This window comes from Crinia signifera, chromosome 9 (genome assembly GCF_055691185.1).
Source record: "Crinia signifera chromosome 9, ASM5569118v1, whole genome shotgun sequence".
Lineage (NCBI taxonomy): Eukaryota > Metazoa > Chordata > Amphibia > Anura > Myobatrachidae > Crinia > Crinia signifera.
The window spans coordinates 125,215,762-125,275,769 of NC_139225.1; the positions used below are offsets into that span (position 1 = coordinate 125,215,762).

The 60,008-nt window shown below is 44.8% G+C and overlaps 2 protein-coding genes across 2 annotated transcripts; both read left to right on the forward strand.

Moving 5' to 3' along the window:
- Nucleotides 1-8,559: 8,559 nt before the first annotated feature.
- Nucleotides 8,560-31,054, forward strand: LOC146035946 (cytochrome P450 2G1-like). The gene is made up of 9 exons (XM_083159667.1): nucleotides 8,560-8,822; nucleotides 8,936-9,098; nucleotides 13,956-14,105; nucleotides 14,970-15,130; nucleotides 17,309-17,485; nucleotides 18,573-18,714; nucleotides 22,647-22,831; nucleotides 27,835-27,976; nucleotides 28,872-31,054. Exons 1-9 carry the CDS (start codon nucleotides 8,646-8,648, stop codon nucleotides 29,051-29,053), a joined length of 1,479 nt encoding a protein of 492 aa, XP_083015793.1. The 5' UTR covers nucleotides 8,560-8,645; the 3' UTR covers nucleotides 29,054-31,054.
- A 2,045-nt stretch (nucleotides 31,055-33,099) lies between these two features.
- LOC146035942 (cytochrome P450 2C29-like) lies at nucleotides 33,100-53,857 on the forward strand. Its single transcript, XM_083159665.1, has 9 exons — nucleotides 33,100-33,367; nucleotides 36,259-36,421; nucleotides 41,598-41,747; nucleotides 43,257-43,417; nucleotides 45,699-45,875; nucleotides 48,580-48,721; nucleotides 51,175-51,362; nucleotides 52,241-52,382; nucleotides 52,743-53,857. The coding sequence occupies exons 1-9, from the start codon at nucleotides 33,191-33,193 to the stop codon at nucleotides 52,922-52,924; spliced, it is 1,482 nt and encodes a 493-aa protein (XP_083015791.1). The 5' UTR covers nucleotides 33,100-33,190; the 3' UTR covers nucleotides 52,925-53,857.
- Nucleotides 53,858-60,008: the final 6,151 nt, after the last annotated feature.

Here is a 60,008-nt window from a genome sequence, read left to right on the forward strand (position 1 = left end):
TAATATAAGAAGAAGCAGACCGTGTACATGCAAAGCAATACTCCCCTATGCCCCATGAGGAACCACTGAAACCTTGTTCCTTTCTGACCACGACTAGACAACCAACACAACGCCTTGGTGAGATGTCCTTAAATACGGCCTGGCAGTTTATTACGAAGCTACATCTGTTCTATTGCTCAGGCACCTAATATGTTACGATCCAACAGCAAGGTTCTAAGAAGCAGGTTGAAGGTGTCCAACCTGCCTTACTCAGCACTGCCCCCAGTGCCAGTAAACTGAGATTGCAGGTTCCAGACACAACAATTAGTTTGTGACAAGCAGAAAGAATGGGTGTCTGGCCATGGCTGTTCTCTATATACAACCAGAGTAGAACCTTTCTACACACCAGACCTACTGTAGTTGGCTTCCATTCTCTTCTATGGCATTGTCAGGACCTTAGCTGGGTTCATTAGGAACTGTTCATTATGTCCTAGGAAGTCTATAAAGGGCTTGAGGTATATCTTATTGCATGTTGACATCACCTATGTACCATCTATAACACTGTACTGTATGATATATTTTGCACAATTGTTTAGGTTTTCCACTGTGGGTGCAGTTCATCATATTTAAACAATGTTACTGTTGTGTACAAGGGTGGTTCAATACATAAGGTAATAAGACCTCTCGTTTTGTAAAATTATTCAACTCATATTCAATAAAATGGTCTTGGTATTGCAATAGGCAACCAATCAAAATCTACGTATTTATTTAGCACCTTCTAAAAGATAATAGAAAGTATCTGATTGGTTGCCCATAGCAATATCCCATGTTAAATAGAACTCGCATCGGTACTTGTGTATTAGCACGACGCCCGATTTTACTACGTACGCAAACGTGGTGAAATCGCATCACATCTAACAGCAGGCCATGAAGACATCCCAGAGGGAGGGAATACCTCCTAATGGGACTGCCTTGGGTGACTGGCAGGTTGGACTTCCAATAAGAAGCCGCTGCCAGTCACAGTGTAGCCCTGTAGCCCATAGGAAAAAAACGCCACTGCCTAAGATAGAAACAAAAACCTGTTAATCTAACATGTATTACAGCTCTGTAAGTAAATATGGCTTAGCGTATTTACTTTATTTTGGCCCACAATGTGTTTTTGTCCTAAGTGACTATGAAGAAGCTCTCACTGATGTGTTTTTGATCAAGCTGGAAATTTTTTGCCTGAGGTCATCTACAGTGCCTACCATGCAGAATTACAGTATGCTCAAGGTTATCATAAGAGGAACATGTCAGTGGTTGTAGATCTAAATCCATACTGGATTTAGACTACAAAGTATTAGGGTTTATTACATTTAAAACATTACAGATCTGAAATTACTGTTCCTACTGGAAAACATTGAATAAAAACGTGACTTTTCAACTCACATTCAGTAGCAGCCACCCTCTGCATAGGTTTAAGTTTGGGTAGACCATTTATTTTAAGGGTTAGACAAGATGGGCCATCGGGTGCCGGACGGCTCCCCGACAGTCGGGATTCCGACAGTCAGTCCTCCGATGTCGGAATCCCGACTGCTCCCTCGTGGGGGTCCACGACCCCATAGAGGGAGAATAGAATAGGTGTCAAGCACAGCTCGCCACCTTCCCTGCAGCGTGGCCATCAAATTCTGTACAAAATATATTCTGAAAAGATGAATTATTACTGTTCTTTTGGTTTACTAATATAATTAGTTTAGTTCCTAGAGAACCAAACCCCCTGAACTTACCTGATCCGAGGCACATCCGAGCAGCTGGCTTCCATCCTGCCATTTTTCCAAGTAAAAAATGAGGCTGAATGTCATCTTCCCACTGTCAGATTCTAGCAAGACCGGGACTCTAAATAAGTCTCGGCTTCTGGCGCCATCCATTCCGCATTTGATTTCAGACAGCACGGATGTGTCCATGCTGTCAGCTGAGTGAGGGCTGCAATGGGGGGACATGTTTATTATTAAGGAAGGCAAAGGAGACATTTATTATTCAGGAGGCATTATTGGGGCTAGTACTATGGGGGAACTATGGGGCACACTACAAAGGGGATAAGTAGTAAAGAGCTACTACTATGGGGGACACCAGGAATAAGGGGCATTACTAAAGGGGTACTACTACTTTGGGGGGCACTAGTAAGGGAGCTTCTATATGGGGACTGCTGTTTTTAATTTTTTAAATCACATTTTTAAAAAGTTTATTTTTTTTTAACTGCAGGGTTCTGCATTATAATTCCAAGGGTGCTGCATGTGTGCAGTAAAATTCCAGGGGTGCCCCATGTATGCTGTATAAATCCAGGGGGGCTGCCATGTGCAACGTATAATTCCAAGGGTGTTGCCATCTGTCCTGTACCAGGTCAGGGGTGCCATCATCTGTGCCGTATAATTCCAGGTGTGCCCCATGTGTGCCGTATCAGTCCAAGGGTGCTGCCATGTGTAACAAATACTTACAGGGGTTTTACCAATTCCAGGGTTGCTGACATTTTTTTTGTAATTAAATGAAAAATAAGGATTTACTTTTTAACTGCAAGTGTCCCGTATAATTTCAGGGGAGCTGCCAAGTGTCCCGTATCATTTCTGGGGGGAGCCAAGTATGCCATATCATTTCTGGGGGGAGCCAAGTGTGTCATATAATTCCTGGGGGGAGCCAAGTGTGTCATAATTTCTGGGGTGCTGCTAATTCAGCCATATAGTTCCTGGCATAGGCAAATGCAGGGGGGTTTCTGGTTGCCCAGAAACCTACCTCCTCTTAGCAAGTGCCTTAAATTAGCCTTGGTATATACTGTAATATGATCAATAGAGCTGCCACCACATTATTCAGTGTAAGGATCAGTGCAGAGCTGCTGCACATGCCCAGTACACCAGCTTCTTCTACCACATTTTCTCTATGGGTGTATCTGAGCCCTCAAACATCGCAATGGACCAAAGAGTAGCTGCCAGGAAGAAGAGACAGGAGCCTTACTATGAGGTTGGAGATTGTGAGCTTAGAAAGTGCAGTACGGGTTCTATTATGTATGTGTATTTATTTATTATATGTTTAAACGTATCCCGACCACTTTAAATGTTTGAAACAGCCTATACTATAGACCATCTGTACTGTTAAACATTTATTACTGTATTCCAGGGTTCTCAAAGTCGGTCCTCAGGACCCGTCACAGTTCACGTTTTCGCAGTTTTCACTTGCGATTCTGTGAGGAGACCTGCAAAACAGGCACTGTGTGAGGTCCTGAGGACAGAGTTTGAGAACCTGCGCTGTATTCCATACAGTATCCAGTTTATTAAAAAAAGACCAATTTTCATGGCTTTTACCGCTCCTCCAGACTCCCATACTTACTCCAATGCGCTGCAGGAGTGCCGCCATGTGTGCCATATCGGTCCAGGGGTTCCACTATCTGTACCGTATAATTCCTGGGGTGAGCCAAGTTTGCCGTATAATTTACTGGGTGCTGCCAAATGTGCCATATCAGTCCATGGGTGCTGCTAAGTGTGCCATATTATTCCGGGGGTGCTACTAAGTGTTTCATATCAGTTTTAATTATGGAAAGAGAAAGATGTGTCTTATTGCAGTGAACCACAAAGAAATAATTATACAATAAAATATAACTTTTAATTATTAATTTTAAGACTGCAAAATATTTAAAACAACATACAAACATCAAAAAGACAGTGAGACAAAGTGCTTGTATAAAACAGCACATGCGGGCATAACATGTGTGTGATCTATGTCTCCTATGTTGTCAAATAGGCATCTCCTATGGGTATCAGACAGGTCTCTAATGCCGAGTGTGACCTTATTCAAATTAATTATCCCTACTGGGATCTGAAATATTCGTCACTCTGTATGAGAAGGGCTTATTAAGCCCAATTAGTGCAACAATGTTAGTATCAAACAATACGTGTTCCAGCAGTTGGGATACAATAGCACTCTGCTGTATTGATTAGACAGTGTTATACTTGAAGTGAGACAAAGTTGCAAACTCATCAAGATGAACACTGCGTGGAAAATTGTCACAGATAAATCTGTTAGATATTTGTCAAAGACAGATTGCATACACAGTTGTTCATCCTGGGAATCTGACCCAGATATTAGCTGCCAAATGATGATTATTACAGTTAATAACTCTGCGTGGTGCGGCCGCAACCACTATGGGGGAAATTTACCAATATGAAAAACCTAGTTTTTCGTATTGGTATTTCCCCTAAGACTGCATACGACTGTTTCAGTCGTATGCAAAGTCGTGTTCCGGAGGGGAAATTACAAAGCAGTCATATACGACTGCTTTGTAACCCTCCGATGGTGTAACCATTCGTATTAGCTGGCCATATATACGGCCGCTAATACGAATTTTTCCTAGCGGCCAATCAGGAGCCAAGAAAGTCGGCTCCTGATTGGCCGCTAGGCGGCCAATAGAAATCATACTGAGGAGAGGCGCCGAGTATGAAATATCTCAGCATCTCTCCTCAGTGCGATGCGGACAGTGCGGGGACAGTGCGGGGACCGGCGACTGCATGAAGATTACCTGGATTACGTCGGACCAAGACAAGACTTCTTCAGCACAGGACCAGGTGAGTAGGATTTCCTTCCACAGCTCCAACATGGATTTCTTCGGACCCGGACACCGCCATGGACCTGGAGGACGACACGGACCGCCGACATGGACCTGGAGGACGACACGGACCGCCGACATGGACCTGGAGGATGACACAGGATACCGGACACCAGGACAGAGGGCTACCTACGGGATCAAGAAAGGTAAGTATCAGTATGTGTGTAATGTATGTATTAAACTTTTATTTTCATTGTGTCAGTGTGTGTTTATTGTACTATTTTTTTAACTGTGGAACTACAAGTGCCAGCGGGCCCTTTAATGCCCAGCAGGCTGGGACTTGTGGTTCTCCAAGTCCCAGCTTGCTGGGGAGGCTTGCTGGCACTTGTAGTGCCACAGTAAAAAACAATAGTTTAATCTTTTTTTTACACTTAAATCAGCCCGATGCCCACCGCCCAGGGGCATCGGGGACAGTACCAGGCTTCAGCCTGGTCAGGTAAGTCCTGGAGGGGGGGGACCCCTTCATTGGGGGGGTCCCCACTCCCCCAGGGCCCCTGGCCAGGCTGACTGGTCGGTAGGGATGAATGCTTTGGCCGGGGGGACTTGCATAAAAAGTCTCCCCCTGGCTGTGGCATTACCGTGCTGGCTGGTTTTGCCTGGGGCTGGTTCTTAAAATACGGGGGACCCCTACTCATTTTGTCCCCCGTATTTTGGGAACCAGCCCCAGAGAAGGAGCCTGGGGCTGGTTGTTAAAAATCGGGGAACCCCTATTTGTCGGGTTCCCTGATTTTTAATTACCGGCCCGGCTCCTTCAGCCTGGTGCTGGTTACGGCTGTGGGGGGGACCCCACGCCGTTTTTTTTTTATTATTTTATTATTATTTATTTTTCTATTTTTTTTTACACTCTGCAGCCTGCACGGATCTGACTGATCCGTGCAGGCTTAAAGCAAATACGACAGGGAAAGCAGGGTGTATTTTCCTGTCGTATTTGCGTGGGTGTTTTACAACACGTATTATCAGTACGGCTGCTTAGTACATCAGGAACCACCATTCTTTTGAATGGTGATTTCTGTCGTATTCTATCGATGGTGTAGACATTCGTATTTGTAAATACAAATACGAATGTTCCATCTTTAGGAATACGAATTGTTGTATTTTCGGGATTGTAAATCCCGAAAATACAAATTCGTAAAAAAAAGGTGTATTTCTCCCTATGAATACACCTTTTTTCTACAAATCCATTTTGGTAAATGTCCCCCTATATATCCATCTTGCCAGCAATACTAAATGTCAGAGATCGTAACAGCGGTGTTTGGCGTGTTATGATAAGTGCTGATAGCTTCAGGATGGACGGAAACCACTGTTACCAGAGACCTGTAGTGAGAATTAAAGTTAATACATTACAGCCCTGACAAGGGCTAAATACATTGGCGCGCCGTTATTATATGAATGGACACACACACGCAAGAGGCCAGCGCGCGCGTTTCGCTTCCCGCTTCCTCAGGGCAAAAATAAAAATTTCATCACTTGTACTTTGAATCCTGTGCGATTGGTCTACATCTCTGTGTTTCATATCAGTCCAGTGTTTGTACGCCCACTTGTGTTGATTTGGCATAGTGTGCTCTTGGGGGCCTAGTTTTTCAAACTGCCATACTGTCTGCTGCTGCAGTGCCACTCCTAGATGTGCCACGTGTTTGTGCTGCCCATTTGCGACCTTAAGCATAATCCCCCAGCTACCTTGGTGCAACCTATTGGCCTAAAAACAATATTGTGAGGTGTGTGGTGTTCAGAATAGACTGAAAATGAGTGGAATTTATGTTTGATAAAAAATACAGATCCAAAACTAAAACCAAAACCAAAACACAAAAGGGTGGTTTTGCCATAACCATTCCAGACCCAAAACATAGCAGGAGGTCCAGATCCAAAACCAAAACGCAAATGTCTCATCTACAGTTTTATTTACTCTGTTGCGTTGTCATTCTGATCGCATTTTGTGGGGCCCAATGTGTTTTTTTCCAGCACCAGATGTTGTATGCAATCTGCGATGTCACATCGGGTGCTGGAAGAGGGCTGGTGGCGGGTGACGATGGAGCGGGGACCGGAGCAGTGGAGCATAGCGCTGTGAAGGAGCACTAGTGGCGGCGGTGCTCAGCAGCGGCAGAATTTTAAAATACATTTTAAATCATTAGGAGACCCTCTGATTGGCTGAGAGAGAGCTCTCTAAGCCAATCAGGGACATCACATTCAGGCGGCCCAGTGTTTTAAATGCAAAGTTCTTTCAAATTTTGCTGCCTTCACCGAGCCCCACCAGTGCTCCTTCACAGCTCTGAGCTCCATCACTCTGATCCCCACTTCACCACCACCTGCCGCCAGCACTCCTATCCCCACTCCACCGCCACCCGTGATGTACAGGCCTTTCCTCTGTGAACGAACATAGCCTCTCTACTGTGTATGGACTTAGCCTCTCTGCTGTGTATGAGCCTAGCCTCTCTGCTGTGTATGGGCCGAGCCTCTCTGCTGTTTATGGGCCCAGCCTGTCTGCTGTGTATGTGTCTAGCCTGTTTAATGCGTACAGGCCTAGTGGAGTGTACAGGCTAAGCCTTTCTGCTGTGTATAGGCCACGCCTCTCTACTGTGTAGGAGCCTAGCCTCTCTGCTGTATTTGAGTCTATCCTCTCTTATGTGTTTGCGCATAGCCTCTCTGATGTGTACAAGCCTAGCATCTGATATGTACGAGCCTAGCCTCTCTGATGTGTATGAGTCTAGCATCTGATGTGTATGTGCCTAGCCTCTCTGCTGTGTACGAGCCTAGCCTCTCTGATGTGTACGAGCCTAGCCTCTCTGATGTGTATGAGCCTAGCCTCTCTGATGTGTATGAGCCTAGCCTCTCTGATGTGTATGAGCCTAGCCTCTCTGATGTGTACGAGTTTAGCATCTGATGTGTACGAGCCTAGCCTCTCTGATGTGTACGAGCCTAGCCTCCTTGATGTGTATGAGCCTAGCCTCTCTGATGTGTATGATCTTAGCCTCTCTGATGTGTATGAGCCTAGCCTCTCTGATGTCTATGAGCCTAGCCTCTCTGATGTCTACGAGCCTAGCCTCTCTGATGTCTTCGAGCCTAGCCTCTCTGATGTGTACGAGCCTAGCCTCTCTGATGTGCCCGAAGCATGGCGAGCGAAGTGAGCTATGCGAGGGGCTGCTGTTCACTTGCAACTGTGTCCATGTCGACTGTGTCGACATTCGGGTCAAAAACCAGTGAACCTCGCACCTGTCAACCTCGCACCTGTGTACCGAAAGACATGTAGACTGTTTCACCTGTACATTCTATATGTTGGGATTTTGACCCTGTCGGGATTTTAATTGTCGGGATTTTGTCCATGTCGGTATTTTGTCCTTGTCGGTATTTTGACCCATTCGGGATTTTGACCCTGTCTGGATTTTGACCGTCGGGATTTCATACAGAATCCCTATGAGCCTAGCCTCTCTGATGTCTTCGAGCCTAGCATCTCTGATGTGTACAAATCTAGCCTCTCTGATGTGTATTAGCCTAGCCTCTCTTATGTTTATGAGCCTAGCCTCTCTGATGTGTACGAGCCTAGTCTCCCTGATGTCTTCGAGCCTAGCCTCTCTGATGTCTTCGAGCCTAGCCTCTCTGATGTGTATGAGCCAAGCCTCTCTGATGTGTATGAGCCTAGCCTCTCTGATGTGTATGAGCCTAGCCTCTCTGATGTGTATGGGTCTAGTGCAGTATAAAGAGCTAGTCTTTCTGCTGTTTACAGCCTCTTTGTTTCCAGATCACTACAAATTTAGAGTAACTATAAGTAACCTCATTCTTCATTAATTTTATGTTTTATTTTTTAACATTAAACCAGTGCCTTATCCTTGTTTGCCTTACATGTTGTCTTCAGCAACATGTATTATATCATAAGACACTACATTCCACTGGAAGTTTTCCAAAGTAACTCCACCCAATTGGCTGGATGGAATGTTCATTTTAGATGGAACTGAACTGGCAAATACACAATAGTTGTTTTCTTTTTGCAGCCATATTATCGTTCTGAACGACCTCTGAAAGAGGTTTATTTCTCTGATTCAACATGGATATTTCACTGGTTTCGGTGCTGATCATTATCGTCATCTCCTGCTTATTTATCTACAAGACTTGGAACACAACGTACAGAAAACGGAACCTCCCCCCAGGTCCGATTCCCTTGCCTTTAATTGGAAACTTGCTGTATATAAAAAGAGGGGAGTTGGTGAAATCCCTTATGAAGGTCAGTTGTTTCAGTTATTTAGAAGTCTACTATTACAATATATGAATAAATAATGATCTTAGAATTAGAGTATCAAGGAAAAACAATGTAACTCTCTCTAATCTGCTTTACAGCTCTGGGAGGAATATGGACCGGTGTATACTCTTTACTTTGGCCAGCGACGAGTGATTGTCTTGAGTGGATATGAGGCTGTGAAGGAAGCGCTTGTTGATCGCGCTGAAGATTTTGGTGCTCGAGGTCCTCTATATACCATAGAGGGTTTTACCAAGGGTTATGGTCAGCAAATTATTATGGATTGTTGACTGTAGAGGATAATCCGTTTTTAGAATATAAATATTGATCGCATATGGCTTCTAAAGGACAGACCTCACAGCACCTAAAAATATGGTTGCCGGATGGCTCACCGGCAGTCGGAATTCCGACAGTCATTACCCTGACATTGGAATCCCGACTGTTAAAAGCCCGACACACGGGCAGCAGCTATTCTCCCTCGTGGGGGTCCATAGAGGGAGAATAAAATAGGCATCGAGCGTAGCGAGCCACTGTGCCCGCAAGGGGCTTCATTGCACTTCCTCGCTGTCGGGATTCGGACGTCGGTCTAATGACTGTCGGGATTCTGACTGTCGGGGTGTTATGAGACACCCAAAAATACTGTACATCTAATTTAAAATTGTTCCTAATCCAGCATTTATACTAGGGATAGATGGCTTGAGGAACAAAACATAATAGCAAGAAGACGTCTCGACCTTCAGAATATTCACCATGAGACATACAGTATTAAGGTTTTTAGAAGTGGAGATGTTGCCTTTAGTAACTAATATGATTCTAGCTATTCTCTTCTAGATGGTGCTACATAAATCATATGTACATTAGGTGTACATTTACGAAAGATTCTAAAAATAAAAAAGGTGAAGTTGCCCATAGCAACTAATCAGATTACTGTATGTCTATTCTCTACTGCAGGTATGTCCAAACTATGGCCCTCCAGCAATAGGTGCCGATTTATGTTTTTGCTGGTGTGTCCTCAGGCCAAAAATATAATGGAGTGGCTTCATGGGAAAGGGGCGTGGCCACAAAATAATACTGATTTATATTACGCAGCACAGTTGTCTCCAATATGGGCAACATTTCTACTTTTTAAGAAAAAGCACTTTGTCAGAATAGGTGTGAACATTCTCAAGCAAACCCTTTTTTTTATTAACCCTTTCAGTGACAGCGTTGCTTTGAGAGATCCTCAGAATATCTGTTAAAATGACAGCGATTTTTTTTTTGGTGTGCAATATTTATCTAAACTTCAATGAATTGACTTGGCTGTATTTGGTATTTACTTATACTCAGGGCAGGCACCACCACTAGGCAGCTTTAGGCATCGGCCACTGGAGGGCGGTACAGAGTTCTATATAGAAACAGGAAAGCACTGGTGCCCGGCGCGTGAGGAGCAGGAAAAGGTAAGGTCTAACGAGTCCCTCACACTTCCAGAACCCGACCACCCACACACCCTTGGAGCAGGTTGCACGCCCCCAACCACTGACCTGCCACTGCTTGTACCCACACCCCCCTGCAACAGGTCACCAGCGGCCGTACCCAATCCCCCCGTCCGCCCATGTGGAGCAGGTCAGCGTCAACCGCGGGTGGCACCCACTTACCCAATGGAGCAAGCGCGCGTAGTAACAATCCCCCTCCCCTGTGGTTGAGATCAGTGGTGGCGGCCGCCCCCCTTCCCCCTCTTGGAGAATGTTAGTGTATTCCCCTCCCCTGGAGCTTGATAACGGCAGCAGCCCCCCCCCCCCTACCCACCCACACCCCCCTCCCCCCCACAAAACTATATGTGCCCCTGGGGCGCTGAGACGCCTAGCACTGGCCCTGTTTTTACTAAAAGAACAGTTGCTGTGAGTGGTGCTGGCAGTTTTAGCGAATATTTTGAGGATCGCTCACAGTAACGTTGGCACTTAAAGGGTTAATAAATAATGTCCCCCCCATTTAAGGGGGATATTTGTTACAAATTGGATAGAGATCAAGTATCAACCAATCAGCTGCTAAACTGCCATGTTACAAGCTTAATGTTTGAACTGTAAAATCAGGACAAGTTGGATCAGAGTCTCTGGGGTTTGGCACAGATTGTTAAATTCATGTCAGTGTAAGCAAATTCTAATCACTTCTGTACTAGGAACAGCTCTGGAACATCACAAACAGAATGCAAGAAAAGAGTTTGTACAGTATGGTCTTTAGTCATGCCCTCATTTTATTATTATTATTATGATGTCAAGGAATATGTACAGTAATTGGAATTAGGGCCGAAACTACTGTTACTACCGTAACGGGCATTATTGTGTGTGGCATTATGAGTAAGGGGCCCTACGGTGTGTGGTATAACGTGTAATGGTGGGTACACTTTTAGTGGTGCAGCGCAGTACGCCCGCAGCTGAACTCTGCATATATGTGGTTGAGGCGCTCTACTTTGTGTAATGTATACACAGGCTGTGGCAACTTTCGTTTTCTTAATAGTGGCACTACTGTGTGGTGTAATGTGAATAACAGACACGAATGTATGGTGTAATGTGAATCGGTACTGTTATGTTGCCGCGGGCCTTCCCCATGAAGTCTTGTTAATAAATTGTAGATGTGTGCCTTTTGCAGGGAAGCCGCTAGTAATATTGGGGCTTGGGACTGACCCCCCCCCTCGCGAGCAGCACCCCCCCCTCATTACTATTACTTACCTGCGGCGGCAGCGCAGCATCGCAGCATCTTCTCCCTCCAGGCGTCGGGACTCGGATGGAGCACTCACTGCACATTGCAGCCGGCAGAGCGCCGAGCCCGGCGCTCTGCCGGCTGCACTGTGTATTGTGCGTGCCTGACGCTGGCGCCAGGTGGCATTGTGCGGGGGGGGGGTGCTGTGCCACTGTGGGCAGCTGCCCGGGCCCCTCCAGAGGCCTGGGCCCAGGACAGCTGTACCCCTGGCAACCCCCTGTTGCCCGTCTGCGCAACGAAGTTGGTGTAGTCGGATTGCATCGTATGCGATTTGCGTGCGATGGTACTGTACTTGTGTAGTTTCACTGCACCACTGCCCACGGATCGTAAATCGTTCATACCCCCACTATCCACATTGGTGTGGAGTTAAGTTTATAAAGTGTGGCGCGTGCAGCGAGCCACCGAGCCTGAAGCGTGGCGAGCGGCCGCGGAAAACAAGTCCAAAGCACGGCGAGTCCCGAGATTTTACGCAGAATACACATCAAGTAATGCGCGGCCCCTCGTGATGCTCGCTGCACTCGCCATGCTTCAGGATCATTTTCTGCTTCAGGCTCAGTGGCTCGCTGCGCTCACCACATTTTATACAATCAACTCCACGCCGACGTGGATAGTGAGGGTATGAACAGGTTGGGAGGACGCGTACCGCGTCCGCTTGCCACGCTTCGGGGTGACGTGGATAGTGGAGGTGTGCTAAATCGATTAGATGCGATCTGCGGGCAGGGGTGCCGTGAAACTACACAAGTGCCATCGCACGCAAATCTCATGCGATGCGAACCTACTACGCTGAATAGGACACTACATTGTCCTTAAGGGTCGCCCTGATAATACACAAGTACCAAAAAAATTCTAAATATGTGGTCTGTAACTATCAGTACTGAAGATGTGTTTTTGAAACTCGAACAAAGAAAGAAAATAATGACAGCGCCTGAACTGCTGCAGCCTATAAAACACCTAAAGATTCCTGAATCTTTAACCATACAACCCATACAAAAATGGTGTTATAAATGGCGCTGCGGTCCCCTCTTAATTGGATGATGGGGTCTTATCACCACTAGGATATATTTCAATCCACAATTCTTCCGTCCAGTCGTTCTTAAAGGAATGTAAGACTGACCACCTTCAGGGGTTCCTGGTGATGCTGTCTGTCTGGCTATCGGTATTTGTGTATGCAGAGGTCAAGAGAATCTAAAGAAACCATTACATGCACATAGGGAAATTCTCCCAGCCCAGTCTTACATTCCTTTAAGAACGACTGGACGAAAAAATTGTGGATTGAAATATATCCTAGTGGTGATAAGACCCCACCATCCAATTAAGAGGGGACCGCAGCGCCATTTATAACACCATGTGTTTTTGAAAGTTTCACAACCCAAGGGGATGTATAAAAGGGTTCCAAAATGGGGTGGTGTTACTTTTAAAAAAAATAATAATAGTTCCATTATATATAAAAAAAAAGTTTTAAAATATATATAATACATAAAATCAATTGACTGACATCTGCATCCAGCAAAAACAGATGGTCATTCATATTAGGTATACTAAACAACAAATGTGGGAATGAACCCCGGTACCTTACCGTTCTGTATTAGCATGCACAGCCAAAAGCCTGTCTGTCCCCTCTGCCGAATGCAACCCCTCCGTAACATGCGAGGGGATGTATACGTGAACACATCCCCTTGCTTGCGGCCCATTGGGAGAGAAATCATTTGATGGTCGCTGACCACTGAATGACTTCTCTCCCCTTCCGAAAATAAAAGTCAGTCTAATCTGAAGAGGGGGCAGGCGTCAGCCACAGCCCCCCCCCCCCCCCCGGCAGGCATTGAGAATGCCCAGTGTTTTCATGGGGACACTTAAAAAAACATTGGGAGCTCCCCTGCTCCGGCCCCTGCCCCCCCTCTCCCTCCATTACCATGTGTAAGCCTCGGTAACTGTGATTGTTCCTGAAGGCATTCGTAGCGGGCTCCTGCACATGAGTATAATCGCCCTACACATGCACAGAGCCACATCATCAGCCCTGGCGCAAATACGCTGGATATCAAAAGATGTTGAATCACCCCTTATTCTCAACGGGGTAACAACATAATAATACAGGTGCACATTGTACACTAGTAAAATGGAAGTGACGTCATTTAAATGTTATACCATTCTACTTTCATGTTTGTTGGAGAAAAATTTACACCCAAACTCATAAAAAAAAACTTTATTGAAAGCCCTGAAACATCAACAAAAATCTCAAAAGTTAAATCATATTTTGCTCATTTTTTTTTTTTTTCATAACAAAAAATTAGAGTCCAATGTAATTGCCATATTTAGGAAGAAAATTTAGGAAGAAAATTACAATTTCTAATTGACAATCTTCTACCTCACAAATATTTTCTTTTTAAGGACTGAATCACTCCAACGGGGAGCGGTGGAGACAGATGCGTACCTTCACTGTAAAGACGCTCAAAAGCTTTGGTTTTGGAAAGAAAAGTTTTGAAGGGAAGATACAGAAGGAAGCGCAGTGTTTGGTGGAAGAGTTTAGGGAGTTTCAAGGTACAGCATGCAACAACAAGGGTTAAAGATAAGTTTGGGCCAGATGTATCAAGCTTCAAAAAGTGAAAAAGTGGAGAGTGATAAACAACCAGCCAACCTGTAATTTTTCAAACCCACCATGTAACATGGCAGGTAGGAGCTGATTGTCTGGTTGTTTGTCACTCTCCATTTTATCACTTTCTGAAGCTTTAAACATATTTTTACATCTGAAACAATATTTAGGGCGAGATGTATTAAAATACATAACCGCCCTTCGCGCCCCCCCCCGCCGCGATGCCTGTGACGGAGCCCCCCCCCCCGCGATACCTGTACTCTGGTGTACGGGGGGTCTCCGTCACCTCCCTGCTGCCTGGCTCTCCCCTAACGCCGGGGACAGCTAAGCAGGCTGTCCCCGGCGCCTCCTCCTCCCCCCTGCAGCCGGAAGGATGTCCAGCTGCTTCACTCGGGGGAGGAGGGGTTTACCTTCCGGGGTCCAGGAGGACCCTTCAGGAAGGTAAGCCAGAGGGGGGGTTGGCGAGGCGGCGGGCTTGCGTCGGCGGGCGGCGAAAAGAAGCCCATAGGCTTCTATAGGGTATCGCCACCCAAAGGTGGCGATACCCTTCAATGCGGTATCATTTTTGATACATTGGAAAATGCTGTAAAACCGGGGTTTTACCGCATTTTCGGTTTGATACATCTCGCCCTTAAAGTATTACATTAATTCTTTTTTTTTTGTCTAGAGGTTAAAGTAGTTTAATGCATCTTTCATAGTCTCTGCATTCCCTTCACAAACAAACTATAGCCCATTGCTAAATGTTGAAACTGTTCCAAAAAATTACAATTACCTAACATCACATAATCGAATTACTCATATCTCTGTTTCAGTTCTTTCCTTAGATCCAGACAAGAAGATTATGGACGCCTTTTCTAATGTTATTTGTTCCATAATATTTGGAGACCGGTTTGAGTATAAGGATGAGAGGTTCATCAACCTTCTTAACATCATAGAGGACTTTTTCTACAGCTTATCCTGTTCGTGGGGACAAGTAAATATTCCACACCCCAACGTTTGTCTGCTCACACTACTCCAATACCTATTGTCTACACACACCACTCGCACACCTATAAGGCGTCTATACATTTATTTGGCTTGGAACTCTAACACACACTTTAAGCTAGCTTAACTAAAAATAACTCACGCTGACACAATAAAGACACGGACACCGTAACAATTAGATTTAAAGGTCATATTTATTAATGTGGTATGACCCTCTCGTAAAGGGCTGGCAATAAGACGCCACGGAATGCCCAGCTCTAGTCACATCTCAAAAATGGCGGCGACTTAAACGCCCCAACTGATTGATATTAAATATGGGAATGACTGAGACGGCCCATCTGACTAAGGCACAACCTAACGCTGGGAAGTCTCACCACCCCCGCTCTGGCCGGTGTGGACACTCAGCCCCCGCAAAGGCAGGACACCCTGCCGTCTTTCCAGGGGGCAGTGCCTCCCAGCGCCCTCTTATGCCACAAGTGACCGCTGGACCGTGACGCTCTACCGCCTTAGTTGAAATAATGGTAAATGTACCAATGATTTGACTATAAATTGAAATGCCAAAGGCAAGGGAGGGTGGGTGGGGCTGAAGAAATTCTACAAGAGGAAGTACTCCCTGTAAGGACCTGCCTATATACCCCTCTCCCTAAGCTCACGACCCCCCCCCCCCCCCCCCCAGTTCACCCAAAGGCTAAATAAACAAAACTGAAACCAACTTTAAACATACTAGCAGTCATTAACTCTTTCCTGCCAACCCAAAAAATGTAAGCCTCTTAAGTACACTCTGGCTTAGGCAACCCTTGCTTAATCTTGTCTGCACACCACTCCCACACCTATTGTCTGCACACACCATTCCCACACTGATTGTCTGCACAAACCACTCATACACCTATTGTCTGCACATACCACTCCTACATCTACTGTCTGCACACACCACTCACACACCTATTGTCTGCACACACCACTCCAACACCTATTGTCTACTCACACCATTTACAAACCTATTGACTGCAGATACCACTCCCACAACTATTGTATGCACATACCACTCCCACACCTATTGTCTCCACACCACTCACACACCAACTGTCTGCACATACCACTCACACACCTATTGTCTGCACACACCACTCCCACACAAACTGTCTGACACACCACTCCCACACTGTTTGTCTGCTCACACCACTCCCACACCTACTGTCTGCCCACACCACTCCCACACATACTGTCTGACACACCACTCCCACATTGTTTGTCTGCTCACACCATTTCCACCACATCTTTGAACAATTACATCAAAGTAGATTGTAAGAACACAACCAGTTTTTTTTAACGGTTTGACCTAAATTTATCAATACGATGTGTTCCTTGTATAAAAGTACACTCTTCTCTCTTCCATTCCTAGCACAGTTACGTTTCCTCAGTTCACTGGTGACAGGGCCTGGGGCCGTTTAAAGACTTGGGGTGCTCTGCGCACTTAAGACAGCAGGGACGGGGAAAAAGGGTGGTGTATTAGATTGTGTATACCTTCTAACATGACCCATTCCAGGAGGGACAAATTGCTTTTTACTTGGACTTCCCTATTAATATATGATTGGTGTCACCTCCGTTAAACAATTTAATTTATAGTAAATAAATTTCAACACAGATGATTGCTATTACAAATTAAGCATGAAGTCCAGATAGATTTCAACGGATCAGGATGAGAAATTGGGTGAAATCGGCCCAAAACACATGTATATAGCATACGACTCAATGCACAGCCCCGTATGCATCGGACCAGAGTCAGAGGTCGGACGTGCTGCACATCCAACCTCCGAGTTGGACCCTTCCTGGTGGCAGGGAACAAGATTGCATGCAATACTGTACATCACATGCAGAAGGACCGCATGCGAACGTGCCACCCAGCAAGAGGGATCGGATGCCACTTCTACGTATGGAGGGCCTTTACACACTCAGATAGGAATCAGGAGAGCTAGTGATGTCACTGTGCCATGGACAGGGGGGCCCAGTGTACCCCCTCATTTCATTTGGCTATGAGTGTAGATATGGTTTACGGTGCCCTCAGAATTCCTTTTTAAAGTAGAAATGACGGCTGTGACTCATTTATAACATTTTTAATAGGATTTCTGAATAAGGTAAGTTAGTTTCCTTGTTCATGATTTTACAGCTCCAGAGCATTATTCCAGAAGTTATGGACTACATCCCAGGGCCCCATAAGAAGACAATCACCCTCTCAGAAGAACTGACTGAATTTATATTAGAGAGAGTGAAGGCCAGCCAGGAGACCTTGAATGCCAGCTCTCCCAGGCATTTCATTGACAGTTTCCTCATTAAAATGGAACAGGTATGTCATTAAATAAAATAAGTTATGGGTTTTAATAATACACAATATATAAAGGAAAACATTTTTTTTGGTGTCCTGTGACTTTTTTGAGTCTCAGAGATATCATTAGGTTCAAGTAACTAAATTAGCTGATTTTTAATACACTTGTATCATCTAACAATATGATAGATTTCTAAAACGTATAAATCAAGTCAAAATTAGATCACAACCAATAGTATCTGGTTTGCTCGCTAAGCTGCAAAAATCACAGCTTACCGTTCACCTGAGAAAGCGCCTGTTGAATTCTCGCCCCTGTGCCCCCGATTCCCATCTGTACCATGCAAGGGCATGTGTAACGAAAACACATCCCCTCGCACTCCACTGCAGAAGAAATCTTTCCATGGTCGACGACTTTTATTTAGGAGCGTAAGACTGAAGACCGGGCGGGCGGCTGACGGCCTGAGATGCCAGGCACCCGCCTCCCGCAGGCATCGGCCCGCCCACGCACCCATGGGGATGGCCATAAAATGCTGGTTGTTCTCATGGGGAATTCCCATCGCACCGCCGCCATCCACCTCATCCATCCCTCCTTACAATGAACGGGGATGAATTCCGGCCCCGTCTGAGTGAACTAGAAATACCCCCTCAATACACATTAGTCTATCTTGCTCAATGTTCCGGGAAGATGCGGCTGTGTGAAGTGTCGGCTCCTCCTCTGTGACAGGAGCCAAGGGCTGTAGGAGAATATCATGTTACAGCTCAGCACATGCTGCTCAGTGCCGTGTACGGAGTGCCGAGACAGTTGCAGCAGCAGCCTATCCTCTCTCTCCCTCTCATTTTTTTTCATGGTGGCATGGACATGCCCCATCCTAGAGGCCGCATCCCCACCCATGGCCATGCCACCCCCATTTTACCGGGGCCCGGCCAACCGGTATGTACAGTATGATACATTTACTGTATATACCAAAATGACAATGACATTTTGGGATTCTTTTATATAAAAAACACTGCTGCTTCTTTACTGTTGGAGACATATAATAATGTGCTCTAATATATGTACATGCTGAATACTATTTGGGAAATTGAGAACTCATTGATGTCTTTGCAGGAGAAGAATGATCCCAATACAGAGTTCAATATGAGAAACCTATTAGTAACAACCCATAACCTGTTTATTGCGGGAATAGAAACTGTGGCCACAACACTGCGCTATGCACTACTTATCTTACTGAGATACCCGGAGATACAAGGTAAGTACAGTAGGTGGTGAAGCTGAAGTTAAGGAGCAATCATAAAATCACACTCTTTCTATTGTTTATTAAAAAATGTTACAGTACTGTATGTTTCACTAAAGTAAATACAAATGTGGCTCTGTGTATACTGTATGTGCTCTTGCAGAAGCCTTCGGGTTTCTTACCGCAGTGCTGTATGAGGGATCCATCAGCGACCTGGAAGTCCAGTGCCGGAGCTGCATCACGAGGGACAGCTCTTATCGCAAGAGCTGTCCCTTGTGTTAATAATCAGATATGTTAGAGAATATGTGATTTTTAAGAATGCGGTACCCGGCAGAGGGGAGCAAAAACGAGCGGCCGATGTTAGAACATCCCATCCATTGGCAGTAAAGTTTGACATTTTACAACACAAAAGATTGTTCTACAATGTTGGCCAAAGGCTGGCAGGCTAAACTAAGCAATAGAGCCGTGGCAAAACACAAAATAATTATTTATGTTTAAAAATGTGTTGCAACAATAACCAATGAAAATTTTATGCAAATGGTTCATCCTAAATGCCACCCAATATAAAATATAGGTACTTGTTTCCTAGCACGGCGCCCACGATTTTGATTGTATTGATCGGGTTGGAAAAATCGCGTTGATCGCATCGCATGCCAACCAAATCGCATGCGATCCCTGAGACCCGATTTTACATTGATTTCAATGTAAAAAGCCCCAAAACCCCCCATTTTAATAGCACACCCCCCCCCCCTGATGGTTGAAATGGCCCCCCATTGTTAACACCACCCCACTATTGACGGCAACCCGAAGCGTGGCGAGTGCAGCGAGCCCGCGAGGGGCGGCGGTACGCGTCCTCCAACCTTTTCATACCCCCACTATCCACGTCGGCGTGGAGTTGATTTTATATAGTGTGGCGAGCGCAGCAAGCCACCGAGCCCGAAGCGTGGCGAGCGGATGCGCATAACTTCACAGTTATACGCGTCCCCTCGCCACGCTTCAGGCTCGGTGGCTCGCTGCTCTCGCCAAACTATATAAAATCAACTCCACGCCGACGTGGATAGTGGGGGTATGAAAAGGTTGGAGGACACGTACCACCGCCCCTCGTGGGCTCGCTGCGCTCGCCACGCTTCGGGTTGGCGTCAATAGTGGGGTGGCGTTAACAATGGGGGCCATTAACCATACTTTCTGACCCTATACCATGAGAAATTGGCCATATTGGCCCATTTCCCATTGTTCCCTATGTAAAATCGGGTTGATCAACCCGATTTTAACTTTAAAAATAATTTAACATTATTCTCTAGGGAAAAATCAGGTTGATCGCGTCGCGGCCCATTATAATGGGCCGCGATGGATCCGATCAACACAATTTCCTAATTTAACATTATTCTCTATGGGAAAATCACGTTGATTGCGTCGGTCGCATCGCAGCCCATTATAATCAACGCAATTTTGTCTTTCACCGGCAAATACACTGGTGATTGACATAAAATCGGGTCCATCGCGTCGATCGCATGCCCTAAGTACCTTAAACTTAAGGCATGCGATCAACCCGACGGGCGACGTGCTAGGAAACAAGTACCAAAATATACAAACCATTATAAAAAGAAAAGTGATTTTAAAAGACATGCACAGTTTAAACAAACCAAGCACCTTAGCAACAGGGACTGTCGCATTTGGGTGAAGTCCGATCCGTGCCGGCTTCAGTGTGTAAAAATAGCAAAAATAAATAATAAACAAAGAGCCGGTCCTAGTTTCAGAAATTCACGGGTTCAACCAAATAAGGGTTCCCCAGAATGTTTAAAACCAGCACTAGGCTCAAGAATTGGTCCTGGTTCCTAAAATATGGGGACAAAATTAATAGGGGGCAAAGCCGGGGGACACTTATTATATAATTACCATTAACCCGTCTGACCGCTCAGCCCGGACAGGGACCCTGGTGGAATGAGAACCCCCTAATAAAGTGGTCCCCCTCTCCAGAATTAACCCTGACCGGGCTGAAGCCTGGGTCTGTCCCCAGTGGCGATGGGCGATGGGCACCGAACTGATTGCAGTGTAAAAAATAGGATTAAACTATTATGCAATGTTGGGGTACTGCAAGTCCCAGCAAGCCTGCACTGCATGCAGGGACTTGGAGAGCCACAAGTCCCAGCATGTGGGGCAATAAAGGGCCCTCTGGTACTTGTGTAATATTTAAAAAAAAAACACACACACACAAGCACCTGAAAAGTACAACTTTATTACATCCGGACCCCATATATGTACTTATCCTCACCTACCTTGACCCAAAGGATCGGTCCCCTTCTCCAGAAAATCCACAGGGTACATGCAGAAGGAAATAAGGAAATGATACTCAACAGCACCTCCGGTGTGGATCATGTCCTCTTCATTCCCGGAGCTGATTACGGCCATGGGGGAGGATCTGACTGATCCGTGCAGGCTGCCGACTCGTATTTGCATTTGGTGGCCGTATATATGGCCGCCAAATATGAATATGAATTTGAAAAATACAGCCACCTACGCCATTGGGAAACATGAATCACGGATATATGGCAGATTAGTAAATCTGCCCTATTTAAGAGTCGTATTTTCCAGAGAATATGGCTGATGCCTGTCATATGGATTTGTATCTGCATCGGTCGTATTAGTTTTTGCTAGTAAATTTCCCCCAATATCTCTAATTCACATCATGACTTACAGTGTTACCATGTCATATTATGCCACATTACAGTGCCTCTTGTTCATATTATGCCCCACTATAATGCCTCCACTTCATATTGTGCCACATTAATGCACTCCAGTGCATATTATGTAACATTGTAATGCCCCCAGTTAATTTTATATCACAAAACAACGAGCAGGTTTAGAAGCATAAATAAAATAAATATATTGTAGGCTCCCAATGCAAAAGTTTGCAATGGCCCCTATGTACCACCCAATGGTGAAAAATGCATATAACACATGTAACTATTGGCCTAATTTAGAACTGACTGCAAATTTTTGGAGACCTGGGAACAGATTTAAATTCCACCCCATAGTACGGCTTGTGAAAATTAGCTGGATCGTCGATTAGCTGCACCTTTAATAAATTTTCTACTGTGTGCAGTGTGTGCATAACCCAGGTGGCTGTGATAGGAGCAGGCTGGTCAACACTGGAGCTGACGTCACACGACTTCCCCTAAAACACCTGGGCACACCTATGTGTTCTCTGACACTTCCAGAATACAGTCGGTTACTACCCACAAAGCCGGCTTTCTGTCAATCACCTTACCTACAGCCAGCGATGCATAAAGTTGCAGGATTTTATCACAGGATGGCCTCGCTCATGCATACTATGGACGCATACACAGTCTAACAATAATTGCTTGCTCTGTAAATTTGCAGCAGTGCGATTCATTCTGAATTAGGCCCCATGATAGCTGTACTCCCTGCACCTATGGTAGTCAGCCCTTGTATAGATGTAATATTGCATTTTGCGGAACTCTGTAAAGGAGATATGCTGAAGATACTCTTAATACTATAGATTAGCATGTTACATAGCCTCAGTGAACGCGTTTATAATTAGGTTCTATTATGTTATTGTTATATATAATGGTGGCTTCTATTCTTCCTAGTGCTCTGAATCCGCAATACCCATTTTTCCTTAATTATATTCCCTTCCCACTATCAGAGGCACTTCATACTTTAGGTTGATTACAGCTAATACTCTCTACAAGCCATGTCATAAATCTGCCTTCAAAGGATCAGGACAATATTGGAAAAGTTTCTATTGGTTAAACGTTAAAATGCAACATTTTGTTATGTGTGTGTTTGAGAATCTATATATTACCTACCATTCATCAAATATCATTGACTATTGCCATTTAAAAAAAATCATTTTAGGCAAAGTTAATCTTAGAGCATCCTGTTAAACATTAGGGTTAAGTCACCTATTCATATTTATTTTAAAGATAAACTTCATGAAGAGATTGATCGAGTGATTGGAGATCAAGTACCTAATTTTGATGACCGCATTAACATGCATTATACACAGGCTTTTATACAGGAGGTTCAAAGGTTTGGTGATATTATTCCTCTGAATGTGCCACATATGGTTACAAAGGACACCAAGTTTAGAGGATACCTGATCCCCAAGGTATGATATGAGCTTCACATTGCTTGTTTTCTCTGCAGTCTAAATTCACCACTATGCTGATTTCATATGAATGAAGAAATTAATATATTAAGAGAATCCTCACATTGTGCTAAGTTTAAGAAACTATAAATACCTGTCACATGTTTCTAATAATAAGGAACAGTCATACAGATGGTGCCCCTCTCATTCACTGCCAGCGCTTGCCAGAATGTCCCTGCTGGAGAGCACTGGCGGAGAGGGACTCCATTAAACTCGGACACGCGAGCATCTCACACGCACGCGTGTCCCAGTAACTTATGGGATGGGCGGCGTGACCCTGCATGTCTCCGCTTCAGGGAGATGGGCAGGGTTAGGGGGGGTGTGGGGAGTTGGCGGGGAACGGTGATGGGGACAAGTTAGGCGGTGGACGGCAGCGGCGAGCTCCATCAGAACGGGGCACATGAGCATCTCTTGCGCGCACGCCCCCTTCAGATGGTTGGAGGGGGCTGGCAATTCTATCCCCTGCAAGCATGAGAGGGGCTCCATCTGTAGGTTTTCAATATTGGTTCCAAGAATGAAGTTACATCCAAAAATATACCTACCTTTTGCCACTTTTCTTGATTTTGATATACTGTAAGGGGATTAATGCGGTGAACATGCTCTTTTTCATGGAGAATATATTGACTGAATTCATATTACAGGTGCTTGGGAAATATGCACACACAAATGTGGCAATATAGAGCCACCGTCCATGGGCATGGCCTAATGATAGCCTAACTAAGAGAAACAGGAATACCAAACAAACAAACTATACTTGAGCATGACCTAGTGCCGAATTGTAATGGGTCCATGGGCATAGTTCCTTATTGCACCATTTAGAAATCTACTGCTCACCTACCATGTCCACAGGCTTACCACCTAACCACAACACCACAGGCCTACCATCCATCTGACCTCAACACCACAGGCCTACCACCTGACCAAAACCACAGGCCTACCACCTGACCACAGCACCACAGGCCTACCACCTGACCACAAAACCACAGGCCTACCACCTGACCATAACACCACAGGTCTACCAGCCGACCACAACACCACAGGCCTACCACCCAACCACAACACCACAGGCCTACCACCCGACTACAACACCACAGGCCTACCACCCAACCACAACACTACAGGCCTACCACCTGACCACAAAATCACAGGCCTAACACCTGACCACAACACCACAGGCCTAACACCTGACCACAACACCACCTGACTACAGAAAGACAGTACTAAAACCTGACACCCAACAATTTGGTGATCTAGGCTCCATGAGATTCAGGTGCCCTACAGACAGTAGCATATTGTAGTCAGCTTTTCACATGAGGGTAGGGGACAGTGACCACTCAGGCCCAGATGTTTTCCACGTGCCTCTTAAAATTCCCACAAAATGCCCTCCATCTACAAAAAATGCCCAATATCCCCTCCTCCTTTTATGTATTGTGCTCCCCCTTACCTGTTTGATCTATATTGAGTGGTATATTCTCATCCCCCCAAAAAAACACTGAATTCCCTCTGTTATTTCCTTCCATGCCCCTTGTTTTTTGTCCTGTAGGGTTCCTTCATTATATGCTTTTGTATTGTACACCTGCATGTCCTGTACTGTTCTGCCTCCCCATCCCATCTGTGTACGACTCCAGTTTCAATGCTTGGAAGTGCTCTCAATACCCCCCCCCCCCCCCCCCCCCCCAAGAAGACATGGATCTTAATGTAAGTAATGTATGCAATCCTGCAGTCATGCCTGCCTCCACTTCCATTCACCCTCCAGTCCTGCCCATTACCTGAAACGCAGCACTGCTGTCAGGAACTGCTGGTAGAGCCATAATATTCTAATGCCTTGGGCAGGAGTGGACGTTAGCTACCAACCATTCAAAACCTTTAACCAAAAGGAAAAAGTATTTCCATCCAGCTGGGTACTTTGACGGTTGCTAGCCAATAGGCTCTACATCAATAGTATGTAGGGCCATCTTAACATATGGGAAAACAATATGCTGCCCAGGGCACTATGGTTCAAGGGGCTTTGAGCAGGTGCGGGTCGGTGCATCTGAAATGTTTTGGGAGGTAGGTAGAGAATGCTGCCTGGCCAATCAGAGCAACCACTCAACATCTTGCCTGTCAGCATGTTGATTATAGGATGGCTGGAGCTATCCTCCAATCAGAATGGTGACAGCCTACCACTGTATGGAAGCATGTGGAGAAACTTTGCGGGACCACAGGAGGGGTAAATTCTCTCTCTATCTCTCTCTATTTTTTTTATATGTTTATTGGTTACACCAGTATTACGGTACATAATGGTTACAAAGATCACATTCAGGTACAAAGAAAAAGGCAAGGGCATTGTTATAGTAACACAATACTTTAAAGTATAGCATTTGAACCAGGATTTTAGGATGTCAACATAGCTATTGTGCATCATGGCTGGTAGTGTGGAAGGGGGGTGGAAGGGGTAGATAGGGTTTTGCAGAAAGGTTAGAAGGGTGGATGGGTGGATGTCCTAGTTGTAGGGTGGACATATTGTACCCGGTTGTTAAGTGGGGCGCTTGTCTAATGCGGTCTTTTTTTGAAGTTGTTAAAGTAATGAAGCTAAATATCAAAAAATGTTGACGCCTTCGATTCAATATCTATCAGGCAATCTATCCAGTCCATCTGAAAGAGGAATTGTAACCTTGGGAGCATGAGTTGTAGGTATAGGTGCTGATTTATGTTTTTGCTTATGGGTGCTCAAGCCAAAAATATAGGGGAGTGGCTTCATGGGGAAGGGGCGTGGTCTCAAAATAATACCAATTTATATTACACAGCACAGTTGTCTCCAATATTCAAATTACAGCAGCAGAGTTCCCCTTTTTACACATTACAGCAGCAGAGTCCTCCTTTTTACACATTACGGCCAAATACATAAATGCCCCCACAGTGCCAAATACATAAATGCCCCCACAATGCCAAGTACATAAATGCTACTCTGCATGCCCTACTCAGTCGCACAGCACGCCCTACTCAGCCACACAGCACGCCCAGAACATGCACATGCTGGCCGGCCCACGTCCGCGGACGGAAAACACTCTTCCCGCCATCCTGGCATACTATTTGCCAGTTGGCGGGTCCGACGATGCGAGTGCTGCAGCCGCTAATTAGTTTGTTAATACTCGGACCCATGGGTGCTCATCAATTTCCGTGGGTGCTCGGGCCCTTGAGTACTCACAGAATCGGCACCTATGGTTGTAGGGGAAGTGTCTCCGAGTGGATCGATTGGGATAATATAGGGCCTTATTCTAGTTCACTCTTTCTGACAAAATCCTTCTTAGATGGACAAAACCATGTGCACTGCAGGTGGGGCAGATGTAACTTGTGCAGAGAGAATTAGATTTGGGTGAGTTATTTTGTTTCTGTGCAGGGCAAATACTGGCTGCATTATTTTTACACTGCAATGTAGATCTCACTTTGAAGTAAAACCCCACCCAAATCTAACTCTCTCTGCACAAGTAACATCTGCCCAACCTGCAGTGCACATGGTTTTGTCCATCTAAGAAGGATTTTGTCAGAAAGAGTGAACTAGAATAAGGCCCTATATATTTTCATTTTTCCCATGAATGGGTGGCTAAGGACACCCCTGCATTGCTTTGCCTACAATTCTGTTAGCATGGCTCTGCTAGTATGTGTGTTGTTGTGTGACGGTCTGATGTGCTTTATGCATTTCCAACTAAATGTGATGCGATCTAGTTCACAAACATTGTGCTGCATATACTTTTTGTATGCTGCGATGTGATGCGCGGGAGCCTGCAGCGCAAGGCAAAAATGCACCTTGTGTGCGCACCTTTAGGGATAATTATAAAAGTAATAAAGTCCCTGCATTTGTAGCAAAATAAAAAAATCTCACTATAAGGGTATCGGTTATTGGGTCAACTCAATGAAGGTCGGCATACGTTGGGTCAACCACAGAAGGTCAGGGCTTAGCTCGACACCTGAAATAGGTCGACATGGCTAAAGTAGACAGGGTCAGAAGGTTGATGCAAGCATTCGATTGACAGTCAAAAGGTTGACATGAGTTTTTCATGTTTTTTTTGTCCTGAATGTCGACATAGTCAACATGAACATTGTCAAGTATACCACGTACCCTTGCATGGCTTGCTATGCTCTCCATGCTTCGGTCACGGTGCCTTGCTGCGCTAAGCACACTATTATGTTCTCTCACCACGCCGTAGTGGATGTAGGGTATGAAATACCGCCCGTCGGCACAAGTCGGCAAAAGAAAAATGGGAAAACCTCATGTCGACCTTTTGACTGTCAACCTTCCCAATGTTGACTTAATGCTTGTGTCGACCTTCCACCCTGTTGACCTTAGCCATGTCCACCTAAGCCCCATCGACCTTCAGTTGTCGACCCAATGTATGTTGACTTGCATAAGGTCAACCTAGTGACCATATCCCATTTCTAAAAGTCAGAAACAAAGGAACGGTCACATCTTCACCGTTTTGCATCACACTGTGGGGAAATGTTGGTCACATACCTAACAATGGGGTGCAGTGTGAACGCACACAAGGTGCACTATGTAATCTGACATTGGCCCTTATTCTGGTTCACTCACAAAGGCAAATTCCTTCTCAAATGGACAAAACGATGTGCACTGCAGGGGGGGGGGGTGTAACATGCACAGAGAGATTTAGATACGGGTGAGTAATTTGGGTTATGTGCAGAGAATATACTGACTTCTTTTTTTTCACATTGCAATATAGATCTCACTTTGAAGGAAAACCCCACCCACATCTAATTCTCTCTGCATATGTTACATCTGCCCCACCTGCAGTGCACATGTTTTTTTTCCATTTGAGAAGGAATTTGCCTTTGTGAGTGAACCAGAATAAGGGCCCTAGTACACACTCTGCAGCAGCTGCTTAATGAATTTTATTTTTAAAATGTATTTAAGAGAACCCGCACATTGACAAATGTAGTTTCTAATAATTAGTATAATTTGCCCGCAGGACACAGAAATCTACCCTCTGCTCTGCACCGTTCACCGTGATCCCAAATATTTCTCTGATCCGTACAAATTCAACCCCAACAATTTCTTGGATGACAACGGCGAGTTCAAAAAGAATGAGGGCTTGATGGCTTTCTCTGCAGGTAAGTCTCTCTATAACAGTGGTAGCCAACCCTAGCCCTCGAGAGCTACCAACAGTGCACATTTTCCAGACAACCTAGCTGCTGCACAGCTGCACTCATTAATCACTGACACATTTTAAAAGATACACAGATGGAGCTGTATTTACTAAAGCTTCTAAAAAAAAGGTGATGTTGCCTAAATCTGATTCCGTCTATCATTTTCTAGGAAGCAATAGAGAAACAATAGACAGAATCTGATTGGTTGTATAGGCATCCTCACCTAATTTTATTTTTAAAAGCTTTAGTAATTGTACCCCTGATTGTTATAGAGCTGGGGTAGCCAACCCTAGACCTTGAGAGCTACCAACAGTGCATGTTTTGCAGGTCTCCTCACAGAATCACAAGTGAGCTAATTAGCTCCATCTGTGTATCTTTTAAAATGTGTCAGTGATTAATGAGTGCAGCTGTGCAGCAGCTAGGTTGTCTGGAAAATGTGAACTGTTGGTAGCTCTCGAGGGCTAGGGTTGGCTACCACTGCCCTATAGTGTTTACAAGGAACTGTTAAGAAGGTCACACCAGGGCCTCTAGGGCACTGGGATCTGTGTGTGTGTGAGTGCCACCTCCGCATTTTTACTTGAGGGCCAAGAAAGTGGTTGTTGGCAACAGAAAGTGGTTGTTGGCGACAGTGTGGGGTTGGGTGGGGGATGTAGGATAAAGTTTTGTCTAATGTTCTGAGAAGCCTTTTACCGGCCCTGGGTCACACAACCATCAAAATATGTTTCTGTTAATACTTATTAATTAACATTAATTTCCTTAAGTAATTCAATGTTAGACGCTCAAACTACCACAAATCAAATATATTATGGACATTATTTGTTTATATGCAGTATTTTAATTGAAAATTATTTTTTTACAGGAAAACGGATCTGCCCTGGGGAGAGCCTGGCTCGAATGGAACTTTTCATCTTCCTCACCACCATTTTGCAGAACTTTAAACTGATTTCAAAGACTGAATTCACAGAGTCTGATATTGCTCCAAGAATGGCCGGGTTCTTAAATGCACCGATCAAATATGAGCTATCATTTGTTCCTCGCTAGAACTGCTGAACTTCTAACAGTCTCTTATGCTGTGTACACACGGGGGGAGATATATTGCTCAGTTTCTACTTTACATCAGCGACCAGAGATGGTCACTGATGAAAAAGAAACTGCCGGGGGGAGCCCGGCAGTGGTAATCAGCTGGTCGCAGGAGCATGCTCCTGCGACCAGCGATTACAATGGGGCAGAAAACGGGAGCGTGCACCCGGCAATTTATCGCCGGGGCACACTTCCATCACTGGCAATATGTTCGCCTGTGACCATATTCCCAGCGATTATAGCCCCTATCGCCCCCGTGTGTACACAGCATTAGAACTTAGATTATTGTTATATTTCGGCTAGCTGTAAGGCTTTTTGGAACAAAAAATTGAATTGTCCCGTTCTGATTAGATTTTAATCCCAGGATTAGAGCACTCGCTCAGATGCTGCCCAGCTGTTTCCATCCCGGCTGTGTGGCTCTGTGCATCCCTCTGTGAGGTCACACTGTGCATCCCTCTGGCCGCTCTCAAGTTCTGGCCTCACTGCCGGGGATTCCACGCTCTGCCGCTCCCACCTGCTCCAGACTCTGCTCTGCCATACCGCCCACTCCTGGCCACACCACCTCGTATGTAAATGTGCTGGGCGGGTGCTTTTTTTAAAATTAGGGAGGCCAAAACCGGGATTTCGGGAATCCTGGGATTGAGCATTTTTCAATCCCAAATCCTGGGATTGAAAAAATGCCCCGGGATTAGCCTACCTAGTTCTGATTCTGAGATTTCCGTAAATTCAATATTTATGTCTCCAATTTGTTCAGGTCTTTGAAATACATATAAGGCACACTGTGCAAGTGCAGGTTGCCAGTGCCGTCACTAGACATTTGGGGGTTATTCTGTTTGGTACGGTTCGACCGTATACGGGCGGATCAGTTTTTTTCTTCCATCTGCGCATGCGTAGCTTTCGCAATGCGCATGTGCGGCGACCTCACACCGCTCACGGACGGGTCTCTCGGTGCGAAAAAACCTGTCCGCAAGAGTACGGTCATTGTGGGCAGCATGTGGGCACTAGACCACCCCTAGAGATACCGTATGAGAGCGGATGCCTGGGTCTGCTAATTAACGCTGAGTTTTACTCAAACACATACACCTGAATGTAATAAGCAATGCTGCAGCCTATTAAGTGAAAACCATTACTTCACTACCTGCAAGCCACACACAGCACTCAAACACATTGGAAGCATATCTTTCTACACTTCTCTACATGTAAAGGTTGGTTTAATTTTAGGTAATATTCATTCTTATGCTGGCCACACATCAGACCAACTTTCCTCCAACTAACCAACTAGTTGGTTGGATGGAATAAAAACCTGGAACTGGATAGTAGCAAATGTAATTTGTAATTATGTCATTTGTTTCTCAAATCTGAAAATGGACATCAATTGTCACTCAGACAATGTACTATAGTTGGACCTATTTTATTTAAACTATTTCACTGAATGTTTTTGTCCATTCCTCCTGAGTTTGTGAGCAAATTGCTTATTGACATTTGCCCTAATACAGTACCAGATTTTCGGTCCAACCAACCAACTAGTCGGAAAACGTACGTTTCACCGTACCAAACAGAATAACCCCCTTGGTGACCTGTGCCAAAAATAGGATTAGTGGCCCACTGCATATTCAAAATGTGCATGTGACTTTGAGGGGATAGGGCATGACCATTGAATAATACTAAATCACACAATACTACACAGAAGTGTCCTTTTTTCACATTATACCGCATAGTAGTATCCGTTATTAACACTGGACAGTAGTGTCCATTATACGCGTTCTATCACACAGTAGAGTCCGTTATTCACATTACACTACACAGTAGTGTCTGCTATTCACATTATACCACACAGTAGTGTCCGTTATTCACATTTAAACCACAATAATAGTAAGCAATAGTGATGAATGTTTCTGTTGGTAAAACTATGAGGCAGTGTACATTAGTATTGTATATCATTAAAAGCTAGATTAATGCTGACAGAGTCTACATTGCATTTATTCATTATTTCAATAATTGTATCAACAATTTTATTTTGGCAATGGATGCTCTTGTACTACATTTCTTCTGTACTTGCTCCAGGTAATACCCTTTATCAGAATCTTATCAGGATTATTATTTGCATATACACCCATTTACCATAATAATAAAACCACCTGCCTTATATTGTGTAGGCCCAGGGGCGTAACTATAGCACCGCAGCCCCCGCGACCGTGGGGGGGGGGGGGGGGGGGGGGGCGCTGTGCATGTGCGGGCGCCGGGGGCTGCAGTGCTATAGTTACGCCCCGCCGCTATCCCCCCACAGACTTTACCTGTCAGTGTCTTCAGTACGCGCTGGTCCCGGCTCCCTTCTTCTGCTATGAGGACCACCACAAAATATCCGCCCCCATTTAGCATCCCATAGATGCTTGATTAAACTAAGATCTGGGAAATGTGTTGGCCAAGTCAACTCCTTGAATTCTTTGTATTGTACCTCAAGTCATTTCTGAAAAATGTTTACTGTGTGGCATTATCCTGCTGAATATGAAGGGGTGTACTTGGCCTGCGACAAAGTTTAGGTGGTGCTGTACATGCCAAAGTATCACCCACATGAATGCCAGGACCCAAGTTTTCCCAGCAGAAGATTGTCCAGAGCATCACACTGCCTCCACCGGCTTGCATTCTACCATTTAACCATTTACCATAACCCTGCTGCCCCTTTCTCCCTCTTACTGTTACTCGCTGTTTTCCCCCTGCCTCTCCCTGTCACCCACTGCCGTGATGCATAATGTGATCTTGGGTAGGGGTAGAGGAGAGGGGCCCAAATTATATTTTTGCACCTGGTTTCACCACCCACAAGTTCTGCCACTACCCAAAGCATTAATAAAACTTAGAGTGTGCACACACGGTGAGATATGCCTTCTGATGTTGATGATATAGTCAACATCGTGTCGGCATCACATGCAGATCGCAAGGGCTTTAACCCTTGCGATCTGCTTGCGATCCTGTTGCGCATTCATGTATCGCAAGGCAGATAGTCTTGGCTGCATTGAATATATATAGTGCAGATCTGCACTATATAGTCAAAATTGTGCCATTGCATGCATTCCATGCGATGCGAGTCCCGATGCGATCTCATCGCATCAGGACTCGCATCGCATGGCATATCTCACCGTGTGTACACACCATAACACTAAATATAGCACTGAACTACAAGTCCCATCATGCCATGCCACAGTTTTGCTATTAGGGAATGATAAACTATTGCAAGGCATGCTGGGATGTGTAGTTTCACGACAGCTGGAGGGACACAGTTTGGACATGCCTGCTCTATATGCATACCACCCAACATCTCTGTCGGGAGTCAGGACACCCAATACTTTATGCTAGGTGCAGATTCATTTATCTGCCTGGGATGTATATTGCAGGACAACGGTCTTTGCATTCACATTCCCTGCAAGTCACCTTTTGTACATGGAGGGAATATTCTTGTTAAGGATTAAAAAAAAAAGTCTGTTGTGACACTGACTGATAATGTTTGCGGCACCGTCAGAGCCGCATTTCCCATTAGGCACATGAGGCACGTGCCTAGGGGCGGCACATGTTTGGGGGCGGCACTTGGATGCCTGTGATAGTATTGTCAGCCCAATATGTACCAATAACTGCAAAATATCCACTGTACTGTACCATATTCCATCTTACATAGAGTGTAAATGGATGTATTCATAATAAAAGAACATGTGACAGTTAGTGGCTTTTTTTATAAATCCATTATATTGGCTATTACCAAATGAGGGCTTATAAGTAAACAATAAAAATAATAGACAGGGGGTGGGGGGCAGCGTTATTGTTGTGCCTAGGGGCGCCGTCATCCCGAAATCCGCCCCTGGGCACCGTCTTGAATTGATTACTTATGCAGACATTTCTGTCTGACACACACAAAGTTATGTAACTCTAGGCTTACAAAACAAGCCTTTGAATGATTGCCAGATCCATGTGGAGGAGGGATTTCCCAACTACCCAGAGCTGAAACACAGAGCAAGAGCTGATTCAGAAATGTGAGATTGTAAACAACTCAAACTGACATACAGCCGTTTGCAGGTTAAAGTCTAAATGAGGTCTCAGTAACAGACAGATATGGAGGTGGCCGGGCTTGTTGTGACTCTGGTTCTGATCTCCAGCATAACAGTCTTGCTGACTCTATGGGTGAGAAAGAGACGGAAATCTGAGACCCCTCCTGGTCCTCACCCCCTCCCTCTCCTGGGAAACATCCTGCAGATTGATTTCAAGAACATAGTGAAGGAGTTTGTGCAGGTCAGTTATTCTTCCCTTCTGCTGATAAAAAGGCCGACAATATACTGCAGGCAGCATACCTCCCGACTGTCCCGGTTTTTGGGGACGTTCCCGCATCCCTCCCGCAGCCGGCAGTGTCCCACTTTGGGGGGGGGGGCATACGCACAGCGTCTATTCAGCGGCGCAGTGGCTGAAAACAGGGCGTGGTCTAATTTGCATAAACCATGCCCTCATTTTTATACACCACACCCCCTTTTTGTACACTCGCACGGGTCCCTATTCATCAAATGAAAAAGTTGGGAGGTATACTCTAGGCTTTCAGGAAAATACTAGTGAATGGGGTTCTCTGCTCTCTCGTCACATCATCACAATTATATTGGCACAATGCAACATGGATCATCTGTAATATGTTTTAGAATGGTTCTGACAGAGATATGAAGAGGTCGAAAAACACACTGCCCTGATCTGTTGATTCTCCTATTCCTCAACCTGAAAGAATGAACGTCGACTTTTCACAGTTCAGCCTTCTGCAGATGCCGACAGGTTTAATGTGAACATTTCAACAATGTTGACATACTGCCGACATTGTGGTGTTGACATTATGACTACAGTCCCCCAAAATAGCAGTCTTATTGCACCCTGACCCCCTCTATTCACATCTCACTGCCCCATCATAGCAGTCTCATTGCACCCTCAGTCAACCTACCTTCATATCTCACTAGACTCTCCATAGTAGTCTCATTGCACCCTGAGTCCTCCTCCCATTACACCTCACTAGACCCTCCATAGCAGTCTTATTGTACTCTGAGTCTCCCTACCTTCACATTTCACTGCCCCAACATAGCAGTCTAATTGCACCGAGTCTCCTTCCCTTTACATCTCACTAACCTCATCATAGCACTCTCATTGCACCATAAGTCCCCCTCCCTTCACATCTCACAGGCCCATCATAGCAGTCTAATTGTCCAATGAGCCTTCTCTCTCTATGGGCCAAACGGAATGCCAACCAAGTTCGGAATGCTGGCCAAACTCAGATGCTTTTTTACAGGGGAAATCACTAACAAGGCAAAAATATGCCTTGTAAGTGATTGCCCCTTTAAAAAAACATCTGAGTTTGGCAGGCAACTCCCATTGCCACCAAACTTGAAGGGTATTACATTTGGCACCATATTGCTCTACCCCATCCTTCTATTGTAGTCCCATTGCTCCCCTCTGCTCTCTCCATATATTTGCTATGCCCCCTCCTTCCATAGCAATGCTAATGCCATTTCCTTTCTGAATATCACACTAAAACCCCATTCACACCAGCATAATTTCCCGGGCTATGGAGCAGGGTTGTTCTTGGGTTTAACCCGGGGACCCGGCCAGGGTGAATGGGGTAGGGGATACTTACCCGGGTTGCCGGTCCTCGGTGTGCTGGGGATCCACACAGGCAGCAGGCGCAAATGACGGAACATGCGGCGGATGAAGATGACGCAGCTCTCCGGCGGCAATGAGGGCAACGGAGAGCTGCGTCATCTTCATCCGCCGGCTGTCCCGTCATTTGTGCCCGCCGCCTGTGTGGATCCCTGGCCTGCAAGGAGGACCAGCAACCGGGGTGAGTATTCTACACACCTCCTGCCCACCTCCACCACCATCCCGCTGACTGTCCGCCTCCTCCCCGCCGACTGCCCGCCTCCTCCCCACCTCCTGCCGGCCTCCTTCCCGCCCCCTTCACACACCAGAAAATGCAGGGACTTTTCAGGTATGAAAGGGGCCGACCCGGGAATGGCCCGGCATGATTCCTGGGCTATATTCCCGGGTGGTTCCCTGCGTTTGCTGGTGTGAAAGGGGTATTACTCTCCACAATAGAAGTCCCATGAGAGATAGAGACAAAGAGAAAATCAATGAAGATAAATTACCGACCAACCGTCTCTAGTTTTTTTTAAAAACACAGTCTGGAACATGGTAGTTAGGAGTGGCTGGTACTTTATTTCTGTCCACTTTATCACTCTCCAAGGCTTAGTACATAGACCCCCCTGAGGCTGGGGCACATAGGCTTCTGGGATCGGGATGCCTCCTGAGCACTGACCTCTATTTTTGTCTCTCAGGGAGACATCCAAGGAGACGGGTAGAAGGGAGAGTGTATAAAATGCAGAAAAATTGACAAGGGGTACTTCCCGCAGTGCCCCCCTGACTCCACCTACAGTATGGTTATAATGTCATGGTGCAGTGTATATTGCCTACAGTAAAACATCTATTGCCCCTGTGAATCTACTGCAAAGTAGAGATTCATTAAGGTATTATATATTCTTCCATTTGTGGCAAAAAAAAATTTTTTTTCTAGTCTACAGCATTCAAATATTGGGCCAATGTCGGAGCCACTATTTCCACATAGTTTAGCTGTTAAGGTTTAGTATAGTACATGCAATAAGTGGTTTTAAAATAGTAGGAGGTATTCAATTTCCTTCTCCCTGCATAGTTTTCCTCTTCAAAAGTACCTTTGATTATCGATATAAAGCTGGTTTCTAGTTAATTTGATTATAAAGATGACAGAGGCGGAACTACCATAGGTGCAAGAGGTGAGGTGCACCAGGTCCCTGGAGGACTATGGGGCCCAATGTTTCTCCTGTCACCCTCTTCCTGTCACCTACTGTTTTTCCCTATCACACTCTGCCTCCCACTGCCTCTCTCTGCCTCCCCTTGCCTCTCCCTGTCATCCATTGCCTCCCCCTTTCACTCACTGCGATGTTGCATATTATGAACTTGGGTTGGGGTGGAGAAGGGGGGCCCAAATTATATTTTTGCACCTGGGCTCACCACCCACAAGTTCCACTACTGAAAGATGACCTCGTTTTTATCCATACTATCTGTGTCTGATACAGTATATATGGGTCCTTAATCCACTCAGTTTCCAACTTGTGTTTCCCCAGCTTGGCTCCCGATATGGTCCTGTATCCATGATATACCTGGGTCAGAATCCGGTGGTCGTATTAAATGGGTACGACGTAGTGAGAGAGGCTTTAGTAGACAATGGAGAGGTGTTCAGTGAACGGGGGAAAACTGCTATTGCAGAGAAGGCTTTCAAGGGATATGGTAAGAAATATGTTACTATGTGCATTGTGAAGAAAGGGGGAGAAAGAAATAAGAACCACATCTAAAAGCTATGGGGCCCATTTACCATTCAATATTTACAGCTAATTCCCCCAAAACTTTTGTTTTTGGAGTTAGCCACAAATATTAAGTATCCTTCCAATGTAAGTAGAAGTTACGGTACTTGTTTCCTAGCACGGCGCCCACGATATTAAGTTGTATGACATCGCATTGCATTGCATCGCATGCCATATGCCCGCATGCGATGCGATTTTAAATTGTATAAGCCCCTATACGATTTTTAATTGTATAAGCACCCTAATAGGTGCTTACAATGTTAAATGCACCCCCACGCCACCCGCACTATCAATGCCAACCCGAAGCGTGGCGAGCGCAGCGGTACACGTCCTCCGACCTTTTCATACCCCCACTATCCACGTCGGCGTGGAGTTGATTTTATATAGTGTGGCGTGGAGTTGATTTTATATAGTGTGGTGTCCGCTCGCCAAGCTTCGGGCTAGGTGGCTCGCTGCGCTCGCCACACTATCTAAAACCAACTCCGCGCCGACGTGGATAGTGGGGGTATGAAAAGGTCGGAGGATGCGTACCGCCGCCCCTCGTGGGCTCGCTGCGCTCACCACGCTTCGGGTTGGTGTTGATAGTGGGGGTGGCGTGGGGGTGCTTTTAACATTGTAAGCACCCATTATGGTGCTTATACAATTAATTATCTTATAGGGTGCACATTTAACATTGAAAACACCCATTAGGGTGCTTATACAATTTTAAATCGTATGCCATTGTATATGGCATACAATGGAATACAATGCGATGGTATACAATTTAAAATTGTATAACATCGGCTGTCATCACGTAACATCGCATCGCATTGCATACCATCGTATGCCTTATGGTACGCGATTCGATGGGCGCCGTGCTAGGAAACAAGTACCGAAGTTACTGCAACAGGAATCTCCTATACCTGTTGCGATGGCTCCAGTCCCGCACGCAGCCACATCCTCCATAGGATTCTACGGGGGATGCTATGGTGCTAGATTCATATATCAGCGTTATATTGGCCCCACTGCAGCTATGGACATCTGTAAATCGCGGCAGCCCATTGTAGCCTGAGGACTTCTCACTGACCTGAAATATGTGCTTAGGATTTACTAGAATCCTGCAATTGTTTCAGGGCCTATAGTCATTTAGAGTTTCACGCTAATGCAATTGCAATTTTGTAGGCGGAGAAACTGCTAATATTAGCAAGTGAAGGAGGCCCCCAACAGAGCGATTGCACAATCATTTGCAATTGCATTCATATTCACAGCCTATACGCAAGGCAGAGGACCATCAACTGCTCAAGTAGATATATGGCTACACAGACTACAAAAATAGGAAGGTGTATACTGCGCTATAGTAAAATAAGTGCTATTCAATATTAAAGGTGCCAATTAATGGGATGCGGTCATTTGGTCTACTGCATTATGGTCGACAGTCATTAGGTCGAATCCATTAGGTCGACATGCTAAAAGGTCGACATGACTCTAGGTCGACATGGGAAAAGGTCGACATGATTCTAGTTCAAAAGGTCATTAGTTCGACAGGTCATTAGTTCGACAAGGTCATTAGTTCGACATTGTCTATGTCGACATTCACAAGGTCGACATGGAGTTTTTCACTGTTTTTTGAGCCAACATGTGCCGACAGGCGGTATTTCATGCCCTACCATCCACTAGGGCGTGGTGGGAGAATAAAATAGTGTGCCGAGCGTAGCGAGGCACCGTGCCCGACGCATTGCGAGCGCAGCGAGCGATGCGAGGGGATGCAGTGCACTTTAAACTGTGTCCATGTCGACTGTGTTGACATTCAGGTAAAAAAACAGTAAAAAAACCCATGTCGACCTTGTGAATGTCGACATAGACAATGTCGAACTAATGACCTTGTCGAACTAATGACCTGTCGAACTAATGACCTTTCGACCTAGAATCATGTCGACCTTTTCCCATGTCGACCTAGAGTCATGTCGACCTTTTAGCATGTCGACCTAATGGATTCGACCTAATGACTTTCGACCATAATGCAATAGACCAAATTATCCCAACCCCAATTAATATAGGTAAAATGAAGTTATTTAACATTAGTAATTAAAAAAAGTAAATGCATGCCAAAAACAATACAATTATAAAAATAAATAGAATATCAAAGAATTTTTATTAAAAATATTGCAATTGCTGTTGCTTGGAGAAAATCACTATATAAAACAGTCGTTACGGTACTGTATTCGTCAGAGCCCGCTTGAGAGACCGGAATTTTTAATGTATTGCCTCATTGAAAATATAAAGGGGTCCCCAATGGAACTATAATGAAATTTAGCACTCCCAGGCTATTTGTGGAAGGTTACCTAGGTAGGCTGTGGGAACCCCTTAGGAGTGGTAGAGGGATGGCAAATCACACTGAAGAGATGTGGCGTAAGCTGGTCCGGTCTCAAAAAAAGCATGTGGATTGGAAGTTGATGGTGTGTTGTATAGTAAGTTCTGTCCTGTCCACCAAAGGCTACACAGACTGACCATGGTAGTAGCAATGCAGGGACCATGTTTCTCTGCATATATGATTGCTGCTGCGTTTTTGATGCCACTCCTCGTTACCTTTCACAAATGGCCACGTCCTGTCATAATGGACCAGATGTACTAAGCTTAAAAAGTGATCAAATGTAGAGTAATAAACCACCAGCCAATCAGTTCCTACCTGCCATGTCACAGGCTGTGTTTGCAAAATGACAGTGTGCAGCTGATTGGATGGTGGTTTATCACTCTCCATTTTATCACTTTTCAAGGCTTAGTACATCTCCATCACTGTCCTCACTGAGAATATGAAGGAAGTTGCGTCACTAGGCGGGTGCGGGGGGTGCGGCCCGCACTGAGTGTCACCAGTCTTTGGGGTGACACCAACATCAGCCGCGCTGCCGCACCCGCCGGTGGTTCCATTTAGAGGGGAGAAAGAAGAGCGCATTGCGCGTCTCTCCTTCCCCTCACTATCTTCCTCCTCCGCCGCCGCTTCAGAGGGGAGGGGAGGGGAGCGCTCAGCGCAGGGCGCATATCTCCTTCCCCTTCACCATTTCTATGAGTGTCCCTGTCTTGCTGCGGCACTGCAAGTCAATCAGAGCTTGCGGGCCGGCAGCCAATCAGAGCCGGCCTGCAAGCGAGATATGATTGTCTGACAGGGACAGACTCATAGACACAGTGTGGGGGAAGGAGATATGCGCCCTGCGCTGAGCGCGCCCTCTGAAGCGGCAGAGGAGACACAGGAGACAGAGGACAGCAGGCCAGGGGGACACCGGACTGGGGTGTGGGCAGGAGGGGCGTGTACTGTGCTCTCTCATGCCCCACCCTCCCAACAGCAGCAACAGCAGCAGATGGAGACAGGAACAATGGTGAGTTGCACTCTGCTGGTGGGAAATATGTGTATCTGGCACTGTGGGGGCATATGTGTATTTGGCATTGTGGGGGAATATATGGCACTGTGGGGGCATATGTGTATCTGGCACTGTGGGGGCATACTTGGCACTGTGGGGGCATACCTGGCACTGTGGGGGTATATGTGTATCTGGCACTGTAGGGGCATATATATATCTGGCACTGTGGGGTCATATTTGGGCAGCCCAGATGGTGTAATGGTTAGCATTACTGCCTCACAGGGCTGAGGTCATGCGTTTGATTCCCACCATGGCACTAACTGTGCGGAGTTTGTATATTCTTCCTGTACTTGCGTGGGTTTCCTCCGGGTACTCCGGTTTCCTCCCACAATCCAAAAATATACAGGTAGGCTAATTGGCTTCCAACAAAATTAACCCTAGAATGTCTGTGTGTGCATGTACATGTGGTAGGGAATATAGATTGTAAGCTCCACTGGGGCAGGGACTGATGTGAATGTTCATATATTCTCTGTAAAGCGCTGAGGAATATGTGTGCGCTATATAAGAAACTATTAATAAATAATAAATAAATATGTTTAATGGGCATCACATTGTGCAGTGTAATTGGCATTATGGTATGGGGCATAATGTGTAATGGGTGGAAGGAGATATTTATTTATTTATTAACAGTTTCTTATATAGCGCATACATATTCCGCAGCGCTGTACAGAGTACAGTTGCTCATTCACATCAGTCCCTGCCCCAGTGGAGGTTACAATCTAGATTCTCTATCACATGTATACGTGCACACAGACATTCTAGGGTTAATTTTTGTTGGAAGCCAATTGACCTACCTGTATATTTTTGGATTGTGGGAGGAAACGGGAGTACCCGGAATAAACCCACGCAAACACGGGGAGAATATACAAACTTCGCACAGTTAGAGCCATGGTGGGAATTGAACCCATGACCTCAGCGATGTGAGGTAGTAATGCTAACCATTACACCATCCGTGCTGCGCTGTTACGGCGTGGGGAGCATTGGGTAATTGCCATCAAAGTGTGGGGTGTAATGGGCATCAAGGTATGTGGCATATTGTGTTATTAGCATCACAGTGTGTGGTGTATTGTGTAATTAGCATCGTGGTGTGGGGCATAATGTGTAATTGGCATTACGGCATGTGGCTTTATGTGTAATGGGTATTACAAAATTCACTAAAATGTGCAATCTGCAGGTACACAATACAATCACGGTACAGGCCACGCCCCTTCTGATAGGCCACGCCCCATCTTCATTCTTCCAGAAAGTTGGGGGGGTGACACCATGAGTTACTACACCGGGTGACACCAACCCTAGTGACGGCACTGGAAGGAACCATGACACATGTGCATTGCTATCGCAGAACATGCGCAGTCTGACGTAATTTGCTCAATTGCAAAAAGATCTGCATTACTGGCAACTCGGAATAAGGCCCTTATTTTATTATTTATTATTATATTGTGTTAGATCACAAAACAGTAGTCAGAATTGTTTTTTGCTTTGTTTTTATAGTAAGTGGGTGTCAGTTTGAATAGTCCTGTGTATTTGGAATAAGTAAGCAGTTTCATGATTTTTGTAGTATCTGGAATTGTGAAGCCTAATTCGTGGACAGTAAGTGCTAAATACATATAGAATAGTGGGAAGAAATTTTGATTTGAGGTACAGTATGGTGTCCAGAAATATATAAATGCAAAGTAGTTTTAATAACTCCAGTGACTTCTCCACATGTAGGGGTTATATTCAGTAATGGCGAGCGATGGAAGCAGATGCGGAGGTTCTCCCTTAGTACCTTGAGAAATTTCGGAATGGGAAAAAAAAGTTTAGAGACTCGTGTACAAGAGGAGGCCAAGTGTCTGGCAGAGGAAATCCAGAAGAAAAGAGGTCAGTTGGCGAATTTCAGTCCTGTTCTTCTATTTGTGCTCTGTATAGCTAGGTCCCAGATAGGAATAATTGGGTTCAAAGATGTATCTCTAGGAGGCAATGGAGTCATCTGCCGACGGCTTCTGCTCCCAAGGGGGCACCTCTCCTCCCCTGCGAGTTTGAATCAGTTCATTGAAAGCCATTGATATCACTTCTGTGGCTCCCCCTCCAAGCAGGACCTTAGACAAACTGGGGGAAATTTGCTAAGGTGTGTATTATACTTCACATGTGATGTTGATATGGACAACCAACGCTTCGGGTTCGGTCGCTCGCAACAGGTTTATATCCAACTCCATGCCCACTTGGATAGTAGGGGTATGAAAAGGACGCCTTTTTCCCATTGAATTCCATGTTAAAATGGACTCAGTCCATTTTAACATTGATTCCTATGGAAAAATCGGGTCATCGCATCGCATCCGATGGTCGCATGCGATGCGATGCGATGTGCCCGATTCTAAATCGGACGCCCAGATAGTACATAAGTACCAGCAGTCGTATATGACTGCTTTGTAAATCCCCCTCCGGAACACGACTTTGCATACGACTAAAAAAGTCGTATGCAGTCGTAGGGAAAATACTAATGCAAAAAACTAGGTTTTTCATATTAGTAAATTTACCCCAAGATGACTGGCTGTCAGGATGCCAGCGAGCAGGTAAATATACCCCCCCCCCCGGCTGGAAACGGTCATCTGTCAGACCACACTTAGGTCGACAGTCATTAGGTCGACCCCGGAAGGTCGACTGGCCCCAAGGTCGACAGGGTTAAAGGTCGACATGGGTCAAGGTCGACATGACTTAAGGTCAACATGTGCCAAGGTCAACATGGGTTTAGGTCGACAGTCATTAGGTCGACATGAGTTTTTCACACGGCTATATTAGAGCATCTGATGGTCATTTTTATATATTAGTAATCACCGGAGCCTCATGTGCACCTGCTACATGGGGTACATGTGTATATAGATGCTGCTTGTTCTAATATGCGGCTATACAAATGGTACATAAATGGTGTATGAATCTATCCTGCCGCTGACATTATAACACTGGTTCTAATCACCTAAAAACATATACTAAGACTAATGCTTTTCTATGCTACATCATACACACAGAGCAGACCGTGACCCTAACTAGCCTATGATCGTTTCACCACTGCTTAACAAGGATGCCTGGATAAAGCAGTGGTGAAACGATCGTAGGCTAGTTAGGAATTGTGGAAATGAAACATGTTACAAATGTCAGATTCCCCCATGCAGGCTATCAGGGGATCAGGATATTTCCCCGATATATCTTATATGTACTGTTCAAGGCCATAACCAAATGCATCTGTAGTACTGACTGAGACTGTATTATCAGCCAACATTGTAGCTCAACATAGCCACGCAAACAGTCTTCATTTTACTTACTTTATATGAGCCTCTGATTTTTCACTTTACTGTACAATTTGTGCACAAACAAAGTTATTGTTTATTTCAGGGGTTCCATTTGATCCCACCTTCCTCCTGAGCCTGGCAGTCTCCAATGTTATCTGTTCTATAGTCTTTGATGAACGTTTCGACTATGAAGATAAGGAGTTTCTGTCTCTGTTGGCACTCATGCAGGAGACCTTCAAAATTGTGACTTCACCGTGGGCTCAGGTAGGTAAAGAACCATATTTGTACAAGAACACATTGATAACAACAGTTCGTCAAGATAATAGTGAAAGTCAAATTAAACAATCAGACAAAGGTTGATGTATGGTGCACAATTATCAGCAGCTGGCAGCGGTGGTCAATCCCCTAAACAATGCAAATAGAAATAGATATGCCAGCACTGACTGTGTAACAAAGAGTTAGACGGTTCTCAATGATAAATTATATTTATTAACTATAATCATATATAATATAAAAAGCAATAAAATATTGTATATAAAAATCAGAAGAAATTGTTGCAAGTGTCACATTTGTGACTTCAACTGTTGTATATTTTGTAGTAAAAGTTCAGTAGAATAAAGTCATATACTGATAAAACTGGGTATGGATTGTCGACATACAGTATTACCATTTGGGTCATGGGTCTTCAAACTGCGGCCCTCCAGATGTTGTGAAACTACATGTTCCAACATGCATTGCCACATTCTATAAGAGCATGCCAAAACTGTCAGGGCATGCTGGGACATGTAGTTCCACAACATCTGGAGGGCCACAGTTTGAAGACCCATGATTTGGGTGATTCACTGATGATTGGAGAAAAGGGAGTAGATCTCCATTCCAAAAAAATTCTCCAAACATCAGTGGATCATCCAAATGGTAATATATTGACAATCCATACCCAGGTTTATCAGTATATGACTTTATTCTACTGAACTTTTACTACAATATATACCACAGTTGAAGGCACAGATGTGACACTTGCAACAATTATTCTGATTTTTATATATTTTGTTTACATTTTTATTAGTTATATTTTATTGCTTTTTACATTATATATGATTATAGTTAATAAATATAATTTATTGAGAATAGTATAACTTTTTGTTACACAGCCAGCGCTGGCCTATCTATTTCTAAATTAAATAATCAGGCTTTCTGGATTCATATTTTGACACCTATTATCCAAAAATCTCCAAAATCCAGAAAACAAAACAAGGTACAGTACTGTAGATTGCTGCTGCACATTATTTTACACAGGGATATCCAACATGGAGCTCTCCAGCGGCTGTGGAACTACATAAGCTAGCATGCCCTGCCACAATTTTGCTGTTAGAGCAGACTTAAGCTATGTCAGTACAAGCTGGCAAACCGCATTCTGAATAGACCTGGTTTAAAATGGAGTAATGGCAATTTTTAACAGATAAATTGTCTTCAAATAACACTGATACTCTATTTTAATAAAGTATCTATATACAATATTGTGCAAAAGGAGGGAATCCTGACAAGGGTACCTGCCTCCTGAGCCTAACTCCCCCCCCCCTCCCCTCCCCAGGTTAATGCTCCCCACTTGTATCTAAAGGTGGCCATACACACGCAGATTTATCTTCAGATCTGGCTGGTTGGAACAAAATCCTGGTTATGGATGAGAGCAAATGACAGTTGACCATTTGCTTGGAAATGCTGGAAAACTGACAAACTGTCACTCTTCCATAACCATGTTTTTGTTCCAACCAGCCAGATCTGAAGATAAATCTTACTAGTGTATGGGCACCTTAACCCTAACCCTCCTACCGCACTGCCTGAATATAACCAGGGCCGGTGCAATGTCCCTAAGCGCCCCAGGCAAATTTTCAGTGTATGCCCTACCTCTTCCACCACCCGCCCCCCACCCATACCTGGCACCTCATGAGAAAATGCTGAAGCCGCCGCTGACGTCCATGCTGTGGGGGTAGTGCTGCAGGCGGCCGCTTCTGACCTGCTCCATGGGGAGGAGGGAGGTGCGGGAGCTACCCGAAGCCTCCGCGGTGCTGAGCCTGACATCCATGCTGGAGGGGCGGAGGGAGTGCTGCAGGCGGCTGCCGACCTGCTACACATGGGGGTGTGGGCTACTCGTGGCTGGGGCCGGGAGACATACTTTTCCCTGGAGATAGTGTGGCGTGCCCTGGCTGGCTGAGATGATAAATGGGCTGGTGGAGGCTATTTACCTGCTCCTTGCGCGGCGTGCGGCTTCTTTCCAGCAACTCAGTGCCGCCCTCCAGTGGCCGGCGCCCTAGGCAAATGCCTAAAGCTGCCTAGTGGTGGCGCCAGCCCTGAATATAACCCACCACCCCCCACCCTACAGCCTGACCCAACCCTACCCTTCAAATTGTCTAGCTCTTACCCTCCCTCCCCGCAGCCTAACCTAAGATACATCTGGCCCTTACTTACTATTGGGTCTTGTGAAACATTTAACAAAATCACAGTACTAAATTCATATGTGTATTCAAAAGATTTTTTTTCTTTCTAGATCATTAACTTGGCACCTGACCTCCTAATCCACTTCCCGGGGAGCCACCATAAGGCGTTTAAGAATTTTGACAAGCTGAAAGAGTATGTGATAGGAAAGGTCAAATTACATGAGAGGACATTAGATGAAAACTGTCCAAGAGATTTCATTGACTGCTTTCTCATAAAGATGGGGCAGGTATGTTCTTGGGGGGGGGGGGGGGGGGATCAGTATGATTTACCTACAGCTGAATTACTGACATTTACTTGACCGACACTGTTATACAGCCTTGGTGTAAATACCGGTTTACTGTTACTAGGTCGACTCTGTGAAAGCTAACATACATTTGGTCGACCAATAAAGGTCAACAGAGCTTAGATTTGAATTCTGATTTTTGGTTGTGGATTTCTTGAAAATGAATACAATTAGCTGATATTACTGTATGTAATTTAGACGTATGCTGGCCACACATCAGACCAACTTTCCTCTAACCATCCAACTAGTTGGTTGGATGGAATAAAAACCTGGTACTGGATAGGAGCAAATGTAATTTGTAATTAAGCCTTTTGTTTCCCAAATAAAAAAAAATGGACAACAACAACTGTCACTCAGACAATGTAATAGTTTCAGCTATCTATCGCCCACCTGGGCAGCCAACACCATTTCTGGAAGATTTTTCTGCCTGGCTCCCTCACTTCCTTTCACATCTCAACCATCATCAATGGTGACTTCAACATTGCTATTGATAGCCCAAAATCTGCTGCTCATGCCTCCAAACTACTCTCTCTAACCTCCTCTCTCGGCCTCTCCCAATGGACTGACTCCTCTACTCATCGGGAGGGCCACTGCCTTGATCTATATTCACTAAGCTGTGTTTAGTGTTTAAATTCACCAATACTCCTTTCCCTCTCTCAGATCACAACCTTGTCTCCTGCATGCTGTCCTCCAGTACTTCTAACTCAAAAACACAGAAATCATTTAATCCACCTCAAGCCCGCAGAAATATTAATGATATTAATTTTCAAGTACTTACCTCCCCACGGCAACAACAGCTTGCTCCTATTTCTGCATTCAGTACCCCTGAGATGGCGGTATCACAACTAAACCTAACTCTCAAAACAGCCCTGGATGAAGTGGCTCCAGTTACACACCACACTCCACGTAGACCTAGGCGCCAACCGTGGCATTCTAAATTAACGAGACACCTACAAAATATCTCACGCAAAGCTGAGCATAAATGGCATAAAACTCTCAGTCCAATGGATGGATCTGCCAGTCCTATAGTTATGCCCTGGAAACTGCCAAACAAACATATTTCCAAACTCTTATTTCTGCTCAAGCTTCTAACCCAAAACGTATTTTTAATACATTTAAATCCCTTTACAACCCTCCGTCACCCAAGCCACCAGCCATTATTCATGTTCAAGATCTTGCTTCTTACTTCAGGGATAAGATTGACAAGATCAGAGACGAATTGGTATGCTCCAAATCAGTTGGTGATATGCTCAATTCCATACCTGAGCCCTCTGACGCATTTACTTCATTTGATCCCACGAATGAAGATTAAGTGGGATCAATCTGCACTTTTCTCTTCCTCCCACTTTACTACCTCTCCTCTTGACCCTATACCCTCGCAAATAAGAAAATCTCTGTCTCCTGTGCTCATCCCAATCTTAACTAAAATCTGTAACCTCTCTTTCTCTACTGGTGTCTTTCCTTCATTGTTCAAACATGTAGTTATTACTCCGATTCTGAAAAAACAGAATTCTGATCCAAGTTCTCTCTCAAACTACCGTCACATTTCTCAACTTCCATGCACCTCCAAACAACTTGAAAGACTTGCCTACACTCCCCTCACACGCTTTCTTAACTCGCACAACTTACAGGACCCGCTTCAGTCAGGCTTTCGTGCCCAACACTCCACAGAGACAGCACTGACTAAAGTTATGAATGATCTGGTCACTGCTAAGTCTAAAGGCCACTATTCATTACTAATTCTTCTAGATCTCTCTACTGCTTTTGACACTGTTGATCACAGTGTCAACAGGAAAGCTTCAGGAAAGCTTATGAAATTCCAGAACCAGTCACAGAACCTTGCATTCTGGTGGAATCGATGCAATAAAGAATATAGTATCTATCCTTATGTATCAATGCCTATTTCCCTATAGATTGTAAGCTTGTGAGCAGGCCCCCCTACATTTTGACTGTCTGTAAATACCCTGTTTGTTGTATCACTGTCTCCTTTGTAAAGCACAACAGAATATGCTGCGCTATATAAGAAACTGTTAATAAATAAATAAATAATGTAGTTGGACCTATTTGATTTAAACAATTTCACTGAATGTTTTTGTCCATTCTCCTGAGTTTGTGAGCAAATTGCTTATTGGCATTTGACCCCATACAGTACCAGATTTTCAGTCCAACCAACCAACTATTTGGATGGTTGGAGGAAAGTTGATCTGATGTGTGGCCAGCATTATTTCTAAAATCCAAAACCCAATGTTAAATCTGAAATCCAAGCCAAAACACTTGAGGTTTTTTTTTCCAAAACCAAATCAGAAGGGTGATCGCCCATCTCTACTTATTAGAAGGGGAGGCTCTAGAGGAAGGGCTGCAGTAAAGTTCAAAATACAAATAAGGGAGGCCCAGCAACTGCAAACTGACTCAATAGCGGTTGGTGTTTCTCCCCTTTTTGAATTGTGTACTGTGCTGCAGCTCATCCTCTGGAGCCGCCATTGTGATTAGTCAATTATAGCCTCAATAGCCAATGATAGCAGTTTAGCTCAATATTTTTAACAAATGCTTTTCAGACATGACAATATAATAGGGTCTTCTGCTTGTTCATCTTGATTTTTGCTTCGTTTTGTCCCTTTTTCTTCCTTTTCTTCTTCCCCATCACCAGGAGAAAGATAACCCTACTACAGAATTTGATTATGAAAATATGTTTGTTACTGTGTTGAATCTGTTTTTTGCTGGGACAGAAACCACCAGCACAACACTGAGATATGCATTACTCATCCTGCTAAAATATCCCGATATTAAAAGTAAGTGTTCCCATCTTTCAATATGATAGAAGTTAATATCTGCCAATCAATCGTATCTGCAGTAAAACAACCACAAATATAAGAAGAATTTACATGCTTTACATTTTTGCTTATTCATGGAAACTAGACCTATACAGTACTGTAATGCCCGGTACACACCAGGACGATTGTGCTCGTGAGTGGGTCGTCACAGGAACGTACGACCCGCTCACGAGCTGACGGCGCCGCCGACCCGCTGCGAAAATGCGGCTGATGTGATCGCGATCCGATCACGACCCCCACCCACTGCAATGGTCGTTTCTGAGATCTACCTGCAGCAGGTAGGATCTCAGAAAAGACCGACCGACCCGCGGGGCCGCACATCGGATCGGGATCGCATCAAAAGGACACTGAAATGGCCCAAAACATGGCCAATTTACATACAATGAGTCGAGATTGTATCTAAATTGACTAGTTTTGGGCCATATTGTCCTGGTGTGTACCCCACATAAATGAATTATACATTATGTAATACAGTATTACAGTACTGTGAACATCTCGATTTCCCTTTGGCCTGGTTCCTCTAATTAACTTAAGCAAGTGCTCTCTAATAACTTTTTAATAGAAAAATTGTACCAAAAATGATGTATTTTCTAACATTGTTGCCATATTGCATTCAATTTTTTTTTTTATGTTCTAGAGCAGTGGCATAACTAGGACAGCACAATATGTGGTTCTGCCCTGTGTGCATAGCAGAGAAGCTGCCATTGAGTCAGTGCCACTTCAATTTGAAACCCTTGGGGAGTTTTTTTTTTTGGTTAATATAGTTTAATTTGATTAATTTGACTTGGATATCAAATCACACTGGGCCTGATTCAGATGAATTTAAGACATTAAGTCCAAGATGCACTGTACACACATCCCAGTGGTCCGTAGGATGCAGACCTAAACGGCATGGATCTATGTAGTTACAATAGGTATTCCTGGGCCGTGAGGGGGCGTGCCCAGTGTCAGGGACTGCATCAGGATATACACCAGTGTCCATGATGTTTTAGAACCAGGGGCCTTATTCTAGTTCATTCTTTCTGACAAAATTCTTCTTAGATGGACAAAACCATGTGCACTGCAGGTGGGGCAGATGTTACTTGTGCAGAAAGAATAAGATTTTGGTGGTTGGTTTACTTCAAAGTTAGATCTATATTGCAGTGTAAAAATAAAGCAGCCAGTATTTACCCTGCACAGAAACAAAATAACTCACCCAAATCTAATTATCTCTGCACATGTTACATCTGCCCCACCTGCAGTGCACATGGTTTTGTCCAGCTAAGAAGGATTTTGTCAGAAAGAGTGAACTAGAATAAGGCCCCAAGAGAGAACAGCAGCTCTCTCTGGAGCATAAGATACACTAAAAACATATTGCATATTATTTAAAATAGATAAAATATTCATGTTGTTGACAGTCAGTGTGTCGACAGGAAACATGTCAATGGAAGAATGCTGACCGCTTTAAACTGACACAATATAATGATTTCCATGGGAATGCCCTGTGTTTTCATGGGAACACCCATGAAACACTGGGCATTCCCATGTATGCGACCACGGCCCATCGCCCCATGCCCTCTACCCGCACTGCTCTTTGTGAGTGGGCCGGCGAATAATCAATTTGCCGTGGCTGCTCGCACAATGCAGCTGCACATGCACATAAACGGACAGGATCCTGGTGTTCAGAAGACCGGGTGCTGGAATCGCGGCACCTCCCAGAATGCAGATGCCGGAATCCCAAATGCTAGGTGGGGTCAGAATGCTGGTGGAGAGTAAGGGTTAGGCTAGGGAAGGGGAGGGTTAGGCTGAGGGAAGGAAGGGTCAGGTTAGTTGCTCCTACCAGTCGGGATTATGGCAGTTGGTATACTGTCGGTCAGCGTCCTAATTGCATTCATCCATCTGTATATACTCATTGACATATGGCGTTTAGGCCCTTATTCAGATCTGATCTGATTGCCGTACAAATATGTTCTCAAAATGGGCAAAACCATGTGCACTGCAGGTGGGGCAGATGTAACATGTATAGAGAGAGTTAGATTTGTGTAAGTTATTCTGTTTCTGTGCAGGGTAAATACTGGCTTCATTATTTTTACACTGCAATTTAGATTTCAGTGTCAACACACCCCACAAAATCTAACTCTCTCTGCACATGTTACATCTGCCCCAACTGCAGTGCATCATGGTTTTGCCCATTTTGAGAACAACTTTGTACTGCGATCAGATCTGAATAAGGGCAATAGCGTAGAGACTGTGAACTGAAGATATGTAACACATTGTGTCACATCAGAAAATGAATGATCTCACACATTGTGACTAAGATGCAAACATTTCAATAATCATTTTACCCTCCTACAAACAGTAAAATACAGAAGTGCATATGTGATATTATTATGTGATAAAAACTATACTGATTGATTTTTAATTTCCAACAGAAAAGATCAAAGCTGAAATTGACAGTGTGGTTGGCCAGAGTCGCTGTCCATCGGTGGAAGATAGGCTCAGAATGCCGTACACAGATGCAGTGATCCATGAAGTCCAGAGATTTGCAGATATTGCACCACTTGGACTCCCACATTCAACCACCCAGGATATAAAGCTGAGAGGCTATCACATCCCAAAGGTCAGGAACCGATAGCTAAGTCATCACACATAGCAGAATGGATGTCTGGGAATGATTTTTAGAACACATCAACATACAGGTTTCAAAATCTAAAAATAGTTATCTATGGACTTCTGTCGTCCCATTATATCCTATAGCATTTCTCTGAAGGCTTCTGATGCCATCTAAATTATGGCATGTAATATTGGAACTAGCATCTAGCATACGATTCCCATGTAAAGTTTTTCTTAACTAAGCTGATTATTTTTGAGTGACAAGTGATTTTGTCAAAAAAGGTGTGAAAATTGGCAATCAAACATTTTTATTCATCATAATGACCTGTAATGTTGACCTTATATAGGAAAAATAATGTTTTTTTACAGATTTTTCATTTGAATTTATATAACAAATGTGAGTAATGCTGGCATTTTTAGTGGATATGTTGCGCATCGCTCACAGACATGTTGGCACTCAAAGTGGGATATTCAATCTCCCGAAGCCATCTCCCGATGGGGGGGGGGGGGGGGGGGTGGCTGCGGGGCCCTATTCAATGCTGTCTTCCCCGACAGCATTGAACAGGGGATCTCGGCAGAACGAGCAAGACTCCACAAGCAGTCGGGCTTGTTCTGCCAAGAACGGCTGGGAATTGACAAGATCCAGGCTGCAGCTCGCCTCTTCTTGGCCGCAGCTCGCGGCCACGCCCCCTTCTCGTCCCACTGCAGGCGGGACATTGAATCCTGCCTGCAAATTCTTGGGACAGGGTCACGGCTGTCAGGCCATCTCGACAGCCGCGACTCAAGCTTGAACACCCCCCAAAGGGTTAATTACTTTATTAAACAGGACATTTTCTTAGTTGTGGTCTTTATGTTAAATGTAAAGTTGCTTCATTTGTTTTCTAGGGTGCAACCGTATTCCCCATGTTGACCTCCATCCTGAAAGATGAAAAGTATTTCAAGAATCCACAGAAATTTGATCCTGGACATTTCTTAGATAATCAGGGCAATGTGAAGAAAATTGAAGCCTTCATCCCCTTCTCTATAGGTGATATTCAATACTGTATAATGTTTGTTGACCATAAAATGCATTTACTGTTGAACTGCACTTACTGTACAGATACAGTAGTGTAGTGCACAGTAATTCTGTTTATTAGATTTTGGGGGGTATTCAATCTGTGCCTTTATTTATGCTGGAAATAGCGGCACTTGTCTATACAATGCTGCCATACTGACAGCATTGAAGGCTGTCAGATCCAAATTTTTTAAAAGTCGGATCTGTTTTGATGGAAACAGCTGTAAATTGTGAAATTTACAGCTGTAAATGTGTGTGTGTGTATATATACAGTGTATGCCTTTTTTTAACCTTTGTATTGCTCCTCACAATCCTGTTTTATTGCTTCCACAGGTAAGAGAATCTGCCCAGGGGAAGGCCTGGCACGGATGGAGATTTTCCTGTTCCTCACGTCCATTCTGCAGATGTTTGATCTGAAATCCGACACCGAGCCTGAAGACATTGACATCTCTCCCGTTCCTAACAGTGGCAGCAATGTTCCCCGACCTTACATGCTTTACATGAACCACTACTAACATGTAGCCTAACCCAGTGGCGTAACTATCGCCCCATAGCCCCACGGTGGCGGGGAGGCGCTTGGAAGGGGAGGGTGCCGGGGGGGCTGCGGTGCTATTGTTACCTGCTGCGTCTGCCCCGGGACCTTTCGCCGGCTCTCCCTCTCCCTGCTCTCCCAGCTCTCCCAGCTCCTTCTGCAATAAAAAATGTGAAACACAGAAAATGGCTCCCCCATAATGCAGACCGTTTTTGAGGATGCTAGAGGAGCATCCTTAAAAACGGTCTGCTGTACGGGGCAGCCATTTTCTGAGTGACATGTTTTTTATGACAGCAGGTGCCGGGAGAGCAGGGAGACGGAGAGCCACAGCGCAGACTGATTCGCCGACGGAAGGTCCCAGGGCAGACGCAGCGGCACTATGTGGAGGGGTAAGGGGTTTGGGGGGGTCGAGGTGGGGCGCAGGGGTTGGGGTCGCGCTGGGGGGGACGACACGCAAAAGATTTGTGGCAGGATGGGGATTTTTTCATAGTTATGCCACTGGCCTTACCTCAACACTTTCAGATGTTCCTTTTACCCAATATAATGGGCAACAGTATATACAAGATTATGGTGACCATCCAGGCCAAACCATTGTATTTCACTTGTCCCACAATGACTGAACACAGTCTGTCATATGTACCTCTATAGGCATCTTTACAGTATGGGGCAGCCACCCACAAGTTGTTCCTCAGTCACAGCTCTGTCTCTTTGTACATCTGATATCTGATCACGCAATGTGATGAAGATACATGCACAGAATAAAAAAAATAGCAGCGTGCAACATCGACAGTGTGGGCGACATCGGCTGTGGGGCGACTCATAATCAGACCCTATGCATTAATTCACCATTAGGTATCTGACAATTGTTTCAAATATATCCAAAACATTAATAAATACAAAGTTATAATATTAAAAACGTGAATCAGCAGCTGAATTTAGACATAGTGAAGAAAATGAATACATAATTTTTTTTTGCAATTCAAACAGTCTGGTTTAAATGTTGAAATATTTTTTTTTTCTATTTTTAATACTCTGCAGCCTTCACTGATCCGTGCAGGCTGCAGAGTGTAAAAAAAATTAAAGAAAATGGAGTCGCCCCCCCCCCCCCCCCCCCGGGGTCCCCCGTATTTCAAGAACCAGGCCCAACCAGCCAGCAGGGTAATGTCACAGTGGGGGGGACACTTATTATATAAGGTCCCGCGGCCAAAACATTAACCCTACTGACCAGTCAGCCTGGGCAGGGGTCCTGGGGGAGTGGGGACCGACCCAATGAAGGGGTCCCCCCTATAGAACTTACCTGCCCAGGCTGAAGCCTGGTGCTGTCCCTGGTGACCTTGGAGCGGTGGCCACCGGGCTGATAAAGTGTAAAAAGATAGAATTATAAACCATTGTCTAAAACTGTGGAACTATGAGTCCCAGCAAGCCTCCCCCGCATGCTGGGACTTGGAGAACCACAAGTCCCAGCATGTGGGGCATTAAAGGGCCCGCTGAAACTTGAAGTTCCATAGTAATAGAAATAGTAAAAAAACCACACACTGACACATGAAAAATAAAACTTTAATACATCCAAAGCCCATACATACTGATACTTACCTTACTTGAGCCCGTAGGTAGGTCCCCGGGTCTGGTGTCCTGATGTCCTGGGGCTCCAGGGTCCGGCTCCGGTGTCCAGGTCCAGGGGTCCGGCTCCGGTGTCTAGGGGTCTGGTGTCCAGGGGTCCGCCGAAATCCATAGGGGACTTGTGGAAGGAAAATCTACTCACGGGTCTCCTCCGGCGTAGATCTGGCCTCTTCTCTCCTGCAGTAGTCCTCCGGTACTTTGAAGAAAAAAAAAAATGATCACTCGGCACCATCGCACTGGAGAGGACCGGAAGGTTCATCTTCAGCATCTCTCCTCAGAATGATTCTATTGGCCGTCTAGCGGGCAATCAGGAGCCGAGAAATTTGGCTCCTGACTGGCCACTAGGCGGCCAATGGAATAATCATGGTTATGCTCCGGAGGGACACCCCCCCTATTTGTAAACACTTTTTTTGGCCAGAGCCATGCACGAATCTCAATAATCTGTAACAGGGGCCTGATTCAGACCGGCTTGCTAGGATGCATATATTTGCTGCCTAGCAAGCAGGTAAACACCGCCAGCTGATGTCATGTGATGTGGCGTCAGGGTTTGCACATGTGCATATTCACACATGCGCATACGCAAACCCCCTCCATCGGCACCAGGGGTGAAATCAGACTTGAGCAATCAGGTCTGAATTGCCCCCATGGTTCTGTCAAACTCACCAGCCAGAACCAGGTCTATTTCTCTGGTGATTTTTGGTCATGTTTAGGGTGCGATTTGAAAATCCTATTACATTTGCGATTTTGATATTTTTTATGAGAAATCATCTGGATGCAATTTTGAATGTACAATTTTTTTGTCTACCACAAATCACTTACTACTACAGATGGAGCGCCTCTTGCTATTGCTTCACCAGCGCCAGAATCTGTCTGCTGCCGATTGCCGGCGGAGAGGCGCGTGCGTCTCAGTTTCCCGTCGGCGGGGGGACAGGAACCCTGTCCGTCCCCGCTTCAGGGAGACGGATAGGGTTAGGGGGTGTGTGGCAAGGCGGTGGGGACCCGGGGCGACCACCGGCGAGGCGGTGGGGAGCCGGGGGGAGCCCCGTTTTAAGGTGACGTGCGCGCATCTCGTGTGCGCGCATCCCCTTACGGCGGCTGGTGGGGGATGGCGGCTGGTGAATCTTCCGCCATCCCCTGCAATAGCAAGAGGCGATCCAACTGTACATCTGCGATTTTTGGTAAACGTGCCGTTTTTTACCAAAAAAATCGCACTTCTTAAATATCGCATCCTATTACATATCTCCCCAGGTTATATTGGTGAGATAAGAGCGCTAGGCAAAAAACTAAACATGTATATACGAATGAAAGATTAATTCTATTTGAAGAGGAATTGGTGGAAAGGAAAAAATAATAAAATAAAAAAAAAGGAAAAAGGTTATAAAAATATTTTAAGAATATTCATGCTTAAGTCCACATGGCTAAATCAGATGAACTGAGATACTTATTAAGTCTCCTCTGCTCAAGCATGGCTATCCTAAAAACCTGGAGTTTAATTGCAAAATGTGGATAAGTGCACCAGACCCCAACTCCTCTGTTGCCAGCCTGGCTGCGCTGTACACACATATTTGTTTTGAAGTTGTGATAATTGGGCACTGGCCATGTTTGGGGAACCTGTGAACTCTTGTATGACCTGTATCAAATGTATTTCTTTTATAAATATTTGTCCAGATCAGAAGAAAGTACAGGATTAGTATCACGTGTTGCCAGATTATTTCCTTGCGCAATGAGACTCATTTAACAGAAGGGCCAGAGTCTTTGTTTCCTGTGCTGATTACTACACATGGACTTAAATATGTCCACCTATGCCATTATGATAGTGCTTCAGTAAAAAAATGACTGGGACCAAGGTTACCTTGCTGTGCAGAAATAAAATGTGTTGATTGGTAGATTCATACCCAAAGAAATGGCAAGTGATGTCACAGCATCTTAAATTACTGCATGTTTATACCACTACTGGTCACAGGAAGACAATGTCTAACACAGTTTGAACATGCCCCACTTAAATCTACTTTAACTCTCTCTGCACATGTTACATCTACCCCACCGGCAGTGCAGCAGGGGTTTGTTTTTGTTTTTTTTACTTAACTTCTAAACACCAATCAGGCTCCATGGTTGAACCATCCCAACTTTATTAAATTAATATTTCTGGTTATACAGTATTTGTGTACAATTTTACAAACTGTGGATAATTGGTGTACTCGTTTGAGGAACTAGTCAACAATGCAAAAGTGGTTTAAGCATCCCTGGTTACGGTAATAGGTTTCAATGGTTACGGTATAGATGACAGACAATGTCTCGGTCGACCACTAACGGACGGCAGTGACTAGGCCAACACCAAATTGTTGCTATACCTCAGGTTGACACTGCCAAAAGGTTGACACCAGCTTATGGTCGACATAGGCAAGGTCGTCAGTCAAAAGGTCAGTGTGAGTTTTTCATGATTTTTTGGTGTCTAAGTAAACGTACATCGACATGGACACTCTAGTCGGGAGGCCACCTATCACACATTGCTCTGAGCAGAGGGGAATAGGTGCTGTGTGAACAGGGTCTAGCCACAGGAGGTAGAAGGACTGGGAGCATGGCCACAGCTCACAGAGAGCTGGGCATCCCAACATAGGCACATATTCAATTAGAGTCGGATCCATTCCAACAGGCATTTGTCGGAATGGATCCGACAATATGTGTTCAATGTGGCCTGATCCGACTGTTGGATTTGAGCCAACAAACCCGACTGTCGGATTTGAGCCAACAAACCCGACTGTAGGATATGAGCCAACAAATCCGACTGTCGGATTTGAGCCAACAAATTTGACTGTGTGATTTGGCTGCTGTTGCTCACCCAGCCCGGGAGGTGGGAGGATGATGAAGGGTGAGCTGCTGCTGTTTACACAGCACCATCCTTCCTGACTCATCTCCTCAATCCGTTTTTATTTAAAGTCGGATCGAGATTGTCGGGAACGGTACAAAACCTGTCGAATTTGGCCCCATTTGTGAAAAAAGCATGCAAATTGGCGGCTATTCCACCAATCCACCTGGTTATGACAGGTTGGAGTATAACATAAAAAAAATTAATAAGTCGAAGCATGGATTCAGCTAAATGGCAGTTTAGTACTAATTGAATATACCCCATAATGATGTAAACAGGGGAGCGACTCGCAATTGGCACATTACCTTCAGGACATGTCCCTTTTCAGGAGACCCACTTCATTTGATTAGACTGTACGTGAGGTATGTACAGTAGAATGGTGAATGCATATTTGTAATTAATTATGTAATTAATTTTAATTTGAAGTAAAGGAGGGGCCTGATACTTCTTGTGAACATTGAACATTTATTTTCCCAGAATTTTAGACTCCTGACAGCTGGAAAAAAAACAGAATAAATATCTTTCTGGTATGATTTAGTTCTAATTTGTACCCAAAAGAGAGTTATTTTTGCAGCAGTAATAAGTGCCATATGACCCTAGTTTTTCATGCCAAAAATTGTGATGTCCTTATAAAACATTAATTATACAATTTGAACATTGCTGCCAAATGGCTGCATGATTATGTATTAAACGAAGACTTAAAAAGCAGACAGCCTTTCTTCTGAGCATGTGCAGTACAGAATTATATTATACAAAATACTAGAAGTAAAGGATTTATGATATGCAAATATACATTCTGTACAGGGTAAAAATCATTATTAAATGAAGCAACGTTCAGAAAGCCATACAAAAAAGCAATCTAAGAGGATTATTCAGCAAGGATCTCAACAGCAAATCTTTTTCTAATAGGCAAAACCATGTGCAATGCAGGTGGAGTAGATGTAACATGTGCAGAGATGGTTAGATTTAGGTGGAGTGTGTTCAAAATGAAATCTAAATTACACTGTAAACATAAAACAGCCAGTATTTACCCTGCACAGAAACCATATAACCAGTTGTGGTTTTTACCTATTACCCCCCCCCCCCCCCCAGTTAAAATCCGCCACTGTGTGAAGCCAGATGCAGTCTGTGAGACTGCCTGGCCTCACTGTGACTGGCAGTGACTTCCTATTGAAAGCCCCACCTGCCAGTCACCCAAGGCAGTCCCATTGGTAGGTGTTCCCTCTCTCTGGGATGCCTCTATGGGCTGCTGTGGTGGTAGCAGAGCCGAATTTCCCATTAGGCACGTGAGGCACGTGCCTAGGGGCGGCACATGTTTGGGGGCGGCACTTGGATGCCTGTGATGGTACTGTCAGCCCAAAGTGTACCAATAACTGCAAAATATCCACTGTACTGTACCGTATTCCATCTTAAATAGAGTGTAAATGATAGGACATGCAGATACTGCCCCTATAAACTGTCCTACTTAGTAATATGTATACATAATAAAAGAACGTCACAGTTAGTGGCTTTTTTTAATAAATCCATTATATTGGCTTTTATCAAATGAGGGCTTATAAGTAATCAATAAAAATAATATAATTAGACAGGGGGTGGCGTTATTGTTGTGCCTAGGGGCGCCGTCATCCCTAAATCCGCCCCTGGGTGGTAGCCCATATAAACAGGTTATGCATATAATGTGCATGAGCCGGGACCGTGAATATGTTTCTATCGACTGCTACCAAAGCAGCCCATAGAGGCTGGGAGCCAGTGCATGCACAGTACCAAAAAAGCTACTGTGCATGTGCCGGTCCCATGATGGGGGTTAAGACTGGCAGTGGAAACCAGTAGGAAGCAATATTACATTTGCATCACCTGCAGTGCAACATGGTTTTGAGATCCTTACTGAATAACCCCTTAAGCACCAGCAATTGTGGCATGGCTGAACAGCATGACTTGTCAGAAGCCGTTACCTGTACCAGATAGGACAGAATGGGATTTTTATACTACAGTACACTCCAAAATACCATTATCAGATGTTTGCTACTCCTTATAGTCCACATACAGTACTGCTGGTTATGTTTTAAAGTTTGTAGAACTATAAGTACCAGACTAACCAAATCAGACAGAGGATGCGGACACTTCCAATACCTGAACTACCACAACTAACAACATACTGTAAAAAACACATATACCCTATAAAAGTATATTAGTTAGAATATTTAACGAACACCTTAAGGTTCATGTCATTGTACTATACATGTAACACAAGTATGTTTTCTATTCAATTTGGATTGCATGATTGAAAGCACAAGTTCTCCAGAAAGCACACAGGTTCAGCCGCCGCACTGTTTTCACTGGAAATTGGGTCTGTTTTTGGGGACTTTGCTTCGCCTGTATCAATATCCACGATAAGCCGCAGCATGGCTATATCCTCTCAGTACGATATCGCAAGGATTCCTAAGTGGAGCTGTACCTGTCAGCATCTAAGGATTGCAGAACAGCTGTGTGTGTTTACAATATGGATAAACTTCAGAAACTTCATTGCAGTAATGCAGTTATTGATGCAGTTTACTTACACTGCAAACATATATATCCAGTT

Bases quoted from the DNA above. Each gene is read 5' to 3' on its own strand.
- LOC146035946 (XM_083159667.1), top strand. From the start codon at position 8,646: ATGGATATTTCACTGGTTTCGGTGCTGATCATTATCGTCATCTCCTGC. The intron at 8,823-8,935 runs GTCAGTTGTTTC...TCTGCTTTACAG, and splicing joins TGGTGAAATCCCTTATGAAG to CTCTGGGAGGAATATGGACC. The intron at 17,486-18,572 runs GTATGTCATTAA...ATGTCTTTGCAG, and splicing joins TCCTCATTAAAATGGAACAG to GAGAAGAATGATCCCAATAC.
- LOC146035942 (XM_083159665.1), top strand. From the start codon at position 33,191: ATGGAGGTGGCCGGGCTTGTTGTGACTCTGGTTCTGATCTCCAGCATA. The intron at 33,368-36,258 runs GTCAGTTATTCT...GTGTTTCCCCAG, and splicing joins TAGTGAAGGAGTTTGTGCAG to CTTGGCTCCCGATATGGTCC. The intron at 36,422-41,597 runs GTAAGAAATATG...CTCCACATGTAG, and splicing joins GAAGGCTTTCAAGGGATATG to GGGTTATATTCAGTAATGGC.